The 72,089-nt window shown below is 36.0% G+C and overlaps 2 protein-coding genes and 1 long non-coding RNA gene across 6 annotated transcripts; 2 read left to right on the top strand and 1 right to left on the bottom strand.

Annotated features, from left to right (window-relative positions):
- The first annotated feature begins 10,045 nt into the window (after positions 1–10,045).
- On the top strand, positions 10,046–12,184 carry LOC149799128 (uncharacterized). The gene is made up of 2 exons (XR_016420872.1): positions 10,046–10,176; positions 11,379–12,184. It is a non-coding gene; the product is annotated as an uncharacterized LOC149799128 (long non-coding RNA).
- A 7,148-nt stretch (positions 12,185–19,332) lies between these two features.
- On the bottom strand, positions 19,333–23,553 carry LOC149799127 (uncharacterized). Its single transcript, XM_089958140.1, has 2 exons — positions 23,278–23,553; positions 19,333–20,699 (listed from the first exon to the last, which is right to left on the bottom strand). Exons 1-2 carry the CDS (start codon positions 23,551–23,553, stop codon positions 19,647–19,649), a joined length of 1,329 nt encoding a protein of 442 aa, XP_089814266.1. The 3' UTR covers positions 19,333–19,646.
- An 18,378-nt stretch (positions 23,554–41,931) lies between these two features.
- On the top strand, positions 41,932–70,127 carry LOC149799126 (uncharacterized). Of its 4 annotated transcripts, XM_089958175.1 has the most exons (5): positions 43,808–43,876; positions 46,836–46,969; positions 51,035–51,092; positions 55,407–56,132; positions 57,209–70,127. In XM_089958175.1, the coding sequence occupies exons 4-5, from the start codon at positions 55,421–55,423 to the stop codon at positions 63,640–63,642; spliced, it is 7,146 nt and encodes a 2,381-aa protein (XP_089814301.1). In that variant the 5' UTR covers positions 43,808–43,876; positions 46,836–46,969; positions 51,035–51,092; positions 55,407–55,420; the 3' UTR covers positions 63,643–70,127. The 4 variants fall into 4 exon arrangements, with proteins under 4 accessions (XP_089814298.1, XP_089814300.1, XP_089814299.1 ...); XM_089958172.1 differs by lacking the exons at positions 43,808–43,876; positions 46,836–46,969 and adding an exon at positions 41,932–42,021; XM_089958174.1 differs by lacking the exons at positions 43,808–43,876; positions 46,836–46,969 and adding an exon at positions 41,988–42,096.
- The last annotated feature ends 1,962 nt before the right edge of the window (positions 70,128–72,089 follow it).

The following is a 72,089-nucleotide window of genomic DNA, read 5'->3' as shown; positions in this document are numbered from 1 at the left end:
TATCCCCTAGAGGTAGAATATAATAGAAGGGTCCATGTCAAAACTCTAAAGAGGGGACTAATGCCCCATCTGTGTTCATAAGGTATACTTTTCTTACGGTATGTGTTGTTCCCGACCTCCTTCATCTAGCCGCGAATTTCTCAAAATGGGCTCGACGAATTTTTTTTAACTTTTTCGTACTGTAAGAACGGGTCTCTAACGAGATAATGTCAAAGAAGCGTTGAAATCAAAATCCTCTAAGTAGAAACTCAATTAGTATAAACTATTGATACCATATATTAAGATTTTAGGGTTTTTTCATATCCAGTACCCATAGGACGCCCCTTATTTCCATGTTTCTTCTCGACGAAATTCGTCAGGACTTCCATCGGGGATGGACTATATCACCTAGAGATAACTCATCGAAGAAAGGGCCCAGGTCAAAGCTCTTAAATGGGGAAGCAATAGCCTAACTGAATACGTCAGATATCATCTTACGTTATGTATTGTACTCGACCTCCTTCATCTAGTCGCGAATTTCTCGAAATTGGCTCGACGAAATTTCTTCCAATTTTTACTACTTTTAGAACGGATCACTAATTAGACGCTGTTCGGGTGTAGCTGAAATCAGAATCCTCTAAGTTGGAGTTGGAGTACAATTAGTAAAACCTATAGATACCATGTATTAATATTTCCATGTTTTTCATACCCGGTACTTACCGTTCGTCTCTTATTTCGTTCCTATCTCTTGACGAATAAATCAGACTCCTTTCGTGGATGGACTCTATCCCCTAGAGATCACATATCAAAGAAAGGTCCATGTCAAAGCTTTTAAGAGGGGACGTAATGACCCAACAATATATGTATAATCTCATCTTCTGACGGCAGGCGTTGTACTCGACTTCCCCTATCTAGCTGAAACTTTCTCAAAATCGGCTAGACGAATTTTCTTCAAACTTTTCCTATTGTTGGAACGGGATCCGTTTAAATACCGACCAAGAGACATTGAAATCAAAATCATCTAAGTTGGAGTACTCTTAGTACAAACCAGTGATACAATCTATTAACATTTGCTTGTATTTCATACACGGGACATATAAGGCACCCATTATTGTGCTGTTTCCTCTCAACGAAATACATCAGGACTTCCGTCGTTGGTGGTCGCTATCCCCTAGAAGTTAATATCAAAGAAGGTTCCATATAAAAAAAACTCAGTGAAAAGGGTACATAATGGTCATATGTAAACGTAAGATATAAGCTTACAGCTTGTGTTCTGTTCGACTTCCTTTATCTAGCCGCTAGTTTCGCGAAATTAGCTCTATGAATTTTCTTCAAACGTTGATTACTGTTAGAATGGGTCCCTAATTAGATAATGTCTGAGAGACGTTGAAATAAAAATCGTCTGAGTTGGAGAACAAACAGTACAAATGATACAATCTATTAACATTTGCGTGGTTTTCAAACCCGATACCCATCGGACACCCCTTATTTGGTCGTTTCCTCTTGACGAAATTCGTGAGGACATCCATCGTGGATGGATCTGTCCCCTAGAGATAAAACATGAAAGACTGGTCAATGTCAAAACTCTTAAGATGGGACGTAATGGCCCAACTGATTAGGTATGATGTCATCTTCTGACGGCATGTATTGTACTGGAAAATTTTTCTCCAATTGCGAATTTCTCGAAATTGGCTCGAAGAAGTCTTTTTTTTAAACACATTTCCGACAGTAAGAATGGGTCCCTATTTAGATACTGTCCAAGAGACGTTGAAATCAAAATCCTCTGAGTCGGAGTACAATCAGTGCAAACTAGTGATGCAATCTATTAACATTTGCGTCTTTTTCATACCCGGTACCCATAGGGTGCCTTTTATTTCGTTGTTTCCTTTCGACGAAATTCATCAGGAGTTTCTTTGTTGGTGGTCTCTATTAACCGAGATATAAAATATCAAAGAAGTGGCTATGTCAAAACTCAATGAAAAGGTGACGTAGTGCCCCAAATGTAACGAAAGATATAATCTTATGGCATGTGTTGAACTAGATCTCCATTATCTAGTCGCGAATTTATCAAATATAGCTCGACTAATTTTTTTCTGTATTTTCCTGCTGTTACAACGGGTCCCTACTAGATAACGTCCAAGAGGCGTTAAAATCAAAAGTCTCTAATTGGAGGTTCCATTAGTGCAAATTATTGATACAATCTATGAATATTTTAGTGTTTTTCACACCCGGTACCCATCGGATACCTCTTATTTCACTCTTAACACACGACGAAATTCGTCAGGACTTAATTTGTGGATGCACTCTATCCCCTAGAGATAACATATTATAGAAGGGCCCATATCGAAACTCTAAAGAGGGGACGTAATGGCCCTAATATACAACGGTATATGTTGTACTCGACCTCCTTTCTCTAGCAGTGAATTTCTCGAAATCGGCTCTGCTGTTACGATGGGGCCCTATTTAGATACTCTGTGAGAGGCGTTGAGATCAGAATCCTCTAAGTAAGGGGTCCATTAGTACAAACTATTGATGCAGTCTATTAACAGTTTGCGTGTTTTTCATACGCGGTACCCATCTGGCGTTCCTTATTTCCCTGTTTTCTCACGACAAAATTCGTCATGACTTCTTTCGTGGATGGACTCATTCCTCCAATAGATAAATTGTCGAAGAAGGGTCTATGTCAAACTGTATAAAGAAGGGACTCAATGGCCCAGACATATACGTAAAATACAATTTTCATACGGAATGTGTTGTACCGACCACCTTTATGTGGCCGCGACTTTCTCGGAATCGACTCGACGTATTTATTTTAAAACAATTTTTTTTTTTACTTTTTCACTTTTAGCACGAGTGAATAACCAAGTATTGTCCAACAGGTGTTGAAATCAAAATCCTGTAATCAGAGGTTCAATTAGTACAAACTCTTGATTCAGTTTATTAATCTTTGCGTGTTTTTTATACCCGGTACCCATCGGACGCCCCTTATATCGCGGTCTGCTATCGACGAAATTCGTCAGGACTTCCTTCGACAGTTGACTCTATCCCCTAGAGATAAAATATCAAAGAAGGTCCCATGTCAAAACTGTATAAAGATATAATGTTCTTACGGCATGTATCTTACTCGACCTCCATCTAGCCGCAGATTTCTCGAAATCGCCTCGACAAATTTTTTAAAAAAACCTTTTCTACTGTTAGACAGTGTATCGAATTAGATAATATGCAAGATACGTTGAAATCAAAATCCTCTTAGCAGGTGTTCAATTAGTACAAACTAACGATACAGTCTATTAACATTTGCATGCTTTTGTTGTTTTTGTTGGGGTTTTCGGGTGAGGGGGGTAATACCAGGTACCCATAGGGCGTCCCTTATTTCGCTGTTTCTTCTCGATGAAATTCGTCAGGACATTTTTCGTGGATGGACCTCTGTCCCCTAGAGATAAAATGTCAAAGAAGGATCTATGTTATAATCTTTTGGCATGTGTCGTACGAGACCTCCGTCATCTATGTGATTTCTCGAAATTGGCTCAACGAAATTTCGCAGGAGTTCTTTCGTGACTACACTATCCTCTAGAGATAACATGTCAAGAAGGGTCCTCGTCAAATCTCTTTAGAGGTGATACTTAACGACCAAACTGTATAAGCAAGATATAATCTTGCGGCATGTGCTTTACCCGCCCTCCACTCTCTTTTATGTAACCCCAATTTCTGGAAATCGGTTACAAGTATACTACGTTCCCCAGTTCTAAGGAATTCAAGACAATAATCAAAGTCAGCTGTAAATACTCCACATAATTCTCCTCTAAGGACACGACGACCACACAAGAGAAATCTCTAATTTCATACTTGTATGGTTTTTGTGATTCCCTTTTACTTGAGTCATTAGTAAGCTTTTCGAACCCGAATACTAATACTTAACGCCATTCATCACAAGACACGACCCAAATACCTAACACAACTAATTAATCCTATATCAAATTACTAAACACGTATTCCTATCAATATCCTAAACCATTCCTACATAGAGTCCATGATCTGTCTATATTCAGCTTTATATAGCACTCGCATTTCTCCAGTCAGATTAGAATTACACCAATGCATGCCCTAAAAAGCTTTCATCTGCATTAACTAAGTGTAACCAATTGCATACTGAATTGGGAATAATGAATAAATAAAAAACTCAGTGTGAATAAGGAATACGTAATCAAATGTATGTGAAAATATTTGAACCGGGAATAAGTAACTGGTTATTTATTCCTTATTGAATCGGGAATAAGGAATACGGAATTAGTAACCAACTTGATTTCGCTGTGCAAATTCCCCCCCCCCCCAAAAAAAAACAACAACATATTGGGTAAAAGTCATAAGAAATGTAAGGTTTAGAGATTGGAAACTATGAGGCGCCGTAGCGGACAAAAGCTGGTCCAATGAAAAAGTTGCAGTTGAAATTTCGATATCGTATGTCGAGAAATCCAATATTACGTGTTGGATCAGATTGCATGTCCTTAAAGTTCCATTTTCTAGGTTGAGATTTTAAATTTTATATGTTGAATTATACAGTGGTGGTTTAAAGTTGTATTTCCAATGTCGACATTTTACAGTGTATATTTTGAATTACATAGCGGTGGTTGAAATTTCAATATCATATAATGAGAATCCCTCATGTTTGCGATTAAAGTTTTATTTCATACAGCGTGTTAAGATGCATCATTTGTGTATTCAGTTTATGCATTTACAGCTTGAAAAATTATTATTCGTGGTTCGAGAATTACCAAGAATATCTTCGCTAGAGGTCGCTCTGGCTACCACAACTGCGTTATTTTTAAATATGGAAGATCCCGTTGATTGATTTTGATGAGCGACAATACAATGAAATATCTGCTTATATAATATTTATCTTACTAATCTTTATTGAAGAAAATGTAACTAGTGAGCTGTACAACGACATTTTAAGTACATGTCATGATCTACAACTGTTACAAAATTGTGCTGAGGATGATCTGAATATCTTGGAGTTCCTGGAACCATGTAGTGTTAATTGTAACCATCGTTGGAATAATGCACGAGAGCAACACTCAGGTTATTATTATTATTATTATTATATAAATTTGGTGCAGTATATGTGCATGTATTTAAAATTGACAAGATTTGACGGCCTTCTTCGTCGGTAAATCTGCGACCAAAAATGTTTCCTGTTGCACTGGTTTCAAAATCAGGTAGGTGGGTAGATTGTTTGGATGTATGTATGTATGTATGCCCCCATATTTGTATCTTTGATTTCTGGGGCGACTTCTTCCGACACAATGGGGCAACTTCTCCAACCACCATTGGGCGACTTCTCCTGACACCTGGGATGAGTTCTCCATGGGGCGAGTTCTCCACTATTCTGAGTTTTGTATATGATGATCAATGGAATTGCATACACTTAAAAAAAAAATTGATGTTGATAGTTTTTCAATATAAACTTATTAAAAAATTGTTGACATTTTAGAGGAAATTGTGCTATATTATATTTGGAACCTTATTGGCTACAGCTTTACATTTGTATCGACGGCAGGTGTCCAAAATTAATCAGAAATTCCCATTTGCCGCAATAATATAGAGCCCACAATAATACAGCATTGGAAAATACTGGGCTAAACAAGATGCACAGATTAATTTCTGGAATTTTTAAACACAATTATTTTTTTCCTGGGGGAAAAAAGTATTAGGGTCATCAATGATCGACCGACCAGAAAAAAGTTTTTGGTTAAGAGACAGTTTTTAAGATATATTAAATTTATAATTCATACTCAACTTAGATTCAAACCCAGGTCTACAGAAAAGCGGCACCAATTGCCTTACCTGTAAGCATCAACCAGAGGGGCTTGTATCATTGCTTACAACTGACCTGTCATACATATACTATATAATTATTATATAGTACTACATGCATGACAGGTCAATTGTAAGCAACGATACAAGCCCCTGTGGCACCAACCTATGTGAAAATACTATTTATGTGTATTTATAATAATTCTCATTATTATCAAGCATTCTCTTGTAGAATCCAGGGATATCACTTTCTGTTCTTTTTTTTATATGTTTGCAATTATATATATATATATTCACACACCAGTTCATGTTACAAGGTAGGGAATGTAATCATACAGTAAAAAAAATACATGGAGCCAGATATTTTGTTGAGAGAGAATACTTCTATTATGAATATCTGATTCCACATCTTACATTATGCGACTACCAATTAGGGGGGAACCACAACATTTACTCCGCTATCAGTAATACTAATTTTCCTTTATTGTGAACTGCTTTCATGATACAAGTTACATTTGCTGAAGTCTTTTGTTATTTCATGGAGAATGGAATCTTTCATTTTCCAGTTGGATAGTGATATCAAGAGATGGGGATGGGTGGTATATGCTCTTTTAATCCATAACATTGTTAAATCTTCAGCTCAAAAAGCAATAGATAGTATGCATACTTCACAGAACTGCTAGATTTAAGAGGGATATAAGGAACCAAGACAGATTTTGGGGGGATTTTGGAGTTTTTGTGAACCAGGAATATATATGTATATAATTTTTTTCTCTCAACCAAGCAGAGAAACTTTTTGTAAAAACTATTTGATGTCTGGACATTTCTTTAGAAAGAAGAATTCAAGGGTCTCACTTCCCACAATAAATTGCTATTAAATGATTGGTCTGTAAAAAAAACTATATGCTGTTACCTTAAACAAGTTCATTTCTCTAAAGTTTTCTATAATTTTCTTTGGGGGATGGGGAAAGAGAGATTTGCTTACTTTATTCTATATGTCATTGATTACTGGATCTTTAACTTGCACCTGTTCTAAGCTCAGGAGCAAAATGCCTGGGGTAAACAGTGGATATTCAAACAAAAAGCTGAAGTTTCACCTTTATACACACAAGGAAGAACAAAAATATTCAAAAATAGAAATATTTTTTAATTTAGTCTGAGAATGTGATTGAGCATAACATCCTCGTACGAGTGCTTGAGTTAGAGTGAAGATGAGGAACATTACTGCAAATATCTGCAGTGTGCACAGCCCTTAACTTACTATGAGATAGGATGACCTTTGTCTGTGCTTACATAAAATTATGTTAGGTTAATCCTTATGACTACTTAATATAATTATTTTGCTTTAAAGTTGATGTCTTACTTACAAGAAGACTTCATGGCTGTGTTGGTGGGTATCCAGCAAGTCTTGGAAACTCTTTGTGTCTTGTTCAGAACCATACAATACCACAGTGGTACTGCCCAGTCACTGAAATAACTGGTGGGAGACCAAGGTATCCTATTTCTCTGAGGATAAGTCCATGTTTGCTGATAAGCATGATGAGCCCTTACTCACGGATTGAAAATTTGTAAAAGTTTTTCAACATTGATGTCTTGTTTGTTGATAAGCTCTCACAAACATTTGATGAAAATGACTCACCTCTTGGATTATAATAAGAGAAATATTCTTTATTTATGGTATGTGTTTATTGTTAGTTTATAGCAGTATAATTTTCAAACATGTAAAAAAGAGAGTTGATGTGGACTGTGAAGCATGTAATTCTCGTTTTCCTTGTTTTCTGCCATGGAAATATGGACTCACAGCTGATGGTTTCATTATAGGTTAATATCATTAAATAACAAGCTATTATGTGCAAGAGTATCTGCTTTCTCGAGGCAGATGGTCTCACCATTGCTGGGCATTGCCAGACAGGTTTAACTGCATTTACATTTCATTTTACAGATATGTAATTCCATGTGATCAGATATGTCAGCTGCGGGAAACTGGAATGAGCTGGAAAGCAATTGCTACTCTTCTCAGTGTGAGTGAAAGGACCCTCTGAAGATACAGGTTAAGAACTTGTCTACCACCAGACACAGTGATAATTCAGATGATGATTTGGAAAGAATGATCTGCAATATTTTGAGCCTCATGCCCGAGTCAGGGGAAACGTGCAAGACAGTTTAAGAGGCAAGTATAATTTTTGTGGGAAATTTTGTTGACATAGGGTTCAGGATTCATGTCTTGCTTGCATCATACTCAAAAAATTCTGCCCAGACAAGACCTCGCCATCTGTTAAAAGGGCATTAAAGTCACATTCTCATGGCACTTTACAGCCTTTATGCACCAAAGACATGAGAAGATAATTCAGTAGCCATCCAAAAGAATAAAAACACTGCAGTTACTATTGTAGTTACCTCTACTTGCAGTGGTCATGGCAAATGGAGGACATGCAGTAGCAGAAGTACATATACAGTCAGTTGTAGCAATGATAGTATTCTGTACAAAACTTTTGGAGAAAAAAAAAACCTGCCACAACCATGAAGATGGGAATATTTGTACAAACAAAAACACTAATCTATACATTAACAGAAAAATGTTATTTATTGTACATTTAATCTGTTCATATCATGTTTGTAGTGTATTATCACATGAAATGCAGTCCATAATACTGTATGATATGATATACTTAACAGATTATCTATACATCTTTGCCAAGCAAATAACCGTAATAATTAATTGGTGGTTTTAAGTGAATTAGGTGAACAATTGAAGAGGAATATGATGTTATCTGTATACTGTGCTGCAATAAATATCCTAGGAGATAGAGAAGAATTTGTCAAAAGGTGCTCACTTTGAAGTCAGTATTAACAAAATAATCAGGAAAGTTATAGGCATCTTAAGTGTATCCATACCCACATAATGCATGCAACTTTCCCACATGTGCTTTTTTGTGTCAAATTTATTCTTGGTATATTAGATTCTGGTGACATGGTTGAGTAACAGAAATATTAGTTTTTGTTTGTGTAAAAGAAAAAACATGAACAAATGTTCAAAGAAATCGAGTTGCCGATTGGACAAACATGTAGACAAAAATAAAAATAATGCAACCAGAAAGCATATTAGCTACAGGCATAGATATGCCTTTAGTGTAATATATTGATGAATTCTCATAATGATATCTTAATTTTTAAGTACTGCTACAAAGTAGAATTGTGATTGATGGATGAGAAAAATGGATGAGAAAAATATATTGAAACATGAGAGAACTATGAATAGCAAAAGTCAGATACACAAAAACAGTCTAATTCATGTACCAGATTTTAAAGAAATAAATCACTCAAACGGGTTTGGAGTTTGGTCAAAGAACTGAAAATCTAGATAATAAATTGATGGATAGACATAGAACAATATTGAAAATAAAGATTTGTGGACAGTAAGATGGCTAATTTATTCCACTTGTATAAATTGTGCACCAAGTTTCATGAAGATATCGATAATAGTTTTGGAAGTGTGATTAATGCATGGATGGATGAACAAAAGGATTAAAATGATAGTGAGGAATTCTTAACAGCAAAAAGCTTCAGATATGTGTACCTTATTGTACAGATATATCTTTAACAGTTTTGGAGCTTTACCATAGAAACAAGTGTGGAGAATGAAAAAAGAACAAAAACAAATAAAATACTGAAACTGCAGGATCATGATTAGCACAAGTCACATCTACAGCACAAGTCAAATATATGTATAAAAAAATTCATAAACGTATCTTGGATTTAGAAGTTGTGCATCTGCAACTGACCTGAATGAAATAGAAATGGATGAAAACATAAAAATTAATGATTTTGTGTATATTGGAAAGCACATCTATGCCAATAATCTTTTTACCACTGAGTCTATATAATTTGTCAAATGATTTTCACTGGCCAAGGTTCTGATATATCAATCTATCTACACCTTGGTGGATTGATCAGATATTTCAGTGTTTTGGGTCTGTGAATTTCATTGGATGTGGTGGCCACTGAATCCAATCAAAATCTGGTTGTTCAAATTTGAACACTGTTCCTACATGATTGAGACTAGGGGAGAATACAACTGGAATGAACTAATAAATAAGCTAAAAGGACTTGTGTGACATAAGTTATTAATGCATACATACATACATGCATACATGAACATATTGGCAGTATAACAATAAATTTTAATTTTATTCAACACAGCACACAAATAATGAAATAGTGAAATATATCTCATATTTAATATTTTACCTATAGGGCATGGTATTCATGTTCAGAGATGGCATGTTGCAGATTACAAATTATTGACCCTGTTGGATGAGCAGTGAGACAGAGGAGAGCAATATGCCAGAAAAATTACATTATCACAGTCCCTAACCAACTTTGGTATGTTCTTAAACATAATACAAAACATGTACCAATTCATTGTAGAATATTGTTGTTCCTTAACATTTTAAAGACACAAAAAGCATGTGTACATAAAGTTGGATATTTAACCTTGACAATATGACCAAAAGTGTGGTAACTGTGCACTCTAGTGACAATGTACAAGTGAGCCAGGTGTCACCTCTTAATATCAAATGGTGACAAAGTTAATGAATATACAAGACAAAGTGATGGAAAGCACAAAACAAGGCTGTGACCCTGACATTAACTGTAGGACCATGAATTGGCTTGGAACATGCCTTCTGATGATTCTAAAATTTTGAAAGATGAAAGTGCAACTTTCAGACTTTCATTGGTCCAATTTAACATCTCTTACATTTTAAATGTTCATGTAGAACCAGTAAAAAAGGGTTAAATACTTTTATTATGAATTATCTTTCATGACAATATGCATAGATTATGTGTTCAATGTAGTGTTTGAATTACTTGTTATTTTCAAGGAGTAATAAAAACTAGCTTATTTTGAGTGTGCAGTAAGTTACTGAAAAGTGGAAAACATACTGGCTCAGCTGAAGGTATATTATTTTTGACTTGGAGTAAGCAAGAGGCCCTTTTTTCAATCAGTTGCAGATATTTTCGGTCTTCTAATTCAGTGTCATTTTCATATTTTGTTACAATGGTTTTTTCATTTGTATCCCATGAAGTCGAAAATTGTCATCTGACATGCTGTTGGTGCATGGGCTGTACTAAACATCAGATGGCTATATTAATAAAAGTTGTTTGCATATCTTACTTTTCTGGGAAATTTGTTCCAACAAGTTGCAAGAGAAAAGAATAAAAACCATATTCACTTAGTCTAATTCAGGAAATCAGTAAAATGCTTGGTACTTCAAATATTTTGACCAATCTTCAATTCTTTTATTGTCTGACTATTGTTATGAATTCTAATATGAAAGTTGCAATCAAATCATAGTTAATGTTAAACATACATAAACATAATTATCAAAAGCTCTACATATGCTTCTTTTCTTTGACTCTTTAGCATGGAAGCAAGTCTAATTTGGCTACTTCCTTCATTTATGTGGAAAATATCTGTAATACTTTCCTAATTTGTTTCACTGTTTTGTTGTACACAGTTGATACTAGCCAGTAAAACTGTCCGATTTATAATTTGACATTTAAGTTTCATCTTTTTATTTCAGGTACATGGATTCCAACCACAAGCTTATTTCTTTGTGTTTTGTAATTCATGGCTGCATATTTACCTAAAGTGTTCAACAAATAATTTGGCTCAGACTGTTCTTGGCTATTTTCAAGAGGGTATAAGGGTATTTGGCATGCCATCATGAGTTTGAGCAGACAAGGGAGTTGAACATATTGATGTAGCTCATTTTGTCATTAACATGAAAGGTGTTGGCAGAAGAAGTTTCATAACAGGACTGAGTGTCCACAATCAGCGCATTGAGCGACTTTGGGCAGAGACAAATAGAGTATTGTCTAGCTACTACAAAAAACTCTTCATGTTTATGGAAGACTTGGGACTTCTTTCCAGCTTGGATGAAGTTGATATCTTCATCCTCCACTTTGTTTTCCTTCTCCGAATTCAACGCTGTTTAGATGAGTTCTATAATCAATGGAACTTTCATAGACTAAGTTCAATGGGTCATCAATCTCCTCTTGTCCTTTGGATGCAAGGTGTCCTCCTGCACCTGGCCAATTTAGGCCATGATGCTATCAATGTGGAGACTTTTGATGTATGCCATAATGGACCGATTGGAGAAACTGAAACTGAAAATAATGTCCAGGTGCCATTCATTAATTTACTTCTACCCCCAAACGCATTAAACCACCTGCAGACCCTGTGTGGTCCTTTGTATGATGATGGTAATCATGGCATAAACCATTTTTTAAATGTAAAAAGTGTACTTACACAATTATTGGCTTTATCATGAACACATTCTAACAAGATGCTATCATTTCCTCTGAAAATAAACTTCTCATAATAGCAGTCTAGTTTTTTTTCTTTACATATTTAGATCATGATCAATGTTGAAACAGTGCTTGAAGAAATGCACTGTTATAATATACTTCCATCCGTATGAAATACCCCAACCAAAATGATGCAATCAAAGGGCAACATTCAGCAACACAAGTCTAAACAGGAGTGATATCTCGTTTGAAATTAGATTCTAAGTTTTGACAATTGAGTTTTAAGTAGTTGTAATATAAAGATTGTACCAAATTTGGTTACAATCCATGAAATCTTTCATAACTGTTAAAATACAATCAGATTCATGACTGGTACTAATTATGAGGTTTTTGGGGACATGACTGATAGGTATTGACAACTGTAACAGAGTACAAAAGCCACAAAAATGTTCTTAGACAAGTGATGAATGCCTGCTCCCACCCACTAATGTAGCAAGGTTTCACAAATGAATTTTGTTTCACAGGGACTTGTCTGTTTACAGCAGTTTACAATCAAAGTTAGGTTCAAATAACCCATTAAGCAACTGTTAGGTAGAACATAAAAACCTAAGCAAAACAAAAGAAATTTGTAAGAAATATACAAAGTGTAATTTACCCTGTTTTATAATTGTAAGTTCTTAAGTGCAAAGTTGGTTTCAATTCATGGTGTACTTCAGAAATTAATTGGCTGATATAAATTTTGGATGGAAGAACATGACGGGAGAGACTGTCAGGCATGTTAAATACTATGTACCATCTAAAAATGAATGGGGTGGGGATGGGGTGGTATTAACACAAAAAAAACTTTAAGATTTGGCACTTGTATTATTTAATATATAACAACGGCTTTCATCACAAATTATGAAACTGCAAGTCATAGGATGATGACATAATTGACTGCTATGATTTTGTTGTATTCAGCCTGTTTCAAAATTTTTAAATGGGAATGAATGAAGCCGTCAGAAGATAGCAAAGCTAGTGTACAAATAAAGTAGCTTGCATGTCATTGTGCCATTTTCATGGATACATTAATAAAATTTTGTAGTGAGCCAAACTTCAGACATGTTCACTGAACACAACATACTCAGCTACCAACTCGATGAACGACTCTGAAATGAAAAATGACTTAAATCTAACATAAATGCAAAATGAAAATGAAGTCAGTGCAGCATAAATCTTGCTGGATCTGTTAAGTATGTTACATTCAACAACATCCATCTAAACACCATGTAGGATGCATATGATAAATAATCGTTGACAAACTGAACTAAACATGAGAAAAATTGGGCATGCATTTTGAGCACACAACAATTGATCCAAAATATGACCTTGACCTGAAGGTGAAAATGTTGAGGTAGCATGATGTAGAATTGTCTTCAGATGATAATGATTCATCCAACTTAAAACATTTAACATAAATTTTCTATACAACTGTGACCCAAATATCAAAGAAGTGATAGTCCATATCTCAAAATGGTGTTAAGTTCATAATGATTCACCCAAGTATGAAGACAAATCATCAAGGTGTTAGGAAATATAAGCATATGTTAGATTCTTATTTATTTAGTTTATCTGAACCCTTATATTTATCTATGCTCAAGGTATTAAGGATAACTATTAACTATTTTGGATTTATTTGAGTCTCATTATTACATATTTATTGGGTATTTTTTCACTTATAAATCCTAAGACAGTATGCCAAGTGCTGATTAAAAATTTAAACCTAAAATTAACATGAAGTCAAAATTTCTTGAATTTGTAGATCATCAGTTTTCTCTTCAAAAGGGAATCTGCAAACACGTCTAAAGTGTAAGCACATATTAAAGTACCTTAAACTAAATAAATGTTGTGGTATATCTACATTTCTTCAAGTAAATGAAAAAGACTAAAAACATATATCCCCAAGTTTTTCTTCTCTAGGATAATTTGATGGTAAATTGACATTGAGGATACATTTGATTTCACCTGGAATTGATTTACTCTAAAATAAAAACATAATCCAGGCCAACCAAAAGAATATAAATTCATGTTATTATTCACTGTTTCAATTGCATGTATTCATGTACCTGAAAACAGTAATAATTTAAAATTCAGGACAATATTTAACAACAATACTAATAATGATACTAACTAAAAACCGACATATCATGATAAAATAAGGTGTCCTTTTGCCTGAGACTTACAACTTTAAAGTTCCCTTTTTGGAGGTAAATTACCATGCTCTTATAAGATCGAGGGGGGAAATATTTTAGAGGTTTTTTTTAGCTAGAGCAACCTGACAAAGTATGCATGTCTGCCACAAGTATGCCAGAAAATTATTCTAATCTTTCTTTCTAAACAATATCATGTTATAACCAATATAAAGTCAGATAAGCCTTCAATTTTGCTGTAATAAAAATACAATTTATTGAATATTTTTTTTACAATAAATTGGTTCTGGAATTTTGGAGACAAAGACAAACATCTGCAAAAGACTTACAAGATGAATCCTAAAACAATGTGGCATTTTGAAAGTAAACATTACAGAAATAAACGGAAGAGATTTTCTTTGCTTAAACACTCAAGGAAGAGGCAAGTAGTAAGTAATTGGGCTTAATTCTTTTAACATTTACTTGTCAGGTCTCGGGAAACATTCTTCCATCCACTCGTGTTCGGGACAAGTTAAACGTAACCATTACTGGCCCCAATCCTCGTTTAACTCAACACAGTACACTTTTTGTCTATGCAACTTAAAAAAAACAACTATGGCTTGATGCTAAAAAATAAAGTAGCAAAGACAGCTGGTTCCAAGTGCATCTAATACACAGAAATAGATATAATCAAACACATAATGAGAGACAAGGTTAAATATGGTTACAATCTTTGTAAATCTGGAATTGTTGTCCCATATCAATCCCTCAAATTCTGGACAGTATTCACATTTATAGCCTCATCTTCCAATAATCTAGGTATCATTTATGTGTAATGGTGAACAAGAACAAATTTAGCAAATCAATATGACTGGAACACATGAGTTGGGCATGTCAGGTGTTAAAAGAGAGAGAATGTCAAAAAAATGAGATATTTCATCTGGTCAGTATGTTATACTTGCCTGAGTCACCAGTATTTTCAATGCATAAAAGCAAAATAAACAGTATATGTTTCCATGGGTATGTATAGTTAAATAGTTTTCATGGCAAAAGTTGGTAACTTGCATTTGAAAACTAAATACCAACCACCTCTGCAGTTTCCACCAAACCTGCTCCTAAACAATCCATTTGAATAAAATGGTCATTTAGAGAGAGTGCTACTCAAAGGCACATAGGAGAGGGAAGATAGATGATTAATCAAAAGGAATGAACATTTCTGTCATGACCCCCCCAAAAAAAAATTTCGACCAATCAGCAGTTGTCTTGTCATTGTCTTTTTTAAATATATTACTATGGCACACATTTATGTGAGAGCTCTGTACGTGTGAGACTTGGAATTTTAGCGCAGCTTTTAAAAAAATTTCAATCATACCACTATATTGTCTGCAGTGTGGCAGTTTATTATGATGTTTAGCAATGGGGTATCATGTCCCACCCAGTTACTTAGCCTGACACCAGGCTGACCAGTACTAACACTAACTTTTAATGCTAAGTGCCAAGTGAGGCAGCTGCTAGTACCATTTTTGTAAGTCTTTGGTATGACTTGACCAGGATTCGAACCCATGACCTCTCATATTCGAGATGGAAACTCTAACCACTTAGGCCACTGGAGTGGTGTGAAAGCTAATGTAAATCAGAAGAGATATTGAAAATACTTGTTTCTGATAGCAACAGATTTGTTGTGAAAATGGAAGTAAGAAATATTTGGCATGACAATGTATCAATAAGATTACAGTCTTGAAAATACCGATGACCTGGGACAAGTTTAACACAGCTTGAGCATTAAAAAAATCACATACTTTTGACATTCTATGGCTCATAACTTCTTACAGGTCTGTCCTGTGAAGATGTGTTCAGTGTTTTGAAACAAAGTTCAACAGATTAAAATCTTGCTTAGATTACTGAAAAGTGTCAATTAAATGAGAATACCATCATGAAATTTGTGTGAAACTTCCAAATATTTTCATGCTTTTTACCCATCTGAGTATCAAGTTTGCATTTGGTACTTGAGTAAAAAAAGAAAATGAAGGCATCTTCCACAGGGACATTTTACAGTAAAGAACAAAAAAGTTTAATAGGTATAAGTAATCGATAATTAACACATGCTGGACATTAAGCAATGTTGAATTCTGGGGCATTTTACAGGAAGAAAATGCACATAGATTTGTTTTCAAGGTGTGAAATAAGTTTTTCTGAACCCTACAATATTTGCAATAAATTTATCATAATTTCCAAATTACATGCAGTTCTTATCTTCACATTTATGCACAAAACGTAAAATGTCCTTAAATAACATAAGAAGTCAAATTCTTGTATGACAGACAATTTCAAATGGATATGCTCCATTCTGATAGGGCATGTAAGTTACTCTGCTGGTTAGGAGTTAATTCTTCAGGAAGTTGTTCAGTTACACATGGAAAGGGCTGCTCTTAAGATGTTGAACTGGACTGGACATCAGACCTGAAAGGATATATTTTATTAAAAATCAAGAATACTAAAACCAATTTCAATTTTACACCTTCAGAAACAAATTTTTTATTGGATTATATATATATATATATATATATATATATATATATATATATATATATATATATATATATTCAGAAGCAATATTTCTGCAACACAATGGAATTTTGATGAACAAGGGTGCAAAATAAAGTGAATAAATGCTATTTAAAGGTGTTTGTAATCAAATTCTCCAAAATGATACCAATATCTGCAAAATGTGACTTAGAACGCATACAAAAACTTTATGAGTTGTACTATATTTGTGGTTCACAATGACCTTGATCTTTTATTCCTCCAGTCATAATGGCTATTATCAAATGACTAATAAACATAATCTGGTGATGGTATATTTAGTATAAAACAGCATAAAATGTAGGAATTCAAATTCCACTTGATACAATGATGTGAGTCTTATCTTTTCCTTTTCAGTGCTGTTATTAGTGTATCAGGAGCAACAATGTTTTGTGGATATGCATTAAGTACCCTTCTCAGATCACAAACACAGTGAAGCTGCTGTGTTGCAACTTGGTTGTGTTGTTGCAGGGACATTTTCTGTACCTCATTCCGCTATAACAATCATATATGTATGATTATTTGTGAAGTTAGAAGGTCAGTAAGTTCTGTTTGACAGAATGTCACCTGGGTTCACTCATGGTGCAACACTGCCTTGACTTCTGACCACAATAACCAACAGGGTTATGTGCAAATCAACAAACTGCATGATAATGGGAAAACAGCAACCCATAAACTAAATTTGGAAAAGGTATATGAAACAATTATCATCTACCATATAGAAACCAAATTGTTATTAAAAGAACATAAGAGAAAAAGGTGGATATAACAATAAAATAATGTGCTTCAACATATGTTAGTTCATTAAAAAGGAAACAAAATTAAATGAGGCATTGTTATCTGGACTGTATAAAAATCCATATATACTAATATTCAAATTGATATGTTAGTCATCCACTTTCTCTAAAATGCTTAATTCAATTTCTTTATTCATAATTATAAAATTTCTGTGGTAAAGAAAGTGTTAGGATTTATTAAATTTAAACAGTACTGCAAGATTCAAAACATTCCTGTAAAAACATTATCAATTGACAAAAAGCTGGAGTGAATCTGATCACATGGCTTCCTTACCTGCTTCTTCAATTGTTCAAGATTGGACAGTACATCCATCTTATTTTGTTTTCTAGCAAATATTTCAACAGGTTTTGCCACAAATACATTTGAAGTTATTTACTCTGCTTTCCTTATTGAGTAATAAATTATATTTCCTTACCTCTGTGAAATATCCAATGTCATGACAAAAACTTTGCAGAATCTGAAATCATACAAGAATCTGAAAATATGCAGAAAGGAGTTCATTATTTGAAAATCTGAGTGCAAAGGGATATTTTTTACTACCTAATAAGTAGCTGAAATGTAATTCTTTCAAATCAATCATGTTACCTTGCATAAACTATAACTGAACAACCAAGCATTTATAATACCACAAATATTTTAATCTTTTTCATGTATGATTTCAGATTCTGCAAAGTTTTTGTGTTGATCATCCACAAGCTTTATTGTATTACTGACAAGGATGCTATATGAAACATTCATACATTTATATAATGCATTTACTGCAATATACAGACATTTTGAACTTGATTAGTAATATCTATCTAATATATGATAATGTATGTACACATAGGAAATGGGGGAGTGTTATGGTGGGGGAGAAACCTTGATAATAATTTGTCTAATACATAACCTGTTCAACTGGGTTCAGTTGGTGTTTGAATTTTAGCAGACACTAGACAAATTGTTTAAAGTTACGCAGCTTATTTCTTTGATGCTGACAGAAATTCAACATCAGTGGAGTATGTTTTATTAAACACGTTAATATTATTATTCCTTTATGGTTTCTACATGGATTAAATATAGGCCATTCTATAGAATGGCGGGGGCACGTCAGGTGGGATGTGTAAAAAAGTATGCATGTGTACAGGGATGGGTCAAGCTTTGCCAGATTTTTTGCATATCTACTAAATAGATGACCCCTTAAAGCTTGTAACACAGGTCTGCGACATGTTTTCCATGTGATGATAGCTGGGTATGGTAATATTATATCAAACCAACTGGAATATTATTATTATTATTATTATTATTATTATTATTATTTTATTATTATTATTGTATTTTGCAAATAAAACTGGGTCATGTACAATACTGCCAAATGTTTATAACACTGCCAAATTTTTGTAAGAGGTGTCTGGTGGCCTCATCATCAAGAATGTACTTATCAGTGCATAATGATGATTCTCACTATAGATCAATGATAAAAAACATGATTTGCACAACCAATTGATTTTAACAAAATACTGACTTGATTTCTGACACAAAATTAAGCATCTTGCTGCTTGATGAAATATGTAGCTCAAGTTACCACAAAGTTAAAAGAACCAGTGATAGAAAACAACTTTAATGAACTGAAAAAAGTTCTGCAGCAACAAAATCTCTAAGGAGGTATGTTTCTCTATCCCACCAGTATCAAAAAACTTTGTTAAAAAATATCTCAGTGAACCTGATACCAAGAAAGCTACAGGACTTGATCAGATTGGTCCATGATTCATTAAATCTTCAGCCTCTGCTATTGTAGATAGCATGACATTCATAATCAATTTAAGTATTGCAACCTCATCTGTCCCCAAAATATAGAAAACTGCAAAAGTAACTCCTACTCATAAATCTGGTTCTAAGGATGACGCTGATAACTACTGACCAATCTCAATACTACCAAACTTGTCAAATATGACTGAAAAACAGGTCCATGACTCATTCATATTTAACCAAACACTTGCTTTTACACACTAATCAATCAGGCTTTAGACAGAAACATTCTGATATTAGCCATGGAACTTCTAGTTTCAGTTTGTCTCTCATGCTGAAGGGGCACTTGATTTCCAGACAACCACCACCACAACATTCACAATCTATGAAACCATCTGGGCTGGCCCCAAACTGAGGGTAACATTCATTTAAAATCAGATCACACTGCGTTACTTTGAAGTTTTTGTGCATCATTTCCATATGTCTTATATACTCCTTCTTTGCTGTCTTCTCCTTTTTCTGTCCCCAGTCTGTAGCTGCACAGCTGAAAGCGTTTTTGGTTCTGTCACCACAACAAATAGTTTTTAGCAAAGATACAAAAGGCTTAGACACATTTGTGTGACATGAAGAGTGAAAATGTGATGCAGTTATTCTTCCCACTCTATTATTGTGCCAAAAAACACTTTTTGCTTGATTTCGAGTTTCTTGTTCCACAAATATAGCCTGTTCTTTTGTGATAGAAATGTCTACAACTTTGCACTTGTCTAGTATCTGTTCATAACTTAACCCTGTATCACTGATCTGACTATCATATAATGCCCCTAAATCCACTGGCCATTCAACTGATAATAATTTAGCTCTAAAACTGTCAGAAAATTGGTCTGCCAAAGATAATGCTGCAGCATTTGGTGTCATTCCATTAAGATCATCAAAGAATAATGTTTCTTCGTGTTTTGTCGGGGAAGAAATGTTATTGTTTTTCTTTTCACAAGAAGCCTGAACCACACAATCTTTTTCACTATTAGACAGCTTTTGCTTCTTCACTGCTGATTCGAAATGCATCTCACGCAGTCTTTTATACGGTGTAGTAAAATCTGCATTGCTTGGAAGCATCCAATATCCTGGGGCATCTGTCACTGTTGCATCTTTCTTTATTCTTGTGGATGTTTCCAATGCGAACAGTAAAGCAGCAACATGGTTGCAGCATTCTCCCAGTCCTGCCATACATGTGCAATGTGCCGAGTCAATGATACAGTCTCCATTGACAATCACCCATGGTTCTAGAGGCTTTTCTCTTATACGCATTGAATGTGCCACCTGAAAAGATATCAATGTAGACAGGAGTGAATTGATAGAAGACAGTAACAGTATACATTAAATATTCATTATTACACTGCGGTGTAAACTAGCTATCCATGTGTTGCTAATTACCGTATTTACCGCATATGTTGGGACACCGTATTTGTTGGGACACCATAAATTAATTTTAAAAGTAATTTTTTTGTGCACTGTATGTTCTGGGACACATCGTTTTCTTCGAGTCGTAAGTTGTGGGACACCTTTTAAATCATTCGAAAACTACATGTCGGAAATTGCAATCCAACTGAAATTTTATTTTTTAAATATAAAACTGTACTTGAGATAAAACTCTTTAACGTACGGTCTATTATTTTGGTACATGAATACTTTTTTTTAACTTTCTCATACCGTGAAAAATTGTTGGAGGCAACACACCACCTGAAGTGGAAACTGCAAGAACAAAAGGAAGATTTTTTCAAATCTGCACTAGTCTTGCTAATTCTCACACTTTTGATGCCCATCTTATCATCAGTCCATCCAGGAATGCGATCAAAGTACACTAGAGTTTCATCCATGTTAATGATCATATTGTCGGCGAAATGATCCTTTTCTCTTCTGGCCATCACGAATTCATCACGTGATTTTATTTTCTCCAAATCTTCTGGATGATGCTGGGTATCGATGTTTGCGCACGAAGCACTATATTGTGCAACTTTAAAAACTTCCATTGTTTTACTTTATTGTCAAACTTTTTGTGAATACTGTTGAAAAGGAACCAAAGTAAGCTTCCATATCTCGGCCGTCTTTGTATATTCAAAGCTAAAAAAATAAATCGGCACACTTAAAAGAATCCAGTAGTCGGCATCTGAGGTCAGCTTGCTTTGCAATAAAATAACCATTGTATTGATATCCTTTAAAAAAAAAATCGGCTTCCGAGTCCAAAGTCGGCTTCCAAAGTCTGCTTGCTTTGTAATAAAAATAACCTTTGTCTTTGATGTTCTGTCGGCAAATTCAAAGAAGTTTACTGCTGGCTGCCAGTTGTGTTTATTTACCACCAGGGCTTATATGTACTTGGCATCTTTAGTAATAATTAATACAAAGGTGCACTGATGTCTGCGGGTAAATATTAATGATACTTATGTAACCCACGCTGGCGAAAAAATTTTCATTTGCACTCAAGTGAATGTGTTTTAAAATAATGATTTTATTTACGAGATACTGGCATACAGTATAGTTCTCTTCTGGCCTGAACGAATTCATCACATGATTTTATTTTCTCCAAATATTCTGGGTGACGCTGGGTCATCGACATCTGTGCACAAAACACTATATTGTGACACTTTGAAATTTGTTCCATTGTTTCAATTTATTTTCAAAATTCCCGTGAATACAGTTGAAAAGGAACCCAAGTATGCTTCCATATCTCGGCCGTCTTTGTATATTCAAAAAAAAAATTAAAAAAAATCGGCTCACTTCACAGAATCCATAGTCAACTTCCGATGTCGGCTTGCTTTGCAATAAAATAACCTTTGTATTGATATCCTTTACAAAATAAAGTAACCGGGGTCGGCTTCTGAGATCGCCTGCTTTGTAATAAAAATAACCTTTTGTCTTTGATGTCCTGTCGGTAGGTTCAAAAAAGGAGTTAACTGCTTGCTGCCAGTCGTGTTTATTCACCACCAGGGCTTATGTGTGCTTGTTTTAGTAAGGATAACTATGTATCCCTAGCTGGTGAAAAGACTGTCACTTGTACTCAAGTGAATGTGTTTTCAATTGATGATTTTTTTTTTTTTTGCGAGATATTGTCATACAGTAGACCTGGATATAATTCAATCTTGATTATTTTGCACCCAACACCGTATCATGCGTGAATGGCGTCTTCAAGATATCTGTTGACTATTTCCCTCTTGTATGCGATTTTGTTGGTTCCAGTTTTCAGTCGGATTCAAACCTTTGAGCACAACCACACACAATTGTTTCTCAGTGTTCATGTCAATGAACAACATGGTGTGTGGTATCGGACATAATTGATACACGCTACAGTATGGAAGCCTACGCTACTTATACGGATTTCGTGGAAATGTTTTATTCTTTAATGCTCATGTTGAAAAAAAAGGAATAAATGATAACAACACAGGGTTAGTTTCTTTCTTTTTATAATCAATTAAGCGTTTTATTTATCTATTTTATTGCGACGTGCAGGGGGGGGGGGAAGCACAAATGCAATACCAATTTATTTCGTTCTTAAGTCTTGGGCCATATGACCAAAGTGAAAAAAATGTTTCACCGTAAGTTCTGGGACAGGAAAAAAAATAATTATTTTATCGTGTCCCAACATATGCGGTAAATACGGTATATGGCCTCTTTGCCATGTAGATCTGATTTACTGGCTTAAATTAATAATAATAATGTTGAACTAGTTTCACCTCTTAATCAAAATATTTAACACTTAAAAAAGCTGTTTATGGACTGTTTATAAAAACAATTCAATAGCCATATTGTATTTTATCTTATTTGTTCTCAGTATTGAGTGTTGTATCGCTGAATTTAGTGTTTGTTCGGTTAAGATTGAAAATGACAAACTACAATGTGTTACCTTCGCCCAGAGCAAATGAATCCCATCTATCTCCTTGTGTAGAATCTGTCGGACCCAGCCATCTTGAAACAGTTTGTATGCGTCCATGGATTTGTAGTTTCTCAGTTGCTCCTTCGTGTACGCTGATTCTTGAAAAACAATAAAGTGTAGCACGTCGACATATGAGATTTCAGGCCATGTCTGACGATCGGCGCTGAATTCGTCTTCCACAAGTATGTAGGGGTCAACATGGCTCTTCGATATCTTCTCATCATACCTCTTACGAACATCCCCCATGAGGGTTTCTCTGTAAGATATATGTGATGTAGAGGTCCTTTTCTTCATAATAATACACATTAAATTTAAAAACAGATCTGATAAAACTTATGTTATTTCTACGAAATAACTAACCTCCCCTGACTTGTCTTGATCTTAGGTCTCACTGGACAGTTTATCTGGTGAATTTTCATCCGACAATGACCAATTACAGAAAAATGAGAATAATTTTACACTGAAGATACAAATAAAAACAAACTAATGATTTTTGTAGAAAGCATACATGTGAGATTTTGACTGCAGTAATCAGGTTAATTCCTGATGCAACTGGTGGTTTTTATACTGAACCAACACTGCCACCAACCCCTAAATTTTATATTCATTTTTGACAAGAAATAGCCATTTTGAATATTTTTCTGTGACAAGGCAGCTAAAAGAATCAGTATGTGCCTCATGCATGAATAAAGTTCACTAGTACTATAACAAATTAGCATACTTTTCATCACCCCTCAACCATCTAGATTTTTAGATATTTACCTCTGTAGCAGACACACATAAATACGTAAGCTAAGTCGACAGCTCATTTGCATCCCAAGTTACGCATTTGATCTCCAATGCAAATCTAACTGTGACAGGCAGTCACCAACAAGCCAACCTATTTCCAAGCCTAACTCAAAGTAAATCTAAACCACATTATAGATTTAGCTTATGTGTGAATTTATAAATGCTAGGCTTGTGATAATTAGGTTTATGCCTTCTGCCTTAAAAATTAGTGGGTGTCAAAATACGAAACTATCCAGTGAGACCTTAACAACGGTTTGCTAAGGAAGAAAAATGGTGGCGCAAGATGCATTATGGATATTTGTGTACATGTTCGTGACGTCAGTGAAAACAACCCATTGGATTTCTCGACATACGATATCGAAATTTCAACTGCAACTTTCTCATTGGACCAGCTTTTGTCCGCTACGGCGCCTCATAGGAAACCGTAATCGGTGAGCTAATTTCAAACTGATATAATGCTACTACTATTTAAGTATGAGCCGTCTTAATTTGCATTCTTGAACCAAAATATCTGCTTAGAAAAACCACAAGATTAAGTAAAAATGTAACAATGCATGAGCTAATATTTTGTCATTTGATTTTACATTGAAGACTGAGCAAAACTTGTTTTTACTGTTCTCCCCTCTATGGTCTAACGAATGTTGTAACATTGTATTTTCAAGGCGTGTGCAGCAAAATATATCTTTGAGGCATAACCAAATGTTGCATACAGTCAGTGCCAGATTTAGGACAAATGAGGCCTTGTGCTAGTTAAGTTATGAGGCTCCTTACTTTGAAAAACATTTGAAAAATTCATCGTAAAATTTTTTTTGCCAGGAAGATGGGGCCCCCTGTCCAACGGGGCCCTGTGCTTAAGCACACCTAAGCACAATGGTAAATCCGGTACTGCTTACAGTCATTCAGCAATAACTATAACACTTCAATTTAAACTGATGAATGAAAATATTTTCCAATGAATATTTCTAAAAGAAAATTCGCCTTGTCTTAAAAAGTTCATTAAAAGTGTAACTTAATGGTAATTTAGCCTTGAGCAGCAGAGAGACTAAGCCCACCAACTATTTCATCAAACAGAAACTTCTATCGAAAACACTCTTGATAGAAGATTTGTCTTCACAAAATAAACCCTTCTGGTCAGAAAACACTGATAATAGGCTTTCTTCGCTGACCAGAAGGGTTATCTCATGAAAAATATCTACCTATATAACTACTTCTCGATACAAGGGTCTACTAGACGAAACATTCGGTGTTGTTTCAGTCTCTCTGCTGCTAAAAATGCTAGCGTTTCTAATCCTAAAGGATTTCTGTGAATTAAAAAATTATAAAATCAATAATAATGGCAAATATCGGAGAAGCATATAGTGTTAGATTAGCGCGAGAGCGATTAGAAGCAATTAAAAAATATCTTCCTGTCCGCGATCGTTTTAGAGAAAAACTTCAACAACGACTGCAAGCACAAGTTGAATTTGCTACGGGTACAGAACAGTTATTTAAACCCGTTACAACAGCTACTGAAAAGGTTGCGGCGGTCACTGAAAGAGCTTTATTGGGAGATATTACGGAAGAGGAAAGAAAAAAAGGTATTCTTCCAACGCTAAAACAAACGGCTGAGCAAACTGAAAAAATTACAAGGAGAACTAAACAAACAAAAAAGATTTTACAAAAACTTCCAACTGACATAGCTGCAGCTCATCCTCCTGTTGGTGAAGAAATACTTAAAGGGGTCAGTGAAATTCGTACTGAAGTAGCTGGAGTAAAAGAAAAACTTACACCTAAACCAATAAAAGAAAATGTTGCAATGATTAAAAAATTTAGAGAAGGGTTTGTCGAAGATATTAGAAATACTAAAAGTGAGGAACTACCTGAAAAAAACATTAATTAGTATATTTAATAAATCCAGTATCTTAAAGCCTGGCTTTGAAAAAATAAACGATGATAGTCTTATCAAATGGATATATCGTATATATAAAAATAAAAAGCAAGCCAGAGATGATGATTTAGAATTCAGAGGGTTTTTTTAAAGAAGTAGAGAGACTTTATAATGAGAAAGTGAAACAAGCAGAACAATAACTATCCACTCAGTCACCTCCGCCATCAGTAGAAAGACAGCTACCGCCTTCACTTCAACGTATTCCATCCCTGCAGCCTTTACATCAGCTTGATACACCTCTACCGTCTTCATATCAACTTACTACACCTCTGCCACCATTAGAAAAACGACGGCGGGAGTTAGCTAAGGAATTTGAAGAAGGGGGACTTCCGGTGCTACTGGTAGTGGTCTTGGTAGTCACATTACTTGTCCTGATAGTGTTCTCAATGATGTATCGCGGTTAGAAATTCTCATCGGAGGCAGACGAGCTGGTAATAACTCACCGGAAATAATTAATGAAGCAGCTGGTATTTGTCAGCGATTATTTCAGGGTGGTATCATGGATGTTCACGCATATCGAGAACTTATCGATGAAATCATTGACTGAAATCATCGAGTTAGATAAAAAATAAATAATAATGATCATACATAACGCTCACCGTGGACCCGTCGTGGTCAGGGTAATAAATTCACGACTACCTGTTTATAGAGCAATTTACGGAGATGGACTAGGTGATGTTATTCAAGGTTTATTCAGAAGACTAGCACCCAAGGCAGCGCCGATTGCAAAACAACTATCAATGAAAGCTATTGATGTTATTAAAGATAAAGCTCCTGGTGCTATCGGTAATATTGCCAGCAAGGCATTTACTGCAATCAAGGAAAGATTAGCGCGATTACGCAGACCAGTCAAATTACCAGCCACCGCAGAGATGCCTGCAGATGTCAGTAAAGTAATAAATCAAGCTGCAAATAAAAAACTAGCAGAGATATTGGATCAACCAATAAATACAAGTATGATATCAGGAAGTGGTTTTCGTTTTAGATGACTATGATTTACTATAAAATGTTTAAACGCGTGTCTGGTCCAGCTTTCGATATGGATGCACCAGTACTCAAGGATAAGTCTGTGCGCGATTATCAGTACTATTCTTATGAAGCACGAGAACCAGATCAGCGGGGGAGAATTGAATTACAAGTGCAGGATACAAGTAGATATTTCTTGCCCGCGGAAGCATTTATTGAAGTTACAGGTGAAATCGTAACAAATGTTATCGCTAATACACCATATGCAGCTGATGTCCAAGTTGGCTTTGTAAATAATGGCATCATGGCACTATTTTCCAGCGCCAGATATCTCATAGACGGCAAAGAAATTGAGACAATTCAAGATAATGTTGATGTTGATACGACAATTATTGGGCTGGCAAGATATTCAGATGATTACACTAGATCAGCTGGCCCAACTATGATGTTCGCCAAAGACAATTCTAACTTTCCTGATGGAAGACCTAGCATCGCAAGGTGACCACAAAACAATGCCAAAAATGCTAATGCCGATGTGGAAAATTTACCCTTTCCCAACACTGAATACAACTTAGGGTTTGGAACAAGAAAATTAATGTTGAAAGGTGATAATAGAGAATTTTCATGTGCGATTCCACTGTCTCACTTCTTTGGATTTTGTAGAAACGTCAGAAAGGCCATTTTTGGAGCCAAACACACCGTTGTACTTGTGAGAAAAGGTGATGACAATGATGCTATCTGGCGAGCAGCTGGCGTTGCTGACGGTAAAGTAAATATAAAAAGACTTGCTCTGTGGATGCCGGTGATGACTCCGTCACTCGCTGAAGAACAGCGGTTAATTTCTTTCATGGATCAAGGTGGTAAATCAATACTGTCGTGGCTAACAACAACCACTGACGTTAATCAAAATTATGTTGATGGGCTATTCACGTGGCATATATCATCACAGCAAGGTGTTGCGGCACCAAGACATGTCTTTGTTGCGTTTCAACTTAAGTTACGATTAAACAATCAAGAACGTTCTCATATGATATTTGATCAACTTGTTATCACTGCAGTATCCTTGCGAATAAACGGACATCAAAAACCATCCGAGGATATAATATTGAATTTTGGCACTAATAATGTAGCACGTGTATATCACCGTTTGATGACATTTATGGGACGTGATCAAAATATTGATACTGGTTTGCAAATATCACAGTTGGATTTTACGAGTATGTATCCGATTTATTACTTTTCGCTGGAGCATCTTGATTTAGATAAACAATCTGTTGTTGATTTACACTTCAGAGCTAACGTAAACTCGGGTAACCCTTACAGAGCAATCGCGGTCATGCTCTCTGATAAAACAATGCTACTTGAAGGTGCTGGTGGACGAATGAGAGTCGTTGATGCCCCAGTGGAAAATATGTAACATTGCTAGCAGCAATATGTAAACAATTAGATCAATCTCGTATTAAATAAAATGTCATACAGTCATGTTAATGTCACTCTGACTCCTGGTCAGGTGAAGAAATTACAATCGAAGAACGCGAGCACATGTGGGACAAAAATAACACTAAAACACGATCAGCTAATGGGCGGTCCAAACAAACTGTCATTAACTAAAACCCAACTAAAAGATTTCAATAAAGCAAAGCAAGCAATGACTGGAACTCAACTTGATTTCTCTCCTGCAGCTGTCAAAGATATGGTTAAAACCGGCGGTATATTTCCTCTTCTCGCGTCAATACCAGCACTGATAGCTGCTGCTGCCCCCGCAGTCGCTAAAGCCGCCGCGTTAGGGGCTGTTGGAACAGCTGCTGGAATGGCATTAAAGAAAGCCACAGGAAAAGGATATAAAAAAAAGGGACGCGGGCTAAGACTCCCAGGATCTCCTCCATCATGGTACCCAAAACGGTTTTAAAAACACGAAGTGTTTTGAAAAACGCTAGCGTTTTCACACCGATGTTGAAGCTTCCAGCTTCTAATTTTGATTTGCTTGATGCTGTTAAACAATTAAATATAAAGAACTTCAGAGGCGTCTTTATGCGAGATCAATTACCAGCACGACCGAATAATCCAGAAACCGGAATTATTAATCTTGATAACAGTGATGGTCCAGGAACTCACTGGGTTGCTTACGCGATCGATCCACGTGGAATTATCTATTTCGATTCGTACGGGCTAGCACACCAATTGAGTTTCTTCGATATACAAAAAACATCCCATTGACAAAGTCAGGGACAAAGTCAGGTAAGGTTTGGTATTCAACGTTACCAACACAAACACTGACCAATCCTCCGATATGTGGCCGTGAAGTATTAAAGGTTCTTGATGCAATCTCGAAATCAAAGATTTCTCCTCACAAAGTCGTGCATGAATACATGTTGAAATCATAGATGTGATTTCCAAATTTAAACAACCCCATAGCTAATAATGGTTGATATTTACGGAAGATCAAGCAGAACAAAGGAAGAAATAAAAGATATCGATTTATCGAAGTATGCGACCAAAGATGAAATTGATAATCTTTTAAATCTAACCGGAATAGACCCAGATGAGGTTGTAATTTTTCAAGATCGACATGGCAAGCTAAAAACCAGTAACATTAAGTGGAATGACATAATTCGCAGGGTCCTTGGAACTACCACGGACAATATCGTTGTATTCACTGACAGCGGCAGAATCAGAGATTCGTCGATATCAATTGCGATGCTGCGAGATGATGCACGAAAATCCGCAGGGGAACGTGTAGCGAAGACCGGTGATACAATGACAGGTGAACTCAGCATGAACGGCAACAACAAAATAACCGAGTTAGCGATTCCAACATCCCCGGAAGATGCCGCAAACAAACAATATGTAGACACGAGTGTCCACACAAGCACTAGCGCCGTTGACAGTAAACTAACCACGTTGCGGGCAGAGTTTGATGTTCACGTGGGCGCGTTTACAAGACTTCGAAGAAACTTCGCAAAAACTGATGAGGCGGTGGATAAGTTCTTTGGGGTTCCTCCAGTCATCGATATGAAACTTTCTGAAATCATACCAAATCTTGCTAATAACGCCAACGATATCAACAAGATTAATACCCGGTTAGGTGTAGTCAGAACAGATAGAAGTTTTTCAGATCAAATCGCGTTGATACAAAATAGCATTGACACGATCAAACAAACACAGCAAGATATCGTATCGGGAATTCCTGAGATCGTTAACAAAACCAGTTTGATTAAAGTCCCCACTGGAGTTACCCCCGGGCATATCACCAACATCGTATATACAGTATCATCGGGATTCGCAACATGGTCCAAACAAAATAATACTGTCAAATATACAGCAACAGCCACTGGCGTGTATAGACTGTGTTCAGTGCTAAATTTGAAATCTTCACAACATATCCCTGGAGACATTCCATCGATAAGTATTCCGGGGTTGTGACTATCATATTAAACAAGGAAACCGAAGAAACATTTATACTGGAAGCCGCAGACAAGAAATTAACCGCAACATCTTACTGGTGGTGTTTGGAATTTGTAGCTGAAACGCCTCAATTGGTTACCGCGTAAAATAATACAATGGCATCAACGACAACTCTAATGACAGAGTCATTAAGTGCGCAACAATATAGATATGATCAAGTACGCGAATGGCAGTCAGAGTTAAAAAACACTATTGACAAATGCGCAACAAAGATAAAAAAATACAAACGGCGTGTAACTGTATTAGACACAATAGTGTATTCGGTATCCGCGGTAGTTGCATCTACTGGGGTGCTATTATCAGCGCTGACACCAGTGACAACTGCAATCGCGATTACAATTACAGTTTCAACATCAACGACAATTGCAGGAGTTGCTAATATAATTGCGAAAAAAATACCCTCGTGTGCGCTAACAAAATTGCACGAGTATGAAAAGTTAAACAGCGCGGCCACAAGCACCTACTCGAAATTGTCGTCGTTGATGTCATCTAGCCTTGACGATACAGTTATATCCGATTCCGAATTCACGTTGATGTCCAGCGCATACAACGATTACGAAAACACAAAGAACTTTGATTTGAAAACGATGAAGATAAATAATGAGGGAATTACTTCAGCAGATAGTCGCAAATACAGCTCCGGTAAAAACATCAATGATAACAATATCTTCGACGCAACCAGAGTTTAATATTAATTTTCCAACTGTAATTCCAGTAAAAGAAATCGCACTGGCACAATTACGAGTATATCACAGTTGGCCCAACATCAGGTCGACATCATTTCACGAACAGTTGTCAGATAATTCATTTGTATTTTCGTATCAGAATAACCCCGACGGTACTCCAGATTGGGACGTCATTCATTTACAAACAGGGTCTTATCAAATAGAAGAAATCAACAAAGAAATGCAGCGTCAAATAAAGCGTATCACGGGAAAAGAAGCAAAAATATCAATAAGTGCTCACGAGCCAACGTTGTCAACGATCATCGAAGTCGCTTCACCGGGTTACGCCGTAGACATTTATAACAGTTCAATCAGAACAGTATTAGGATGGCCTGAAATCGCTCCACCGGCACCACCGATACCACCAGAACCAAAAAAGTCTGATTATATCACTGACAAACAGAAATATCACGGAATTACACCGCTATACAAAGAACAATTAGATCTCATAAAAGGGGAAAAATGGTTTGACTGGGCTCACCAATCTGAAGATGACAGCAGCGATATCTGGTGGATCTTTTCTGTTAAAGAATTCCTGTGGGGGAGGGAGGTGGGTATACTTAATATTCGTCTGAGTGAAATTACTGAACATCTTAAAATTATTAATCTATCACATAGAGGGCAACTAGCGCATCTACGGCAACGCTTCCAAGAACATCTTTCCGATGTAACAGGTTCACGTGAAGAAATTATTAAACGAATTGAGATACTAAATCAGATTGCCGCAGATATGGAATATTATAACCAGCGAATGATTCAGATATTAATTAGCAGTAACCCCACTACTAAACCACTACTTTTGAAAAGGTTCTCGCTGAAAGAAGATGAACTTGCAAATTTTAAATTTCCAGGATACGTTTCCCCGGTCATCTTCAAAAAATTTGTTACTGATATCGTCGATGATTACTTCGATGACATACTTGACCAGCACAAAAAAATACTGCCACCGCCAACTACCCTCAGACATGACAATTCCACAGCCAGTGATGGCAGACATATTTCTCCGGGAATCGTAAATATCACTGAAGTGGTCGCGGTCAATCTTGTGTGTGACGCAATTGATGGCAGTTACAACATAGACACAACAGTATCAAATCGAGCCCAGCAAGGGTTTATACTATACTCATTTACTCCAAAAGAACCACCTGGGTTTTTGATTGTACAAGAGCCAATTAATCCAGTGTTTCTACAGTGTTTAAATCCAACGCTGACAAGGATAAATTTTAAAGTCACTGACCAACAGGGTAGACTTTTGGACCTGAGAAATGAAACCATTAGTATTAATTTGCTGGTAAAGTCCTAAGGACTTTTAATCCTAGAGTGTTTTACACTCCAAGGATTTTCAAATCGTGAAACGATTTTCAATTAATAATATCATGTTATAATAATGTCCAAAAAATCTTCGATTTTCAAGTCAAATACTTCCAATAAAAAATATGATGATGATGAAAATGTCTCTGACATTTCCACCGACAGTGATTTTATTGTTAGTGACAGTGATCTCTCTGACAGTGACGACAGTGATGTCACCGACACCGACAGTGATGTCGGCAACAATAACAGTGCCATCACCATTAAAATAAATTATATTAAATGATAAAAAAAATATAGCATGTATCAGCACGTGAAATGTTTCATACACGACAAACAAGTACTTGAAGAATATATCAAAAAAAGTATTCAGCGGAACGTCGTTGATAGGTGAAGTTAAAATAGTTATTGATAAATACGGTAATGATGATTTTTTACTGACAGAATCACAGTTGAAACAACTACAAGAGAATCATATCACAATGATCATGTGTTTTCCAGACCAAATCATGAATTATGCTCACTCGTGTATTTCACGGGATCATCTTGATAAGATATTGCAGTAAAAACGCTAGCGTTAGAAATGTCAAAGACATTTCCAGAAATACTTTATTCTGGGGTATTTACTAGTAAATCGGACGGTAAAAAAAGTAATATTTTTTTTTTACTTTCGATTTCACTTCAATGCATTTGACGAAGTCAATGACGAAATCAAGGTGAGGTATTTACTTCCTCGTCAGTGACTTTGTCAGCGGGCATACAATGTTTCAATTTTCTAACGCGATTATTTATTATCTTTTTAGTTTCATACTCGGCTGCCAATGCCAGCCTGATCTTTTCAATTGCACGAGACAATGGAACAAATTCATTTACTTGTGCTTCTTCTACGCTGGCCAGCGATTTATACAAATTATTTTGGATCATCTTTATGAATCGATATTGAGCAGGAAGAATATAACGCCCTGCGCATTTAGCTTCATATAACGATTCAAAATCAGACAGAATTGTTTCAGGATTTAGTGAAAATTTAAATCCTTGTTTTTCTAATTTTTTAATAGCATCAATCACATTATTGATATTTTCGTGATTCATATTTATATATATTTTTATATATTTAAAATAAAAATATGTGGGTCGGTACAAACGTATAACTTAATTCTAACTTATCTTAAGACAGCACAAACACGTAGTATTTACAATATTTACAGTAGAAGCATATTTACAGCAGTAGAAGCATATTTACAGCAGTTGTATTTACAATATTTACAATTGCATATATAACTTATCCTAGGACGGTACAAACATATAGACAACACAGACAGATGCGGGGTTATATTCTACGTCCAACAAAGTTGCACTCCCTCCCCAAAATCAATCCCGTTGGGTGGTAAAAGACCACCCCTGACGGGGCGATAACGGAGAAAGTTGTGCAACTTCGTTGGGTTTCGAAACCCCGTATATTATTCGGACGATATTGTATATAAACCGACTGATACCTGGAAGTTCAGAAATAGCTCAGCGTGTTAAAACGTTTTTTCTTAAATATGATCGTGTGTAAAATACAGATGAACCATAAACCCGAACAAGTTTAATAAAATAGTGATATTGTCTGTAAAAAAAAAGATAAATACGCGTTTGTCCCTTGATTTCATCAAGGACTTTGTCATTCTTGACGCTGTCACCTTGATAAAATGAAGGGAAGTTATTTACTTCCTTGTGCAGAAAACCGTCTGCTGTTACCTGTGAAGTGTTATAGCGCGCTGTCATCCTTGACGCTGTCATCCTTGACTTTGTCAAGGTGACAAGGGGGAAATAATTGTATCATTGACTTTCACGCAGTCGCTGTAGAGTTATCTCCGTTTGGAAAATCCTCGGATTATAGTAAATTACCTAACAATAATGAAAAATAATTTTCTGCTTATTATATGTTTTTGACAACGCGGATTAATATATTTTTTCTGCGACTTTTCGTACCGAAGCCCTACAAGTACCAAAATGCTTCCCAGCTGCATATATCGATTGAACTATTATTTCTTCATTTGTATCTAAGTTTATAGATACAACTTTCTTGGCGCTATTATTGTTACGGCCAGTATTACCAGCCCTACAATTTTCGCTCTGCGTCACAGCTCTCAGATCGGATAAATTATTATTAAGTTTCTGTCCATCAATGTGATCAATTACAAGGCCGTCTTTGATTATCCCAAAGAAATACTCGTGCACAAACCTATGATTATAATAATGTTTTTTTTTCCAGCAACAGGAAACATTAAATAACCAGCATTATTAACGACGCCAACTGGTTTTTTCAATTTACGATGTCTCACTATTCCCTCGCGAGATGCTTCGTAATTTTTAATGGTTGCATGTGGGACAAATTCTTGGCTCATTTATATAATAATATATTTGTCTAATTTATAATTTGTCTGAAAACTTAGTTATATAATCGCTCTCGGATTTCAGCGCATCTCCATTATTTTTTTAATTATAATATCGCTTGAGTTCACGGTATCGCTTACCTCCGCACCCTGCACATAACTGTGTTTTACCCCTGACCCCAATGCCACATCGAAGACACGGTATGGGTCCTGTGCTTCCTCGTTTGATGCTTTGGATGTGTTCACCGCAGAACTCCTTCCTGCAGGGCTTATTACAGACTGTTACAAATCCAACTTTTAACCACTTGCAGTTATTCATTTGTATATATAATATTTCTTATTTAAATATTTGTCTTAAATATAATATTTCTTATTTAAATATTTGTCTTAAATATAATATGAAGGAGTTATTTGGCGCCGGGAGATTCGATCTTGACAGACTAAACAGATACTCTCGACGACGGAATCTAACTGATCTATTTAATATTATCAGGGATGCCAAAAAAGAATTCCGCGACGACGGCGCTTCTCATGTTTGGTCGTCATTTAAAATTATCCGCGATATTGACGAAATCATCGATGACAGCATCGATGTTGACGAAGTCATCGATGCTACAATGACTGATGCCCGAGCAAAAACAATTATTGATTATCTTCCCCTTGATAAACATCAACGCGGTAAGAAATATTTTTTCAGAATAAAATTTATTGTGTAAGCAGATTCCGATACGTGGATTATCCGTGACAAACTCGACCCTCTTCTTGCTAACGGAAAGACCATTCTGTTAAGTAAAGATTCCAAACCAGGAATGCTGACCGGGATTGATAAACCATATTACGCTCGAGCGTATCCTGTGACCTCAGTCGTTTATGGAATCTATCTGGTAAAAAAAACAAAAATTGATAAACTCACCCCGATGAAAATGACTTCGTCATTAATGACTTCGTCGTTGACGACTTCGTCAACATTGACAAAGTCAATGTCGGGGCTGAATTGTGTAGCCGAGCGAGTAATGGAACATTTTAAAAACGCAAAACGAGGAAACGGTTTAACCGATCTGCGACGTGAAAAAATATCAGCATGGGCTGAGCAAGTCAAGGATACTGCAGCATCAATAAATGATGTTGCTGTGCTATCAAGTAAATTAAAATTTTCAATAACAGTAAAAACACTAACCGGGGAAATATTATATAATTCGAAGCATTATAAAAAGTCAGGATCACCAATTGAAATTATTGATCATAACTCTCATGCCTGGACTGATGCAGTTACATTATTTCCACGAGATCGTGTTGTAAAACTTTACTCGGAAAACATATTTGATGTTATTTACACACTGAGTAAAACCGACCCTGTGTCAGTGTGGTTATTTAAGAGTTCCGAAGATGGCGAATATGATCAATTTGTAAAACCCAACGGTGAATTATACCGGACGGAGTCGTTGCAACAACAAATGAAAAAACTCGCAGAGAAATATGTGAAAGAAAACATTGAGCAGTTAATGGTTAATTGTTTTACAGTTCCAAGTGTTGCCGCTCACGCCGCAAGAGAAAGAAATTCGTGGAGACCAACCCAAAGTCAGTTTCTTTCGGATATACAATTAAGTTGTGTCGAGTATGGGCATGGCGGGTTGTGGAATACCCGGTATGACTACCGGGATATGATCTCCGTGGATATGATTGCTTGCTACGCAGGAAGCTTTCTCGGGATGGGCGAGTGTCGCGAGTACTTTAAACGATTTGGACATCCCACGAACTCGATGACACGAGCTGCTATAAACGGTCCTTTACCCGACTTTGACCTGACAGGATTTGCTCATGTGACTTCGTTTGAATTTGCCGTGGGACTTCATCCGTGCTGTTATGTTTGGTTTGGCAGACACTTCAGTGAAAAGCGCTGGGTACCAATAGTGTTATTGCGATATATGCTTGACAGTCGAATACTGGTATCGTTGACTGTCAGTGAAGCAATCATATCAAATCAACCGCAGACCTCAGTTTGGTTGCCAACACCGGAGCGTGTCAGTGTAGATGAAGTTATTAGCGAGTATGCACGAGAGAGTCCAAATACCCCGATGGATGTCATTATTAAAGAAGCTCCTAAAGTTCTCAAGATCAAACTTAGCAATAGGGAAAAAGCAGCAAAAGATCTCGGACGAAGAATAATCGGTAAATTTACTCAAGGTGCTGCATATGATCACAAACTACATCACTCGCGACTGATTATCGATGATGCTGAATTGGATTTTATAATTGCTGACGCTGTTGCGAGAAATATATTTTGTTGTTGTTGTTGTTGTTGTGGGGTTTAACGCCATCTTTCAGCACGATAGGCCATACATGGCGGCCAGTATTAATGGCGGAGGAAGAAACCGGAAAACCCCGGTAAGAACCACCGACCCACGAGAAGCTACTGGCAAGCTTTGGCTGAATCTTAGACTCGAACCTCCGCAGACAGAGCTGAGATGGCAGTGATCCGTAACGAAGAGCGCTTTAGACCACTCGGCCACTCGGGGCCCCAATATATTTTGTAATCGGGAGGATGTGTTCTTGTCCGACGGGAAAAAGTTGGGCACAATTGTAAGTTATATCGACGGAGAATCGCCTCAATACACACATCTAAGATCTTCAATGCTGGCTTATGTTTCTATAAATTTGCTATCAATGATAAATCGATTTCCTGACACCGCAGTTAGAGTTGCAACGGATTCATTTTATATCAATAAAAGATACTTAGAATCATTGGCTTTTACAAGCAACGATGAATGGAATTCGTGGAGAATAAAAACGGAGATGTTACACGAATATTGTGAATTCGCTGATGTTGCAATTAAGGATGATTATTGTAAATTATCAGAAATGTCGACGACAAAGTCAATGTTCCCATCTGTGCATGATCCAATCACTAGACACAAAACTGTTTATTTGAACGGGCCGGGTGGGTCTGGTAAGACAACTGGAGCGATTGAATTATTTGGAAAATCGGATATGATTGTGCTAACACCTACACACAGGCTTGCCAGGGAGATGAAACAACGAGGAGTCAATTCTTGTACTTATCACAGCTTTTTCAAATACAGCGGCGGTGTGTGGACGTCAGATCGAATGGGAACAAAATATATTCCCGAGAAAATAATTTGGGATGAGATATGTACGGTGCCCTTGGAAACATTAAAAACATTTCTTGTTTGGCTTCTAACGAAAAATACTGCAGTGATTATGTGCGGCGATCACGGTCAACCACCTCCGTTTGTTGGCGCATCTCCACATGATTGGTTAAAAGATTTTGTTGATTATTATGAAGAAGTGTCTGATGATCATAGAGCACTTGATGCAACGTTGAAAGAATTTAAAACATTAATCAGATTACAACCGAATAAAATTCAATGTGAAATTACGCGCGAGATGATTCCTGAAACTTCGATGAGCGACTTTTGGAGCTCGTGGAAACCAGACGATTTGATAGTGGCAAGTAGAAAGATAGTCAGAGACACACTTCAACAGCAGTTATTTCAATTACAACAAGAAAAGTTTCCAATGTTGCCAGTGCCGTTATGTTATAGACCAGCTGATACGCGGTTACAGAATATAGATGTTGATATTCCTGGGAAAACAGAGAAACAGAATTTAGTACTGAATGATATTGTGTTAGTTGATATTAATACTGTCAAAGATGCACTAAAAATGAATAAATCCCCGTGGACGCTAGGATACGCAATGACAATTCATTCATCTCAAGGACTAACTATCAGTGATACAACTGTCTGGATTGTTGATGATCGAATCGAATGGTCAAACTTAGTCTACTTGGCTGTGTCCAGAGTCAGAAGAATATCTCAACTGCGAAGAATTGTCTTGGAAGATTCAATAGCTGATAAAATTAATAATGAAAACAACAGCGACATAATAAGAAAAAAACTCGCCGGTTACAAACAGAGTGACAAAAAAAATAATCGCGACTTTGATCTTGATGTTGAATTTATTATTGAGTTAAAACAACAGCAGAATAATCACTGCGCGAGCTGTAATTGTATAATGCTATGGCAGTATTCGAATAAAAATTCAAGACAATTTACCGTAGACAGAAAAGATAACAATCGCGGTCATACACGTGATAATATCATGTTGACCTGTCTTGAGTGCAATCGACGTCGGGGTGCTAGTTAAGTGATCGGGGTGGTAATTGTGTGTCCTCGGGAATTACTTGTAATTGCTCACGTGTGAATCCACGTTGAGGAGCAGTTGAATCCGACCTGTAGATCGCTGGTCTGCCTGACGATCTTGTCACGGTGGATATCTTGTGTGTGGTAACACTCCAAATAGGATCAGTCGCTCTTCGTTTACCACCTTCAAGTTCACCCGGTTCATATAAATATCTAACTGTAACATCACCCAGTATCGGCTGTGCTAAAGAATCACGTCGTACGGGTATGTTTTTTTGTGATCGCGATGGCAGGTTTCTTGTTGGTTGTTCGTGTAATCTCATTATTTAGTGCAGCTATCACGTCTGGTAATCTTGCAACCCATTCGCGCGATCTCGTATCCTGAATAAATTCCTTCGCGTATTGATATCCAAATAACCGCTCAGCAAGTGTTCGATTGAATCGCTCAACAATTGCCTGATCGCGATGAATTTCAGTATGTCCTCGTCTGATGGTGACGCTATGTTGTTTCATCAGTGATGATACTGCACCCTGAAATTCATTGCCAGGATCAACTTGTAATAAATTTGGCCATCGCAGACCACGTTGATAAATTCGTTTAAACGCAGAAGCAACCTCAGATGCTGTTTTAGTCGTTAACGGTTCAGCATCTTTGTATTTTCTTGCAACATCAACTACAGTTAACGTGTACTTGTATGTATGTCTTCGGATAGTATCATGTGGCAGAAATAATATATCAGCCTGATGAACCTCATTTGGTACACTAACATCGAAATGTGCAAAGTGAATTTGTTTAGGACGCGGCAGATAAATTTGCCATATTGCCTGTCGGGATAACCAATTTTTAGCAGTAACTTTTGTAACTTTTGCTGCTTCAGCGAGTTTACTAATTGCTGCGCTACCTCTCCAATATCCACTTGGGGAATAATAAATCGACTCCATTATATACCAGTACCTAGCGCTAATTTACCTTTCATTGCGGATTTTATCAACCAGGATGCTAACTTTTCTTTGAAAGATTTATCAGTGATGGCATTTAACGCATGAATTAATTTCAAGTCCGCGAGATGGCGCTGTTGCAAATCCTTGCTTCGGTAAGCTACATCATGCGCATGACACGCCTTATCAATAGCATTTATCGGATACTCACCTGGATTTGGCTGATCCTGAGCATCAAGTCTGATATCAAGTCGGGTTCCTGGACCACAGTAATTATATCCTGGAAGATGTTTTTCTCCTGGGTATTTAGCCCACGGTCTTCCTGGTAACTTGGCTAAATTGGCTGCGATATCACCTCCTTTTTAAAAAAAAATAAATTTAAACTTTTTTGTGCCACATCGTTCACACTTGCCTGTAAGCGCTTGTCGATTATTTTTTGTTGTAATTGTTGTCATATCCACAGTTGGGGTACGTGCTCGGCATTTCACACAATATAAATCCATATTATTTTTATGATATATCTAATGGAGATTACTGACTTTTCTGCGTCAAAGCGACGAGAGCCAATTAAACATAACTCAGTGCTACCAAATTCTGTTCGAATGATTATTATAGGCCCATCTGGGTCAGGTAAGACACAGTTCGGGTTTGATATTTCGTACATGAAAAGGAAGGGACCAGCTCTAATCCTTCCTCAACATTTTGAGCAGACTTATTAAAAACGTTCATTTTGAAATAATGGTATTTACTTATTTTTATACAAACGCTTTAACTCGATCGCCGTTTGTGCTTTCGCGCGTACACAAACACACACTCGCGCGTACACAAACACACACACACTTATTAACAGCCTCCTCTTGTTGAAACATATGACGTACTATTGTATTTACCTTTGAGCGCAGATCGTCGCCTTATGCTCACTGTTCTAAATCATACCGTTCAACATGGCGCCTATATAAATTACCCGATGATACCTATACATTTTCAACCCTATTTAACATGGGACACACCTCATTCGCAACACTGTATTACTTACTGCTGGTGCAAAGAAAGCTATGGGATAATAATACCGATGTTAAGAAACAGCTAAAGGGGTTCTAATTCGTTGCTAGTTGGAATCTGAGAGAGAGAGAGAGAGAGAGAGAGATGATAATTTGATTTACTGACTTTTGTGTGCTTAACGCCATTTTTCAGCAGACGATAGGCTATACATGGCGGCCGTTATAAATAATGAAGGAAGAACACGGGAAAACCCCGGTAAGAACCAGAGGCGTAGCTATGATATTTTGCGCCCGGGGACGAACTATAAAATTGGCGCCCCAGCCCCCTCCCCGTTTAATCACATTTTTGAATATTACCCTTGTTTACTTATTATAATGTAACGTTGTAAACCTCATTTTGGCGCCCCGTACCTTGGCGCTCGGGGACATATGTACCCCCCTGCCCCCCCCCCCCCCCCCCCCCAGCTACGCCTCTGGTAAGAACCACCCATCCATGGGAAGCTGCTGGCAAGTTTTCTCACACACCAGTACTGGCTGAGCCAGAGACTAGACCCTAGCGGAGAGAGGTGGATGGCAGGGATTGATAAAAGCAAGCACTTTGGACCACTCGGCCACCCCCTGACTACACACGAGGGCTGGTCATGTCCGAAAAAATCAAAGGCGGAAAACATCTTGTTGGTCTAGGCACAATATAGCCACAGTTGTGCTAATATGTCGCTAAACCACATACATACATACACGTACGTCTCTATGTCCGTCCGTCCGTACATACATACATCCATACATACTGCCGTTGTACTTACAATGTACCCACAACATCAAAATAAATTAGGGATACCATATTTGAACTTTCGAAAAAGAGGACACCTCGGAAAGTGGGTGTATCAGTAATATATATATATATATAACTTAAATGTCGTTTTTAGTAAGTGACGTAATCTTTCCCGAAAATGCCATGCGTCAAAATCGAAAGTGGTTTTGTAATTCCATGTAATGTTTCATTTGGGAGTGGAAGTATCAGACAATCGAAGCGAAAACTAATCGCAGAAGGTACCGGCAAATTTTCGTCGTATTTCATTTACAGACTCCAGTGCGATCGGAAAATAGCCGAGCCATTTCTGTCAGGTGGTGAATTAACCTCGAAGTAGTTGTTGGAATATATATCAGTTTGATATGTTTTTTGATTCATCTCTTTCGAAATGTACGACATATGTAAGGATATCAAAGGCCAAGAATGTGACTTTGTCTCCGTCCGTCGCATGTAAACGAAACTAGTTCTGGATATAGTTCTCTATGGCGACGAATTACATCATCCTGGTACCCTGCGTCGTGGGTTATCCAAGGGTACCCGATGCGAATGATATCGGGGTTTCTTTCTCGACATGACGGAAAAGGCCGAAGGCATTCCGATTGACTCTAGTGGTACAAAACACATTCTTTAGGACACACGGTACTAATGATATGGAAAAATTGGAACCAGCCTGGAAATGGGTGAAGAAAAGAATAAAATAGAGTATATGGGTTTGGGTGAAAAGGATTGGTTAATAATGTAAGTTATGTTTTAGGCAAAATAATCTTTTGAGAGCTTTTCCTAGTTGTAAGTGAAAAAAATAGAGACATTGTTATATTGTTGGAATTTCAGTCCTTTAACGGTCTTGAGTTTGGAACACTCACTACTAAAATTAGCACCTGACTCTTTGGTGCGGAATTGAAAGCACATGTTTCAAACACACGGAGGTCCAGAAAATGCCACGGCTCATATACTTTCCTCGACGCAGAAGCTGACATCCAGGTTTCATTTATACTGATAAATTTAGGTTTGATCATGAGCACTCAAAAATTTTAAGTTATTGAATTTTTATTATCATGGTGTTTGCATAGGTTTACTATGGGAACTGAATTAGTACCGTGAGTCCTTTAACATTAGGAATTTGCGCATTCGCAACTTCGAGGCCAATACCAAGGATAATAACTAAAATATTTGTCTCGTAGAAATAGCCGAAGTTATCCGAACGATGTTTGCGATATAGTCTGGTTCTCTGCTTCGTATGCTTCCTGCCTTGACTCTGCTATACGTAAAGGTGGCGCTCTAGAGTTTCGTATTTTACATAGATTAGAATTTTGAAGAAAAAAGAATTTCTCCGGGTTAATTCGCTGGCTATTTAAAAAAGACCTTGCATATCTTAGGTATTATTCAAAGAACCTTTAATTCCCCTTATTTTGGTGTATGATTGATGGGTGTAATATGGGTTATAGAGGATATAGCTTGGCCTTACTCCAAATGTGCATCTTTCAAAAACTGCTAGCTCCACTTGGTCATTTTCACTTCCGGGACTTTTACTAAATTGTAAAAAAATAAATAAAATAAATAAATAAAAAAAAAATATACGATTTTTAACAAACATTTTTTGTTGCATTTTATATATTTGGTAATTCATCTATTGTATTTTCAGAAGGTGGTATTGTCTAGTTTGGCAAAATTCATTTCCCCTATTTTAAAAGGTGCTAGAGATAGTTTACTTTAGACAGATTCAGGCTCTTATTTAATCACATGGGAGTAGTCATTTTTTATTTAGCAGTGTGCTTAGTTCATGTACAACTTCCATAAGTTCAGTATCCAAAGAAATGTTAACCACATTACATCAGAATACAACAGAGGCATGCCAACATTCTCTCCACTGTATATGTTTCAAATGTACACAACTTCTCCTTACATACGTCACTGTCTCAAAAGTACATAACAACTTATCAGCACCCCCTTAAAATGGAGTGCAACGCAGAGATCATACGAATCAGGGAACCAGACTATTTGCGATAACGAAAGTAACAGAAATCGCGGATATCGTTCCGGATTTTCCATGGAAAATAGATTTCCGGGGCAGATAGATTTCTTAAATGCATTTCGGTAAGTTTGAGCTGTATATTAAAATAATATGATAAATTTATATAACTATAGTCTAAGCAATTGTGTGCAGTGCTTTACAAATTGCTTTCTCAGCCATTTTGTCCAAGACAAGTTACGTTGGAAAAGAGACTTGACCTCACCATTATCTTAATTGTCCAGTTTTGTTTTTAGCTTTTGATTTCCTCCAGTGTGTAATGTCTATAGTTAGTAGGATTTGTAATTATGTGGGTTACTATGAATAGGTACTAGTTCATGAGCTGAAATACAATGGCTGACTTGCTAGTTTTACTGTTTAGTTACCAGTTCTTCAGAACATGTATTTTTATTGTTTCAAATATTAAATGTAAAATAAAATTTCTTTTCTTTATTGCGAGTCCCCCTAAAATGGCATTAAGCACCCAAACATTTAAATAAACGTTTTAATTTACTTCATTAAACAGGACAAAGTACAACTCAGGTGTAAGTAATCATCAATTTTATTATATGTAATTAAGCTGAATTTGATTGACTTCTTGAAACAGTTGTAAAACACATAAGTCTGCATTAACTCCATGTACATTATGGTATACATAATATGACAAGTAAACAATGGGCCACATCCAATCTGGACTTTGAAAAATTTTTTTACAAGAAAACACAATTGCTAAGAAACTAGAACGTTCTTGAATATGTTGCAAACTTGGAGGAAAGAAATTTAGTAGAGGAGACACTATCAAATCTCCAGCTACTCAGAACAAACCAGTTGATTACTGATCTATTCTATTAAATCTGCCTGCAGTTTAGAAAAAAATATGAATCCAAACATGCTTTTTAAATTATCAGCTAACCTAGCCATTGTTCATTCCAATCTGGAATAAGGTTGGGGCCCAAATGGCCCCTAATGGTTAATAAAGTGAGTTCATTTAGAAAGAACTTTACCTGTTTGTTGTTTATTGAAGGATTCAAATACATTATCAGTCACTTCTGTTGTTCATTTATTAATTTTTGCAACAAAAATTAAATTTTCTAGAATTATATGCTTTGAATCAGTTTTTGTAGTCACAGAGTACAGCATGGTTTTCTATCAACTAAAATAATCATATCCTATGTGCAGGGTATGTTTACCTTAGTTGATATGGAGACTAGCTTAAGTCTCACTCAGAAATGACTAAATTAAATTATATAATATAGAAATTAAAATAAATTAAAAAATTAAAATTAAGGATTTATTAAAAAAATTCACAACCTGAAATGATCCTTTTCAGCCCTTCTGTTGCAAGCCTTCCATACTGGTATTTGAATTCCTCATGCCTGATTAACTGTTCCCCTCTAGGATATATTTTGGATAACTGAGTTAATTTTTCTTTCCCATACACTACTTTGGAAATAAATGCAGTAGTGTTTTCACTGAGGAATTAATCTTATGACATTTTGTATCAATGATCATCCATGTGCTGAAGCCAATCAAAATCAGTAGGACATTTCAGTCAGCCAATGAAATTCATCACCTCATGCATATTTGGAAATAAGCACAATCAGTATGAATGGAATACACTTGATTCACTGTAATGACAGCTGTAATGATCTTCTGTCATTATTTACTTACGTCTTTGTATATGCACCTTATAGGTGACATGGAGAAAATTTTCTTGCACTAAAGATGAAAAATGAGGATGATTGCCTAAAGGGCAGAGTCTAAATTGAACATGTCTATCTGTACTTTGGTGAAACATTTATTTTATTCATGTCTTGATAAATAAATCCATTCTTTGGCTGCAAATATCTATTTCACACATGTTGTTGGCACATGCTAATAATAGCGTGTTTAAGAGGAATATTTTTTATCTGCAAGTGGATGGTACTGAAACAAGGCAATGCATATACCTGCAAATACAATTCTGACTTTCGGTTGTTTTAAAAAAAAAAAAATTCTTATCCACTATGTTTGCAGTTTAATTTGTACAGCTTTGGTGTGACTTTTAAGGACAGGTGTCTATTTTTAAATGCTTCACTTCCTTGTCATTATCATCTCTCTCTCTTCAAACAAGCTCTAGTGGGAATTCGATTCCTTTATGTCAAAACCAATATTCGTGTTCCCACTACACTTGCTTCATATGTAGTCTCTCATACACTGTGTGATGTTCTGTCAATAATATTGAGGTAGGGACTTTAGGGGGCAGGGTCCAGTTTTTATGTACAAATTTAATGCCGCAATCAGTGACCTAGTATAAAAAATCATAAAAAATCCAATACACAAGCGAGGTCAAAAAGGTCCATATTTTTAGATTCCTATATTAAAACAAAGCATAAGAATAGTATTCACTTGACCAGAGAAGTCAATGGCAGTTCACAGCAGAAGAGGTTTATGCACCCCAACCCCTATTTTATACCTGCATTTTTCACATCCAAATGCCATTTTTGACAGCATGTGGTGCTCACAGTGCAAACACAAGCCCTTTCCCTGGATGAAAATTTTGAAAAACATTGTCTACTAAATAGTTTGTTGCAGTTCAGAATAGTTGTCATCCAAGCCGTTTTTGAGATACTCTAGTTGCCTTGAACCCACGTGTCTACTGCTGTGGGAGGCTAGCTCTTCTTCCTAACCAACTATTGGTATTTCACTATCAACATACTGCAGAGCAACTATGGAAGGTGTACTTGCCTGACAACAATTTCAAGAACAACACAAGCCCAAAACACCTAGTTCACAAATATATCCATATCTATAAATACTAAACAATAATAGCTGAAAAAGTCACACCATAGCCTTAAGTTAAGAAATTTGCCGGGGCCAATTTACGAAACTGGACCCTGCCACCTTAACAGTATGCAGGAGGAAAATCATGAATGCATGTAAATAATGGAATTTTCATATTTTACTTTTTAGATTTAAAAATCATTGAATTGAGAAAATCATGACTTTTGTTGACTATGGAAGAAATTGGTTAAATTTTAAGAGATTATGCTGTTATTTATTCAGAAGGATCTGGGCTATATCAGGAGGAATTGGCACTGTTTGGAGGATATGATGTACCATCCACTCTACCACAAGTACCCACCATTATGCATTAAATCGCTACATATTTATGATGGCTCAAAGTCCTAACAGATAAAGTATGCATTGAAGTTGAGGTGTTATATATTAAAGTACATATAAGTTGGGTCCAATGGTAAACAACATACACCCTGATTTGCTATTGCACAATCCATTGGAAGATGAGGACCTCTACTAATTACATGAATTCCTAAAATCTGCATGGAACAGATCTGCCCATGCATAACGTGACAGCAGATCAGAGTCTGTGGAGTTTGCACTTAGATCTGGCAAGTACATATGATAATTTTATTCTCTTTGTACTCCACTTGCTTTTTGATGCATTTTTTTCTGATTATAAACAGTGAAAAATATTTCCATAGACATGTTGGAATATGTTTAGTCAACCTGACAGGTAGACTAAATATTTTTCTGAATGTTGCATATATTTGTTCTTTTTTCACTGAGAGTGAGTTTTTAAAACCATGAAAGACTATAGGTTGATTAGGATTGCTGGTGTTGGATATCACAATTTTGACAAATGTTGATGAAAATTTCCATTTTTGTTGCAGGATGAACTGTGAATTCATTTAATTTTGTTGAGATCACTAGTTTTAATACATTGAATTTGTTCTAAGGTAATTTTGGGAATGGACAAGATATGACTATCTGTCTCACCAGATATGGACAGATACGACTACTTGTCTCACCAGATATGTACAGAAATGACTACCTGTCTCATCAGATATGGACAGATATGACTACCTGTCTCACCAGATATGGACTCATATGACTACCTGTCTCATCAGGTATGACTACCTGTCTCATCAGATATGGACAGATATGACTACCTGTCTTACCAGATATGGAGAGATATGACTACTTGTCTCACCAGATATGTACAGATATGACTAACTGTCTCATCAGATATGGACAGATATGACTACCTGTCTCACCAGATATGGACAGATATCACTACCTGTCTCACCAGATATGGACTCATATGACTACCTGTCTCATCAGATATGGACAGATATGACTATCTCTCTCATCAGATATGACTACCTGTCTCATCAGATATGGACAAATATGACTACCTGTCTTACCAGATATGGAGAGATATGACTATCTGTCTCACCAGACATGGACATATATGACTACCTGTCTCACCAGATATGGACATATATGACTACCTGTCTCATCAGATATGGAGAGATATGATTACCTGTCTCACCATATATAGACTCATATGACTACCTGTCTCACCAGATATGGACAGATATGACTACCTGTCTCACCAGATATGGACTCATATGACTACCTGTCTCATCAGATATGGAGAGATATGACTATCTGTCTCATCAGATATGACTACCTGTCTCATCAGATATGGACAAATATGACTACCTGTCTCACCAGATATGGACAGATATGACTACCTGTCTCATCAGATATGGACAGATATGACTACCTGTCTCACTGGATATAGACATATATGACTACCTGTCTCACCAGATATGGACTCCTATGACTACCTGTCTCATCAGATATGGACAGATATGACTATCTGTCTCATCAGATATAACTACCTGTATCATCAGATATGGACAGATATGACTACCCGTCTCACCATATATGGACATATATGACTACCTGTCTCATCAGATATGGACAGATATGACTACCTGTCTCATCCGATATGGACAGATATGACTACCTGTCTCACCAGATATGGACTCATATGACTACCTGTCTCACCAGATATGGACAGATATGACTATCTGTCTCATCAGATATGGACAGATATGACTACCTGTCTCACCTGATATGGACAGATATGACTACCTGTCTCTCCAGATATGGACATATATGACTACCTGTCTCATCAGATATGGACAGATATGACTACCTGTCTCATGAGATATGACTACCTGACTCATCAGATATGGACATATATGACTACCTGTCTCACCAGATATGGACTCATATGACTACCTGTCTCATCAGATATGGACAGATATGACTATCTGTCTCATCAGATATGGACAAATATGACTACCTGTCTCACCAGATATGGACAGATATGACTACCTGTCTCACCAGATATGGACAGATATGACTACCTGTCTATCAGATATGGACAGATATGACAACCTGTCTCACCATATATAGACATATATGACTACCTGTCTCACCTGATATGGACAGATATGACTACCTGTCTCATCAGATATGGACAGATATGACTACCTGTCTCATCGGATATGGACAGATATGACTATCTGTCTCATCAGATATAACTACCTGTCTCATCAGATATGGACAGATATGACTACCCGTCTCACCATATATGGACATATATGACTACCTGTCTCATCAGATATGGACAGATATGACTACCTGTCTCATCAGATATGGACAGATATGGCTACCTGTCTCATTCTATAGGGACAGATATGACTACCTGTCTCACCAGATATGGACAGATATGACTACCTGTCTCACCAGATATGGACAGATATGACTATCTGTCTCATCAGATATGGACAGATATGACTACCTGTCTCACCTGATATGGACAGATATGACTACCTGTCTCTCCAGATATGGACATATATGACTACCTGTCTCATCAGATATGCACAGATATGACTACCTGTCTCATGAGATATGACTACCTGACTCATCAGATATGGACATATATGACTACCTATCTCACCAGATATGGACAGATATGACTACCTGTCTCATCAGATATGGACAGAGATGACTATCTCTCTCATCAGATATGACTACCTGCCTCATCAGATATGGACAGATATGACTACCTGTCTCACCAGATATGGACAGATATGACTATCTGTCTCACCAGATATGAACAGATATGACTGCCTGTCTCATCAGATATGGACATATATGACTACCTGTCTCATCAGATACAACTACCTGTCTCATTAGATATGGACAGATATGACTACCTGTCTCACCAGATATGGACAGATTTGACTACATGTCTCATCAGATACGGACAGATATGACTATCTTTCTCATCAGATATGACTTCCTGTCTCATCCGATATGGACAGATATTACTACCTGTCTCATCACATATGGTTCAGTCACATTTCTAAGTCATTCTGTAAATTTAGATGAACTTTTTATTGAATTGGGAATAATTTTTATCAAGCCAATAAGCTGTAGGAAGCGAGACATGGCATCATGTTTCTGAGGGCATTGTAAGCAGTTTAAGCTTTCAAAATTGAAAGTTTTTCATTTGTGTGTTATTTTCTAATATCCTTGAAAGAGATTCTCATCATTATGGCATGAATCAACATGATACTAAGATAAGTTAATCTCTAACATGCTTGCTTGTCTGTCTGACCTTAGGGTCAAGGGCACAGTCATAGAAAATTTGCATTCAAATTTTGGTTAGCATTCTTCATTTGCTAACATTTCTTCAACACTAATAGTTTTTCATCATACTTGGCATTAATAATTATGAACTAAGACAATTCACCCAGTGACCATGAGTTCATAGTTCACCTAAAGCTCAGTAACAAAAAATTTAGGATAAGGTTTTAGATGAAACTTCCAAAATCCCATGATGCATTGCATAAATCATGATGACGCTACTACAATTCATTCTGTGACATTGCTTGCTCAACTTTTTGACCTTGGGATCATGTGACTGAGATTCTGGCTTTGGCCTTTTTGTTTCATCACTGCTAATTAAAAAAACATGAACACAAAAAACTTAATAAAAAGATCAAAAGGAAAGTGCCTTCACTCATCATGTAGGTAAATGTAGGCATATAGGCAAATATCCTACCCTTCCCCACAAAATGTTGTATAACTACGGTCCAAACAATGTCAAATCACTTTTTTAAATATGCAGTGCAAGTCCATTAGCTATTTTACAGCATTGAATGAAAGGAAACAAACAATACAATCAATGTTCCACAGTTCTGTCCCACTGGAACATTTTAAGACCTTAATAGTAAATAAAAATATTCTTATCACTGTATATTGGGATTAGATAAAGAAATTAATATTTATAAGATTATTTCTTTTACACCTAATGTAAATATGTTCCTAAGAGTTACGTTTTGGTATTAGTTGAATTTAAATTTATTTCTTCATTTCAGTGACAGGACCCTGAAAGGTGATGAAGTTCAGACTGTTTGGAAAAACACTTGCAAACCAGTCAGTTTACACATTTGATATTGGTGTTTTGAAATATATTGTAACTAATGATTGTTTGATCATAAAATGTTTCTTCAAACTTTAAAAATGAGTGCCCTCTACACACTTCTATTCACAGAGTTATCTTTGCTAAGTCTTTTAAAACATTTTATATAAATAATTTCATCCAATGCCTTTTTGGAATACATAGATAAAATTTTCTTGCACAGAAAACTATTGTTGATCCGTTTGACTCACTCTTGCCAAACTGAATGACTATCTATCTACCTATCTATCTATCTATCCATCCATCACAGGTAAATTTGTTTATAAAATAGATGCATGTGCCTTTTCTAATAAACCTTTTAAGTATAGGACATTTTTTGAAAAAATGCTTTACTTTATTTCCTTGTAATGTAAACAGTATAGACCTAAATTCAACATTGAAAACTACACAGGCAGATGAGAGTCTGTGCTGAGACCTAATGATTTTCAGCGAACATTACATAACACATAGGTACAACAGTAGACCTTTATCTTCTACTACTTTATTAAGATATTCATTTTGATATGTATCATTAATATTGTTGGTTACATTTTTCAGTATTATAGTATTTTTTGACAATATGTTTAAGCTTATCCATAACATTTGGCCATTCATTTTAAGCTTACCTCCACAAAGATGGTAAGCTATTGCACTACCCACAGTGTTGGCATTAGCATCAATTTCACACAGGTAAAACATATACAATTATACACCATGATTAAAGCATGGCCATTCTTTTCCTTTCATCCCATGGGGTTCAAGCTGAGGGGGCTGACTTTGTACATACATGTACATTAGTTGTGCATTCATTTTTATGTTTTTCTGGTTAGTTCAGGCTTTTTTGCACTATATAAATACTGTTATACCAATGGAGTCATAAGACATAGTGAGGGAATTTATCCTGACAAGTATTAAACTGTCATTAAAGAAATGGTTGTTGTGATCTATTTTTCATGTTTCACTCACTTTACTTACATTTTGTGTACATCTGACATTTTACTGGCAAAGGCTTAGAAATAGGTTTTTAGCAAATTGTGTACATACTCTTGTACCACGATTTATGAAAGTTGGTGAGGGGATGCATCTTGATACAACCTCATAAAAATAGGTTACTGTGAACCATATGTGATGATTCACTTGTCTTGGATATCCAATCTCATTCACTGTGCATGCCAGAATCATCAGTCTTTATAATTTAATTTGCATATCCCTTACAATAAAAGAAATCCACTGTGGCCTAATTTTACTGGCTTATGTTTCTGGCTCATTACCACATTAGCTTTACTCAACTTTTTAATACTGCTATAGCTGGGATCATAAACCTGGTGAGAGGATGCATCTTGATGAGTTTTACACCCTTAAAATCACTGTGATATATATTTTACACTTTAGTAAACTAATACTGCTTGATGGTACTGTTTATGCTTCCACTATGAGTGTATACATCTATGTTCAGTTTAGTACACCTACAAGGGTACAACATTTGTGAAAATTCATAGTTGTCTCTGGCAACCACTTTTTGAAAAAAAAAACTGTTGCATATCAGATGTTTATGCTTGCTTTATGTAATTACTTCAATTGCCCCAAATTGCTGTAATCAAAATTTGTCAACAACTTTTCTCATTTTGCATAAGTATCAAACAGTACTTGTAACTCTGTGACTATCAGTCCTCCTGATAAAAAGTGTCACACATCTTGGCACATTTATTTAATCTGTTTGAGATTAGCAAATATACGATAATCAAACATATTTCCCTTTCTGATAGTATTTTGTAGTCTAATAGAAAGTCATTGTGACCTACATTTTATGCCTTAAAAACATGGGTTAAGTATTTATGTATATGATTACATAGATTCACCCATGCTAGACCTATATACATCCTAGCCTTCTCAGAAGACTCTATCTAACTAGTACAGTTGGAAGTAGAAATAAATATGTTTATTCAATTGGTACACTTTGCATAGTAATGACTATACTTTTATGCTGCCCTCAGCAGGTTTAACTTTGTATTGTACATGTGAATGGATACAACAGTTATCAAAGTAATTACTGATACATGAGCTATGTACTGCTGGCTGTCACTCCAAGGTTACTCTAAGCCTCTGACTTTTGTGTGTGTGATTTGGATTTTTAACATAGCTTTAAAAAAAATTCAGTCATAACACTATGATGTCTGCAGTGTGGTAGTTTAAAGTGATGTCTGACACCAGGCCAACCAATCCTAGCACTAACCTCTTAATACTGAGCACCTACCAAGGCAGCTGCTACTACCATTTTTATAAATCTTTGATATGATTTGGCTGGGGTTCGAACCCATGACCTCTGGAATGTGAGGCAGAAGCTCTAACCACTAGACCACTGTGACAATCCCTCTGACTTATACCCAGTAAAATATGGCTTCTAAGACAACAAGTCTTTGGTTTTTATGAAATCTTAATCTTACCTCCCCTTTGAAAGAATGTTCTTTGTAATTGTTTTATGTCTTTTGTTGTCCTGTCACAGTAGGTGGGTGGGTAGTTGGAGGGTAGATACATAGGTGTGTTGGTAGTTGGTTGGGTAGGTTAGTAGGTGGGTTGGTAGTTAAGTGGATAGGTAAGAAGGTCATTTGCTAGTTGAGTAGGGAAATAGGTGGGTTGCTAGTTGGGTGGGTGGGTAAGTAGGCAGTTAATTCTCTGCATAATAAATTACTGTGTATATATTGGAGACTGGTGAATGTAGAGTTATGTAGACTTTGATTACTCTCTTGTTTACTTTTGTTCAAAGTTACTGTGTAATACATCTTAAACATTGTAGCCTATGTGAAGTTAATTAGGTTCCATCAGCATTGCCTGCTGGATGTGATTGGTCAGTTCTTATACATTGTAGTCTATGTGAAGTTAATTATGTCCCATTATCATTGACTCCTGGAAGTGATTGGTCAGTTCTTATACATTGAATGTAACCTCAAGGATGGGGTTTGGGGTATGGAGGTGATACAAAATGTTGCAGTTATTTGTAAAAACAAGGGTTAGCTATACTTAAAATCCAATGATTTACTGCAAAATAATTCTTTATAAAATGGAGAAGAAGTAGCCATGCATGCATGATGAATTGTCTGAATGGAATCAAATCTATCCAACCCTAATGTACATTCCTGTGTTTAGCTCTACTAATCCTAGACCAGAGGAGCTTATGGGTGGTCTATTGTCTGTCTGCCATCTATCCATTCAATAGTACACTTTTGTTATTATCACACTTCATAAACTATCTTGAAGATTGCCATGAAACTTTACAAATCCATATTCATCTCAAGTTCATGAAGAGAAAGTCACATCAACATTAGTTTACATCAGCAGATTTTTTTATGATGTCCAGTGTGTCTTGTGAATGGTGCTGCTTGGATATCCAGCATGGCCACCATAATGACCATCTTGAAAATTGTGTTACTTGTTACTCTTCCTGAATGGCTGGTCATATCAACATAGGGTTTTCAATGAATGACTTTTTCTGTGTCTTGTTGATTGTAAATGAAAATGGTACCACCTGGACAAACAGTATGGCCACCACATTGCCATCTTGGAAATATTGTGATTTCAACTTGTTCTGAATGGAAGGTAATATCAGCATAAGGTTTTAACTAAAATATATTTTATGATGTCTAGTTGATCCTAAGTGAAAATAGTGCTGATCTGACATCCAATATGGCCTCCACAGCAGCCATTTTAAAAATCTTGTTGTCCCTACTCCTCTTGGATTTAAAATCAGTAATGACCATCTTGAAAATCTGGTTATCATCACTCCTGTTATTGACATGGGATTTTACTGTTTATGATTGTCTGGGTAGTCCTATATAAAAATAATACTAGTCTGACACACAGTGTAGTGGCCATGGTGTCCATTTTATAAAATTTTTTGTCGCTACTTCTCTAGAAATGGTCCCCATATCAGCATTCAGTTTTAACTGAAAGACTTCATATGATATATAGTGGAGCCTAAATATAGATGGTGGCCATTTTGAAAAACTTCTTATGGCTGCTTCTCCTGAATGGATGATCATATTAGTATGGCGTTTTCATAGAAAGTCTTCTATTGATATATATATTGCTCTGAATGAAAATGGTGCTAATGTTAAATTCAATATGGCCACCACAGGGCTTATTTGAAATCGTATTGTTCAAGATTATCAGAGATGGTTTCAGCACTCAGTATTCAAATGGTCTTGAATTCCTGTAACCTCTTTCCAAAAAATAAGAGCTTCAGTCCATTCAAGGGAAACTTGATAATATTGTCAAAATATTTTTCTTACCAGATGTCAATGACAAAATGGACCACAAGCATTCTGAAACCCACACAGATACTGCAGGTTCTGAAGTCTCAAGGCAGACAGTGGTAACTAAGTTGAGGTTTGGTACATCATCAAGAGAAAGGAGACCAGCTTTGCATAATCTGGGAGAAAAATCCCAATCTGAACCAGGGGAGGACTACCTCACAAGGTCATTGACCTTTTATAGGAATGGGAGCAAGCCAGATTTAAGCAGCAAAGAAGATGGAAATGAAAAAAAAGAAAGGGTCAAGAAGACTGCAGGCAAGTCTAAAACGACTCATTCAGTGCAGGCAGATGAACAACTTGCAGGAAGTAATTTTGGAAGGACAGAATTTCCCAGTAAAATGAAATACTCTTCTGACCTGTCTTCAGCCAAATCAAGAAATGAGTGTTTTGAGCCATCAAAATATTTTTCAGGAAAGAGTTCAGAAGATGATGTTCGTGAAGAAAAGCACTCAGTATCAGAGTTGAGGGCAAGGTTTCAAGGCCAAAATGAAATAACTTCAGTTCCCAAAGTAGGATTTTGCAATGCTCATTTGAAGGAGAGTAAATATAAAGGAGAAGTGTTTGAAAGGTGCTGGAGAGAAAAAGAGAATGGATCCAGAGATAGATGGGAGCCAGAGCATAAAAACCCTTTTCTTGAAACTCAATTAGGGCAAGAAAGAAGGAACAAAGGGATAAAGCACAAGACTGAACATTTGGATGGGACAGGTAAATTGAAGCCAGAAATGAAAAAGATGAGATAAACTAGAGATTAGACTTGTATGGCGACAGCATTAATTTTGCTTAGTGTTTTTCTTGGCTAGTGTGGAGTAGGGTTCCAAACCTCCAATAGATACCCATCCCAATCTATCTCAGCAGTGTTCAAACTGAGTACCCTCTACACACTCCCAGAAACCCAAACATACATCCACATTATTCTGTAGATCAAATTCTTGGCATTGCTTATCTGTGGCCATCCACTTGCACATTTGAACCAGACAGGATGGTGGTGTGTGGTGGGGAAACAGTGAAACTAAGGATACATCTGTGAACAAGTAATCACTGTAACCCACTGGGGACAATTTTCCATGACATGCCATACCCATTTGAAATGCTGGAAACCTTATGCTAGCTATTCTTCTCGCTGCATGATTCTTATTGTTTTCCCTTCACTTTAGTGGGATATTAAGATGCACAGTCTGTCCATCAGTCTATAACTGTCCAATCCTAAGATACTCTGTATCTGTTAGTCTGCCCATCAGTCTATAACTGTCCAATCCTAAGATACTCTGTATCTGTTAGTCTGCCCATCAGTCTATAACTGTCCAATCCTAAGATACTCTGTATCTGTTAGTCTGCCCATCAGTCTATAACTGTCCAATCCTTAGAGATATGCTGTATCTGTCAGACTGTCCATCACTCTATCTCTGTCCAATCCTAAGATACTAAGTAGAAATTCCAATAAGGGGGAGAGGGATCATGTTTGATAATGTACTTCAATGAGTCTAGCATAAGTAGATAACAAGAATTTTATAAAATTATAAATGTAGCTCCAAGGAGAGGGTACAAAATACAAATGTGCAGATATTAGTGAGGGATAACATCTTTAATTACTGCTTCTTTCTGATTATGGTTAGCTATGCTTACAGTGCCTTGCTATACCACCATAGAATTCATGGTGAAGAAGGAATAATCATGTATGCATGACTGAAACCATCTGCATGGAAAGGAACAATGAAACCTACCAGTGCCTAATTAGACTTATAATGCTGTTCTTTAATATTGTCAAAATATTTTTTTGACAGATGTGAGTGGCAGAATGGATAGCACATATTTTGGTGACCCAGCTGACATGGCAGGCTCTGTAAACACCTCAGAAGTCACAAGACAGACAGTGCAAGGTAATTTGAAATTTGACCCATCATCAGGACAGGCAGTACAAAGTAATTTGAGATTTGACCCATCATCAGGAGAAATAGGAGCAGCTTTGTGTAATCTGGGAAACAAATTCCAATCTGAACCAGGGGAGGAATATCCCACTAGATCTATGGTCTTTCACAGGAATAGGAACAAACCAAGTTTAGCTAGTGAAGGGGATGGAAGTGAAACAAAAGAAAGGGTCAAGAAGATTGCAGGTGGCTCTAAAAAGATGACTCATTCAGTACAAGCAGATGGAGAAGCATCATGTTCACTTGGAGGAAGGGATGTGGAAAAGACAGATCCTCCCAGTAAATTTAATAGCCTTTCTGCCTCTGCACTGCAGTCAGAAGAATTTGCTGGGACAAGACCAAGGTATTGGAGAGGAAATGAGAATGGATCCAAATATCAAATGGAAACAGGGGATAGTGTTGTGCTTTCACAGAGGTCAAAGCCAGAACATGAAGTCCCTTGTCTTGAAAATCAGTTAGGGCAAGAAAAAATGAGAAAAGATAGAAAACTCAAGGAATTGTCTGGAAAACCAATGAGGTTCTCTAATTCTAAAGATGAAGAGAAGTTTAAAAAATTCATCAATGCAAAACATGGATCTTTGGAGCAATTACCTTTGCTAAAAGGAAGTGAACCTCTTAGTTCCAAGGAAAATTTTCAATTTGTGGATGGCATTAATAGGCAAGAGGTTATGAAAAGTAAGGAAACGTTGGATACTGATAAAAAAGTAAAAGGAATGAAAGGCAGGGAAAACAAGGATGTACCTACAGCAAAAGGAATGAAAGGCAGGGAAAACAAGGATGCACCTACAGCAAAAGGAATGAAAGGCAGGGAAAACAAGGATGTACATACAGCAAAAGGAATGAAAGGCAGGGAAAACAAGGATGTACTTACAGCAAAAGGAATGAAAGGCAGGGAAAACAAGGATGTACCTACAGCAAAAGGAATGGAAGGCAGGGAAAACAAAGATGTACCTACATTAACAGGAATGGACGGCGGGGAAAACAAGGATGTTCCTACAGTAAAAGGAATGAAAGACAGGGAAAACAAGGATGTACCTACATTAACAGGAATGGACGGCAGGGAAAATAAGGATGTTCCTACAGTAAAAGGAATGAAAGACAGGGAAAACAAGGATATACCTACAGTAAAAGGAATGAAAGGCAGGGAAAATAAGGGTGTAACTTCAAGTAATGGTAAGACAAGGAATAAACAAAATTACAAAACAATGAAGCAGGAAGATCAAATGAATCCCAAATCAATGAAAATTCAGTGTTCTTTACTTTGTGTGCACTTCTCCAATGAGGCTGAAACTGGATCAGACTTGGGGGACTACTTGAGATATAGACTTGGAGATCGATTTAAATACAAATTTGAAGTTCAAAATATTGAAAGAATTACATCAAATGGACAGGGAAATACAAAAGTAACTCTGTCTTTTCCCAGCAAAGTTGTTGCTAAGAAAGCTAAAGAATGCCTACGACAAAGTAACATGAAGTCAGCTACAAAGCTACTTACCTACTTTCCTGAAGAGAAAGTGAGGGAGTTAATTGTTTTAGACCCATGTGAAACTGAATCTAGGTTTGAACAACATTTAAAGATAATAGTGGAACGGGCCACAGAAACTTTGGCATTACACAAGGCAAAAATAAATGAGAAGAGTGAACGAGTGATGAAGCTTGAAGAGAGCCTTTTGGATGGAAATCTGTCAGTGAGAGAATTTGAATGGACAGAATCAAAAATAAAGGCAACAAAAGATAAATGTGAAGAACTTGAACTTCAGAAGAAAGAATTTTGTTTCTACATTAAAAGTGTTCATGACAAGCTAGAGGAAATCAAGAACTCTGTGAAATTTGAAACAAAAATGAATGAAATTAGGATTGCTTTTGGAATAGAGTGCAGACGACTATCAGATGCTTTGCCAATTTATGCACGACGATCAGACATACTCAGTGCAGTGAAGAATTCACAAGTGTCAGTTATATTGGGGGAGACAGGATCAGGAAAAAGTACACAGATGACTCAGTATCTCTACCAGGCAGGATTTGCAGAACATGGTCTTATTGCCTGCACACAGCCAAGAAAGATAGCTGCAGTGACTCTAGCAACACATGTAGCTTCTGAAATGGCATCAGGCATTGGACAAATTGTTGGATATCAAGTTGGCATGAAAGTTAAAAGAACGAAAATTACAAAGATCTTGTACATGACAGACCATATTCTTCTGAATGAGTGCCTCAAAGATAATGAACTTAAAAACTTTTCATGCATCATCATAGATGAAGCACACGAAAGAAGCATTTTTACAGATTTATTGCTTGGAATGATTAAGTCAGCATTGAAGAAGAGACCCGATTTGAAAGTGATAATAACATCAGCAACAATTAATCCAGATATCTTTATTTCCTATTTTGGTGGGGCAAAAAAATGTCCGGTTGTTCATGTTTCAGGTAGGGCATTTCCTGTTGATGTAATATGGCTAAACCCAAAGGATGACGAAAATCCTTTTGATGACTATGTTACTAAAGCAGTTAATATTGCAGTGGATCTTCACCGACAGAATCCACCGGGTGATGGGGACATACTTGTCTTTCTCACTACACCACTTGAAACTGAAAAGTGCTGTGAGGAGTTTGTTCAGAAATGTCGCACAGACAAATCCTTCCAGTGTCTACCACTGCATGGAAAACTTCAACCAGAAGAACAACAGAAGGTCTTTCAGCCAAATACACCAAATAAACGTAAAGTTGTTTTTGCTACCAACAGTGCGGAAACATCTATCACTATTCCTGGGGTTAGATATGTTGTTGATACAGGACTTGCAAAAGAGATGCGGTTCAACCCAAAGCGGAATATTAGTTCACTGTGTGTGTATCCAATTAGCCAGAGCTCAGCAGAGCAAAGGAAAGGGAGAGCTGGAAGGACATCTCCAGGGAAATGCTACAGACTTTACAATGAAAAAACATATGAAACAATGGAAAAAAGTACAAAACCAGAGATTTTGAGAGTTCATCTGGGGCAAGCACTTCTTAAGCTTTTGGAGCTTGGAGTAGATCCTCTCTCTTTTGACTTTGTGGAGTCACCAACACAAGAAGCACTAGAAAATGCCATGCAGTCTCTCCGTGATATTGGAGCAGTTGAAGATGCCAAGATTACCAAACTCGGACACTGGATATCAAAATTGCCTATTGAACCTAGACAGGGGTTACTTTTGAAGAAGGGAATACTGGCAGGCATAGCTATGGAGGCTCTTGTTGTGGCATCATTCAGTGGAGGAGGTGGAACTTTCTATCGATCAGGGACAGAAGAAGAAAAGAAGAAAGCTGATATAAAGAAAATAGAATTTTGCCACAAGGGAGGTGACATTTTGACATTACTCAATGTTTACAGAAGATGGGATAAAGTTGCAGAGAAGCAGAAAGGTGCATGGTGTTTTCAAAATTGTATCAATGCCAAATCATTGAGAGGTGTACGAGAGACAATGAATGAACTTCGAACTATTTTGAAGAGGGACTTGAGAGAAGACATTCTATTTGAGTTCAGATTAGCGGAGGAGGCTGACCCTCTACTGAAAAAAGTACTGATAGAGACTATGAAAGAAAATGTTTGCTGCTTTCTTGGACATGAAAAGGCAGGATATTTTAATTTAAAGAATCACCAGCATGTTCAGCTTCATCCATCATCAGTACTGAAGCCATTAGATCTCCAACCTGAGCTTATTGTTTATGAGCAGGTACTTCAGACATCTGCAGATTTTGTGACCAACATTACTCCTGTTAATGAAGATGAAATGATGTTCTTGCCATCAGAAGTGCTAGATATTTACAAAAGCACAAAGGACAACATACTTGTTTCATTAAAGCAGACATATTGGGCAGGGAAAAAAGTAATGAGACAATTTATTGGTCCACTACATCAGAATAGAAAAGAAGTAGAAGATAGACTGAGTACAGCATGTGAAAATCGGACTGTGGTACTTGATGCCAACAAGATTACTGGAAAGATACAGCTCTACTGTTGTAAGGTGGATGAACAATGCACTGTAAGAATACTTGAAAATGTTTTGGATGGGTTAACTAAGCCATTGTTGCAAAAGTGTGTTGAGGTGCCAGTTGGAAAGTCGGACGGTGGGGTACGAGTTGTTTTGGGTGCGAGTGGTGAGGTATTAAATATACTCATGCCATACCAGTATAGGACCCTCATTGTCAAGCAGAAACTACTATCAGATAAAGAGATAGAGATCTCGGATGTTGAGGAGGTTTTCTCTTTGTATGGAGAGATAACCGACATTAAACCATTCGTGAAGAAAGATGGAAAAGATCCTTCCTACTGGGGAACAGTGACCTACATGAGAGATATAGATGCCAAGAATGCCTTAACTTTGTTTACATCATCTGCAAACAGATTTTTTGACGTCATTCCTCAGTTGCCAAAAACAAATTCTAATACTTCCAGGGATTATAAACTCAAATTATCTTGGTGTCGTAGGCATGGGAAGGGAATCGCGTATGTCAAAATGGCTTGGCCAGAGGACTTCGTAAAAGCTATGGCAGCAAGATCTGTTACAATTGATGGTCGGGTAGTTTCAATTCAGCAATCTAGAGATAATGGTACACATGACACCACAAATCAACTGTATTTGACAGGTTTACGGTATAACATTCTTGAGGAAGATATAAAAGCTGCCTTCAAAGGATTGCTTGGACTCTCAGAAGCACAAGTCAGTGACAGAATAAATCATATTGTTATTCCTAGAGAAGCCTCCAAAACTTCCAAACAGATGTATATTGCACTTCGTGAGAAAATTGAGAGGGAAGTTTCACAGTATGCTCCGAGAGGATCCTTTGATATCACATTTGTACCAGATCCAGTGAAAAATCAGAAATGCGTTCGATACACAGTACTTGTCAGTTTCAGCAACCCTAATGAAGGCCAGACTGCGTTAAATGGGATGCGTATAAATCCACCAAGTTTCGGTATCTATCCTGTTCATGTAACGGCTGACTTGGAAACATCAGTCACTGTCTGGAAGAATGTTTATAAGGCAGTGAGCTCTGATATTGAACACACCATTGAATTCATTATGTCTCACATTCCGAATGTTAGTGTAAAAACCAACAGATCCAGGGCAGGAAATGTCTTTTTAAATATACAATCTAAAGATGCCAGTTTATTGGGTCGTGCGAAAGTATTATTACATGATGTAGTTCAGGGTGATATCCTTGAATGCAGACAAAATAAAGAAATAGCTAGACTTTTTACCAGAGATGGGCATTGTGAAATGAAGAGAATTGAGAAAGAAACTGGAGCTGTTATTTTTGTTGATAACAGGGCAATGTCTGTTTCCATTCAAGGAACACAGACAAGAAGAACAGAAGCTTTGTCTGCCATCAACAAGTATTTGAATACATTGGCAGATCTTCTTGAAAGACATTTACAGTTGAAAGGAGATGGTAAACCACGTGGGTTGATGAAGGAGATCATATCCAAATATGGTACAGACCTTGAACAGATGAAGAAATATACAGGAGTTAAATTCCTGAAACTTGATCTACGAAATCACCAGATAACCATTCTTGGAGATCAAGACTCTGTTGGCAAAATGGAGAAAATGCTACAAGAAATTTGTGATCATTTACAGAAAGGCACTTGTTTTGAACCTTCAGAGCTGCCAGACTGTCCAGTTTGCATGTGTCCAGTGGAACCTTCTAACATGTATCGTCTTGAGTATTGTGGACATCCATATTGTGGTGAATGCATAAACAACCTTCTGAAGTCTGGCATCCAGGATAAAAATTTTCCTATTTTATGTGTTGAAGAAAACTGTGAACAACCTTTGGTTATTGAAGACTTCAATGCTTTTATTCAACAAGGATGTACTACACAACAAGATCTAATGAAATCTTCGTTGAGTCTCTTTGTAAGCAAAAATAATACACAGATCCGCTACTGCATTACACCTGACTGTCATATGGTTTACAGGATCACAGCTGAAGGAATACCATTTGCATGCAGTGAATGTCAGCAAAGGATTTGTACAGCTTGCCATGTTCAGTACCACAATGGCCTAACATGCTCCATGTACCAGGAAGAAAAGAGAGATGAAAACAAAATTGATTCTTGGCTAAGGAAGGACAGAGTAAATAGAAAGCTTTGTCCAAAGTGCTCTGCTCCAATTGAAAAAGCTGGTGGTTGTAATCATATGGAGTGTGAAAGTTGTCATATTCATATTTGCTGGGTTTGTTTGAAGACATTTTCTAGTGGAAGTGATTGTTATGGGCACTTGCGTTCTGCTCATAATTCTTTTGTATAAAGAACCCCAACATCAAATAAACTTAGCAAGAACACCAATATTAAGAGAACTCAACACGAACCCCAACATTAAATGAACTTAAGATGAAACCCAACATTAAATGAACTTAACATGAAACCCAACATTAAATGAACTTAACATAAAACCCAACATTAAATGAACTTAACATGAACCCCAACATTAAATGAACTTAACATGAAACCCAACATTAAATGAACTTAACATGAACCCCAACATTAAATGAACTTAACATGAAACCCAACATTAAATGAACTTAACATGAACCCCAACATTAAATGAACTTAACATGAAACCCAACATTAAATGAACTTAACATGAAACCCACCATTAAATGAACTTAACATGAAACCCAACATTAAATGAACATATCATTAAAAAAGAAATACTTTTTCATTTGTACAAAGAACCCCAACATTAAATGAACTTAGCATTTAAGAAAGACATACATTTTCTTTCGTATCCTAACCCCCAACACTAAATCAACTTAGCATTAAAAAAAGGTACACAGACATACACAGATACACATGCACACATACACACACAAAATACACATACACAGATGCACATGCACATGCAAACATACACACACAACATTCACATACACACACAACATGCACATACACAGATACACACACAACATACACAGACATGCACATATACACATGCACAACATACACAGAGATACACAGATACATGTGCACACATAAACTCACAACATACACATACATTAACAGATACATACACATACACACAACATAAACATACAGACATACACAGATACACATACACATACACACATGACATACACAGATACACATGCACACTTGCACAACATACACAATCATAGATATACATGCACACATACACACAAACCATTCACATACACAGAGATACACAGATACACGCACACATACACACAATATTTTCACTAGGCTTGTCATTTATCTGTATAATCTTTTCCAACTGTCTGGTCAATTTTATGGTTTAGAGCTTAATTAATACATTGAAACCTCACCAGACTGAAACCTCTCTCTATGCCACTTTTAGTCCTCTGCCGTCGGTCTCCGGAAAAAGGGGGGATGCTGATGGGAAAAGATCAGGTGAGAATACCGTCCATTAGTGGATGTAACATAATTACATTCGATATAATCAGTTAAAGTAAATTTACTGTAGAAAATTTTTATTTACTGTAATCATTAGACTTCTATCCAGGGTCCAACACTAGTCATTGAAGATTGTGAATAGACTAGAAGTGCTTACAAATTGCTGTGAGTAAACAGAAATACTCTTGAACCTGAAATATTATTTCTGGTCCCAAAGTTCCCTTCTTGTAATGAAATAACTAAATCAATTTTAAAATAAAAACATTCACATTCAAGAGTTCCATTTGGTCCCGAGGGCTTTTGGTCTTGAGAGGTGTTACTCTATTCAGCCTGTTATTATCTATCCTAATACCAATTGTCTGGACAGATTACACACACTCATAATAAAAGTTCTATATTGATGAAATTTTCAGTTATAACTGTAGAAATATTTATTGAGATTTGAAATTACTGTATCAACAAAACCAAGATGAATAGGACCATTAAAGTAATATCTGTTTATCTCCACAAGAGAGTGTCATATAACTTTTAAATGATTGCTCATACTGTTTAATTTACATTTTACATTTTTATGCCCCCTACACAGTCATTGAGTACTGAAGTTAGATCATTTTTAAGTCATTAACCTATTAGCCAGCCCACTTCATATTTGGAACACTTCTATCATCACCCAGTACTTCTATTTCCCTCAATCTCTTTAGAGAATATATTATGTTGCAATGTTAGTCCATCTATCTGTCTGGTAACAATTTGGTTTCTGTTCAAAACTCGAGTTGTCCATTATCTGCAGTTCACAAATATTGTGGATGGCTTGCACTTTCAGTAAGGAAGAATTTTATTAACTTTTAAAGGTCAAAACTCAAGGTCAGGGTGACTAAAGGACCAAAAGATGATTCTGCAATTTTAACAGTGTCAATTATCTACCATCAACAGTTACCAAACAGTGAGGATCAGTTGCACTGGATCTAAGAAAGAGCCCATTGATTTCAGATTTAAAATGTCAAAACTGAAGGTTATTGATATTGATGAAATAAAAATAGTTTCCACACACTTAAATTAGTTCATATCATGTATCTTAACCAGACTTTGTGATGGCCTGCACTTGGGGTAAGGCAAAAGTCTATTGATATTGAACCAAAGGTCAAGTACACAATGACTAAGGCAAGAAAAATGGTTTCAGCACAATATCATTAGTTCCACATCACAGACATAGATCAATCTTTTTGGATGCATTGCATTTTGGGTAAGAAAGAAGGATGTTAATTTGGGTGTCCAAAGGTCAAAGGTAAGTGTCACTAGCTGGGAAAAGAAAAGTGTTCTGCATAACCGTGCTATTTTAATTGTAGGAATACAATATTTGTTACTATTGCAAAACTTTTCTTTTCTGGGACTCTAGTTCTCTGAGTTCAAGCCTCTTGTAATTAGTATTAGAACGTATTAGTATATAGTATTATAAGTCTTAGTCACAGCCAAATATGGAGTATCATCCTTTATCCTTTTTGTGTGTGCTTATTTGTTAACCCAAATTGACTTTCATTTTGTCTTTTAATGTCTTTTTGGCATTTCATCTACCTATTTATATTGATTGATTGTCTCCTCAGTCTTTGCGTTAGCAGAGTGTTATCTGTAACAGTTGTTTTTGTAAATATCTTTCTTTTTACACTCTGCCTAGTCTTAACAAGAGGGACCATTTTTTGGTGAAAATTAAATCTGATAAAGTTAGGGTTTTTGCTACCTGTTGAGAATTTTCCACTCTCATATATTTGTATGTTTTTACAAGAGTGTGTCAGTCTCACACTACCTACTTTTACCTTTGATATTTGGGGTATTTTGTGACTGCTAAATTCTGCAATGTTTTTGTAGCAGGTAATAGAATGCTGCTATTAAAATGTTGTTTTTTTTTGGGGGGGGGGATAAAGCTTATTTTAATTATGTTTTATTTATCAGCTACTGTTATAAAGATTCCATCCTTCCATACCACTCTGATGTCCTGTGCTATAGATCTAAGTCAAAAGATGTGTACAGTTTAAAGTTTTTAAATGACTTTCATTATTTTAATATTTTATTATCTGTTAGTGCTTATGACAGGCTGTGAATAATACACTGTTTATTATAATTTTAAACTGCTATTATATAAAGTTGCAACAGAGTACCAAAGATAAGTAGAACCCATCAAGAATATTATGCACAATTCTAATTTTTAATGACTTTCATTATCATAATAGATACACATCTTTAAGTGCTACAGACAGTTTTTGGCTAATGCATAGTCTATTTTAATTTTGAACTGCTATTTTACAGAGATCCAACAGAGTGTAATAGTGTAATGTCAAGTTAAGAATCAGTTTTAGTTGTGATTTTTTTTTCTTTAACTCGCTTGACCACAAATCTTAAAGAATTTATTATATGGTACTTCACCCTGTATAGCTTATTGTATGGTCCTGCACCCTGTATAGTTTATTGTATGGTCATGTACCCTGTATAGCTTATTGTATGGTCCTGCACCCTGTATAGCTTATTGTATGGTCTTGTACCCTGTATAGCTTACTGTATGGTCTTGTACCCTGTATAGCTTATTGTATGGTCCTGCGCCCTGTATAGCTTATTGTATGGTCCTGCACCCTGTATAGCTTATTGTCTATCCATCGACATTTGATTGTTACCACTCTGGAGGCAATATTTCTAATCTGATTATGATTCAGACTTGGAATATGGTGTTATATAATCTTGATTATGGCTGACATTGAAAATGAGAAATATCCACAAATATTTATGATTGGCTGAACTTGTTACCTATCCTGAAGTAATGTTTCTGGTTCAATTTTGGTCAAATTTTAACATGAATTTATCATTATGATCAATGTATCATCTGGGTTGGATAGGGAGTGAGATCCACACATATCAATGAGTTGATCTCACATGTAATGAGCTAAGCTTGTTACCACTCTGGAGACCATATTTCTTATTGAATGTGCTCAAGTACTCTGGAGAACAAATGTCTGATTGACTTTCGGTCTTACCACTCTGGAGACTATATTTCTGATTGACTGAGCTTATCACCACTCTTGAGACAATATTTCTGATTGGCTGAGCTTGTCGCCACTCTTGAGACCATATTTCTGATTCAGTTTTGATCAAACTTGGCATATTGGCGAATTTTGTCAACATCACAGAAAAATTAAATACTAATCAGATCTATACATATTAATGAGAGGAACATGCATCTGATTGCCTCAGCTTTTCACCACACATGAAGCAATATTGCTGATCTGATTCTGGAAAATATGTTAACATAGTCATTATGATCAAGGTATCTTTTGAGTTAGATAATGAACAAGATCAATGCATATTAATGATGTAATCTTGCCTCTGATATGCTGAACTTGTAACCAGTCTAGAAACTGTATTTTGATTTTTTGATCAAACTTGGCAAGTTTATCTAAATCATACAGATAGATGGGTACAATTAGGAGCAAGATCCTTGTGTAATAATAATAATAATAATAATAATAGTAATAATAATAATAATAACAATGCTAAAAATAATAGCATTAATAATAAGAATAATAATAAAATAATAATAATAATAATAATTATTATTATTATTATCGGGTGATCTTGCATCAGATCGATTTAACAACACTAAGAATTATTATTTGTTAATTTCTGATCAAACTTGTTAAATGGTTTTATATAGTCAAGATGTTGGATGGTCTCATCAGAACAAGATCTGTGTATATTTATGAGAAAATCTTGTATCTTATTGGATGAGTGATCACCGCTATGGAGACTTATTTTGATCATAGTTTGCTCCAACTTTGTAAATATCATCATTATCTTCAACATATTCTGTATTAAATGAGACCTGCACACATTACAAACATGATTTTCCATCTGGTTAGCTGAGTTTGTTAATTGCCTAGATCTTAAGACCATATATCTTGTACAATTCTGATCAAACTTGGCAAACAGGTTTGATGAATTTGATAATAAGCACAAGAATATCATATTAATTATACCTGTATCTTTGGAATGAATTTTATTGGATTATAGTAGAATAAATAAAATTGACATAATATAAAGTTTATTATTCTTATAACATTACATTGGCATGCTTAGTGAAATGGTTAACTGTTAAATTATGTAAGGTAGGTGAGTGACATGAGGCCCACTTGGGCCTCTCTTGTATCATCCATAACAGATGTTTAATATAATAAGTCAACTCCTTGTTGGATGAAATTTTATACTGATTTATGTAACAATTTTGGATATCTTATATATAATCATGTTATTTGTATGACTGTGTTTGACAACTGTCTAACTGATTTGGGACATGAATCAAGGTAAAAAAAATCTAGTTCCACTTAATTTTAAAATGTTCCAGTAACAAAAGATACAGGTGTTATAAAATTAAAATTCTTAAAGATTGTAAACAAAATTATTTAATTAAATATAAGTAATGAATCCCCAAAATTGGAATAATTTTTAAAAAGTGTAATACATGTATGAAGCATTCTCTTGTATATAAAATAATAAGTGACATGATAATTTATATAAGTAATGGCTTTCAGAAAATCACATGGAAACCACAATGTTTGCAAACATAATAAAAATAACTGATATAATTGAGATATGATGGGGAGAATAAAGAAAAGAAGTCTGAGATGTGAAGCTTTTTAGTAACTGAATTTGAAAACGTATACAATAAATAATGGATTGAATAGCAAAGGTAGTATTAATTAAAGTTTTAAACTAAAGTCTGCAGGCAGATTATATATATATATATATATATATATATATATATATATATATATATATATATATATATATATAATGCTTGATCTTTGTCTTTTACTGAGAGTAGAGTTATTGCCTACCTGACTTTTTCATTTTTAAAAATATGTTTATGTGGATCTGAGTTCAAGACTTTGGGTTTTCTCTTGGAAGTTCTATTGTGTTTTCGGTGAAGTGAAAGATGTATATCAAACGGATTTAGGAAACAATTATTCAGTCCTCTTTCAATAGGGTCTTTGGGAATCTGTGATTCATGTTTATGGTTATGTTCAATTATAATTTGAGAGGAAGTATTTATTTAAATTATTAAGTGGAATTACAAGGTGCTAATTTATTTTGCTTGGACTAAAACACTACTTGGTGATTATTGAGGACTCATTTAAAGACATTCTGGTTAATACATTTATATTATATCAGGACATTCAAGATTATTGGAATTCATTCGGAACATTCCATACTTTGATACTCCTGATTAAATAATTAGGATTAATTACATTTAATGCACTATCCTGTGACTTTTGAATTTTCATTTTGTATTACACTGAAATAAATTCTTTGTTGATTTTACTAAGCTAGTTTGTGTTGTTTCTTCCAGTTACATAGTTTAGGACCACAGAGTAGTAACAGTGTCTATATACATAGTAACAGTGTCTATATACATAGTAACAGTGTCTGTATACAATTTGCCAAAATTTAGAACATTGAGATCTGATATGTCCCCATATTTTAATTGCACTAATTGTATCATATTTTTAGAATAGATTGGGTTCTTAGTGCAATTAATGTATTTTGTCATATATTGTGTTTATTAGATCTGTAAATGTAGATGCTGTTCTTTTCATTTTTGAACTGTTGAGGATCCACAAGAATGTGCTGGAACATATTTTTCTTGGTTACCACCACTTCTCTCTCTCTCTCTCTCTCTGCATGAAAAACTATTATATCCATGTTTGTACATCTATATATTTTTTCTTACCACTGAAAGGTTTACTCATTGCAACTTATATTATAGGATGTATTTATGACAATTAATGCAGCTTTATAAAGTTAACAAAATGAACTCTTACTGGTCTGATTAGGAATGCCACCAGTATCTGTCTACACATTATTTCTGCCAAAGAGGAAGATCTTGGACCAAAAATCATTTTTCACAAAGAACATAAATTTATACATTGATTAAAAGTGTCATGCATTGAGGCTATGGCTTGGACATTTACGAATTTAAATCATAAACATATCAGTTTTAACTTTGACATTGATCTCAGGCCAGATTATGCAGTGAAAATATCACTGTTGTTACAAGTTTGCAATTACTTGGATACTTTCAGCAACAAATTTTTTAAAATAAATTTATATATATAAATCTACAGGCATGATTGAAAAATAAGATATTTTGTGAATCAACCTCTGTTTCTAGAGATACAATTTTCAATCCACTCTTAAAATGACCTGAAGTGAAAGTTTGTTTCATATTACTTTGTTAACATGATCTATGTTAATATATAAAATAATGCATTTACCACAAGGAGTTGAACTGTTTCACTGAATTATTTTTATTCTGTGTTTTAGTATTGCATGTATAACCAATATTTTCCTCACTTGTTAGACAAATTGACTTTGTTAAAACATTTTATAAACCTTACAGTTAATGAGCTTTGATATATTGTTAGATATGTTGTTAACTGTTTTTAACTGTTTGGTTGCATACCTTTCCAATTAATTTATAAATTTAAATAACAGATCTATTCTGTATTATGATGCTTTTTATTATATGCTAATGTTTGCAAATTACTGCTGTAATTTTACTCCTGTTCACAAAATATGAATGTATAAATAACATAATTCTATGGGATATTATGATGGAATTAAAGGGGTAAAAAGGTAATAAATCCACTAAGTAAAAGCTATATATTTGTCAAACGTACCTTGTAAATAACACCTGGTAGAAGCCCTGAATCTGAAAAACTGAAAAAATATTAAGTGTTGTGACATTTATAGGTTTTACCTTAGTTATTGAATGCTGGAAATTGAACAAAAAATTAAGTGTTACAACAGTTACAGGTTTTACCACAGTTATTGAATCCTAGAAAAATTAAAATAAATAATAAGTGTTCCAACAGTTATAGGTTTTACCACAGTTACTTAAGGGAGCCGCAGTAGCTCAGTCAGTTGAGTGTAAGGTAGGAATATGTTATCTATTAATAAACAGGCCAGCCTGGATCAGCAGATCTCTTTTCTTTTCATGAAGCAAGGAGATGGTGTTGAGTGAAGACCACAATCAGGCTGTTAAGAATGCCTATGACTGTCGCGTTTATAGCAAGAAATTTGACCACGACCATATGCGACACCATTGCCATAATGTTGGACAAGACTGCAGAGCCGCCTATCAAGCTGCACATGTACCCAGACAAAATTAAACAGCTGTTGTGATTCATAATCTGGGTGGCTAGGATGGCCATCTGATTATGGTGGTTGTCACAACAGTGTCAGAGAAAATGATAAGTGTAATTCCAAACAACTTGGAGAAGT

This window comes from Sinohyriopsis cumingii, chromosome 5, assembly GCF_028554795.1.
Source record: "Sinohyriopsis cumingii isolate HCF-2022 chromosome 5, ASM2855479v2, whole genome shotgun sequence".
Classification (NCBI taxonomy): Eukaryota; Metazoa; Mollusca; class Bivalvia; order Unionida; family Unionidae; genus Sinohyriopsis; species Sinohyriopsis cumingii.
The sequence above is the reverse complement of the archived record's forward strand: the minus strand, read 5'-3'. Positions and strand labels throughout refer to the sequence as shown.

Bases quoted from the DNA above. Each gene is read 5' to 3' on its own strand.
- LOC149799127 (XM_089958140.1), bottom strand. From the start codon at position 23,553: ATGGGGGATGTTCGTAAGAGGTATGATGAGAAGATATCGAAGAGCCAT. The intron at 20,700-23,277 runs GTAACACATTGT...ATATCTTTTCAG, and splicing joins TTCATTTGCTCTGGGCGAAG to GTGGCACATTCAATGCGTAT.
- LOC149799126 (XM_089958172.1), top strand. From the start codon at position 55,421: ATGGACCACAAGCATTCTGAAACCCACACAGATACTGCAGGTTCTGAA. The intron at 56,133-57,208 runs GTAAATTGAAGC...TTTTTTTGACAG, and splicing joins TGAACATTTGGATGGGACAG to ATGTGAGTGGCAGAATGGAT.